The 69,814-nt window shown below is 47.8% G+C and overlaps 3 protein-coding genes across 3 annotated transcripts; 2 read left to right on the top strand and 1 right to left on the bottom strand.

Annotated features, from left to right (window-relative positions):
• The first annotated feature begins 4,798 nt into the window (after nt 1-4,798).
• On the top strand, nt 4,799-13,149 carry GPR149 (G protein-coupled receptor 149). The gene is made up of 4 exons (XM_062499381.1): nt 4,799-5,740; nt 6,593-6,785; nt 7,404-7,813; nt 12,574-13,149. The coding sequence occupies exons 1-4, from the start codon at nt 4,799-4,801 to the stop codon at nt 13,147-13,149; spliced, it is 2,121 nt and encodes a 706-aa protein (XP_062355365.1).
• Nucleotides 13,150-14,072: 923 nt separating this feature from the next.
• Nucleotides 14,073-29,665, top strand: DHX36 (DEAH-box helicase 36). The gene is made up of 25 exons (XM_062499142.1): nt 14,073-14,276; nt 14,442-14,563; nt 15,378-15,579; nt 16,239-16,277; nt 17,383-17,553; nt 18,031-18,110; nt 18,985-19,059; nt 19,186-19,352; nt 19,840-19,921; nt 20,379-20,519; nt 21,041-21,143; nt 21,447-21,534; nt 22,380-22,435; nt 22,553-22,617; nt 23,129-23,272; nt 23,768-23,885; nt 24,521-24,619; nt 25,199-25,372; nt 25,640-25,726; nt 26,376-26,459; nt 26,559-26,658; nt 26,744-26,834; nt 27,211-27,331; nt 27,902-28,054; nt 28,658-29,665. The coding sequence occupies exons 1-25, from the start codon at nt 14,073-14,075 to the stop codon at nt 28,841-28,843; spliced, it is 2,952 nt and encodes a 983-aa protein (XP_062355126.1). The 3' UTR covers nt 28,844-29,665.
• Nucleotides 29,666-32,783: 3,118 nt separating this feature from the next.
• On the bottom strand, nt 32,784-58,369 carry ARHGEF26 (Rho guanine nucleotide exchange factor 26). The gene is made up of 14 exons (XM_062499280.1): nt 57,545-58,369; nt 56,115-56,151; nt 54,092-54,237; nt 50,761-50,817; nt 48,628-48,788; nt 42,626-42,778; nt 42,083-42,212; nt 40,894-40,968; nt 40,263-40,352; nt 37,324-37,478; nt 35,328-35,537; nt 33,982-34,049; nt 33,711-33,815; nt 32,784-32,926 (listed from the first exon to the last, which is right to left on the bottom strand). Exons 1-14 carry the CDS (start codon nt 58,367-58,369, stop codon nt 32,784-32,786), a joined length of 2,355 nt encoding a protein of 784 aa, XP_062355264.1.
• Between the last annotated feature and the right edge of the window lie 11,445 nt (nt 58,370-69,814).

Genomic DNA, 69,814 nt, shown 5'->3' with positions numbered 1-69,814 from the left:
CTAAAACCATCCTGTGCTTAAGCAGTTCACAGTTACCATTGTCATGGTGACCTTTGCTGTCGTCCTCATTCAAATCTGGCAGGAGATAAAGAGTGGAACAGTTCTGAGAAGCAGAGGAGAATAAAAAAGCTCATTAATATTTCACTGAGGAGTGGTGAATGAAATCTCTCTGTTACTCCCATGAATTCTCTTATCATCAGGCAAAATGGAGTGGAGGGATCCTGGCACTGGCAGAGGTTTTCTTGTAGGAAGGATTCAGTAACACCTTCTGTTGGAACAGATTTGGGGGGTTTAAGAGACATGTTCTTATTGAACAAGGAGCTGTGCCAAACTCCACCAGCTCACAGTTTTCCCAGTGCCTGTTACTGAAGGTTAGAGATACCCAGTGAGTGATACCTGAACATTTCCTTAAGACCTTTGTTCTGTTTTTAATTGAAATTGAGGACTGAAGGGAGGCTGGGCATTGTCAAAGAAATAGGAACTTTACTGTCTCAAAACAGGATAGCAGATAGGACACTGTTAGGGGCTCAAAGACCAGTGATATCTTCACTGTGAAAAGGCTTCTGGCAGGTCTTTCAGAGGCAGTGATATATATGAGACATTAAAATAATAACAGAATCTGATTCAGGAGGCAGCTCAATTTCAGAACACCATGCTACTGGATGTTGTCAGGCCCTGGTGGAGTGCTGGCACAGGAGTGAATAATACAAAATCTGTAATAAAAGCACTGGTAAAATGGCCAGGAAAACAAAATTACTGCACCTTTTCCTATGAAATAAATCTCTTTTCTGACCCCTAAGGCTTGTTTTCTGCCATTTGTGAGAAAGGCCCATTTTGCCATCTAATGCAGCTTACTCCAAATGAGTTTCAATTTTCTCTAGAGTATGAATTTTTTTGCAGATCCTAACAACTTCAGTAGTAATTCAGTAGGAATTCCAGTAGTAAAGTCTTTTGATGGGACACTGAAAATGGGGTATCTAACTTAGGCTCAGGGTCTAACAGTTAGGCTAACAGTCCGACTTTTCCAGGCCAAATGCATCTGGCAGCATCTGGGCATGTAATCCTGGAAAAAAAGGGTTTCAGGTGATTAAAAACAGTGCCTGCACCCCAGCACCTCACTCCAGAACTAAAGCCATCATTTTGGGCTTGGACTTAACAGTTTATCTCTCAGGTTAATAATGTAAGCTTAACAAAGTTGCACATTTGCATTCATTTTTGCATGCATAGCAGTGAAGTTAAATTTAGTTTTCAAAACACCCCACAAAAAATACTATGTAAGCATACAAATCAGGCTGTTTTGTGAAGCTCAGTAAAAATAAAGGAAGAAGCATTTTAATCAAAATGAGGAATTGCATCCTAATCACCTCTCAGCACATGCATATTTCATAAGTACATGTTCTGCAAAGCAAACGCTGTGGAAGGGGCTGCTGAGGCTCAGTTCTCATCTCAGCTTTCCCAGCACAATCCTGGAGTCTCTGAAGAAACCCAGATAATGGCAGCCATACTTGTTAATGCATGTGGGAAATGTTTGATAAGATAGAGTAGCAGCCATGCTGTGGTGGGGAACACAGACCACTCTGCTCCCCAAACATCCTCTGCTCCCCATCTCTGAATTCTGCAGGGCAGAAGCACTTGGGTCCCTCCTCCCCCCAGATAATGCTCACATGAGGGCCTGGGGCTCCCTTGGAGGAACTGGGTGTGCCCAGGGAGAGGGGACTGAGTCCCCAGGTGAGGGGACTGTGTCCCCAAGGTGAGAGGACTGGGGGTCCCCAGTGATGGCTGTTTTACCAACAGCGACACAGATGGAGACTCCAGTTCCCTGTGAACACAGAGTCCAGTTTGTCATCAGCCCCAGGGAATGAGATAAACACATGAATTGAAAAGATTCAGTGTTTGAAAATACTCTGGCTTCTTCTCAAGCATTATTTCTTTTATCTTTCTCTGAAACCTTCATCTCTGAGGCAGTGAGCCATGGTTTCCATCTAGGCTGATGAAGAAAGATGTTTATGGCAAGGCTTTCCATCGTCCCTGGTATCCTGCTGACACACTCTGTCCAGCTTGTGCTGGCACTAAGCCTGCCTTCTGCAGCCTCTGTCACAATCTGAGTCTCAGAAAGTGCAGATCAGAGAGGCTGGAACTGCCACTGCAGTTGAAAGGCTCTTTGCTAAGTGTGATTTTATCATCGTTGGGAGGTTTCCCCTCACAATCTCGTTAAAATATTCATGAGTTCTTTCTTTTGACTGGAATCATTAATAAATGCTTGATGTCAGTGGCATAGCTCTGCACTTTCTGGATGGGTCTTTCAATATTCCACACATTCCCAATCTGAAACCTGCAGGGTACCTCCCCAGGGCAGAACTTTGTCTTATCAGGTGCTCATCCCTGAGCATGCTTTCCTCAGACACCCGTGGGACTCCGTGCTCTGCAGAGGAGACACTGACCCTGCCAGGGCTCTTCCCAAGGCACACATTCCCAGGAATTACAGCTGCTGGCAGCCTTGCAGCCCCAGCCTGAAGGTTCCCATCAAACGCAGGGTGGAGGTGAGAGCAGTGTTGGCCAGCACTGTTCTTACACAAGTTCCTGGTCCTCTAGAGGCAGAATTTGGTTCCAGAGCTTTTCAATCTGTCATTAAAACTCGATTTGATCACAGATCCTTGGGGTGAATTTCCTGATCTGCTCCCTCTGCCTTCATTGGAGCTGAGTGGGAGAGAAAGTGATGGGGAAGTGAAGATGGAGCAATGAAGGGCTGAGCCAACCCATGGCAGAGCTCCTGGGAATACACAGCAGGCAGGGAAATGTGCAGTTTTACACATGGCTCTTGCAGCCATTAATTTGGTCATTACTGGAGAAAGTTCCATACACACAGCTGATTTTCTGTGCTTCCAGATGGGGTCACAGCTGGGTCACTCCAAGCATATGCCATCCTCTTTTTTCATTCCTGCCTTTCAGAAAGGGCTAACTGTTTCTTAGGCAGTTTGGATTCTACTTTAACCCCCCTGTGCAGTTTCTCACAGTGGTGTGGTGTTACAGACTGCACAACAGTAATTGGCTTTTTCTCCAGCATGCCACAGACATTTTGGAGCCTCCAAAGCAGGAGTGGTTCCCGAGCAGGGTGGCATGGCTGGGTTTGCTCAGTGATGGTTGTGACCTCCCTGTCACACTGAGTAAGAGGTGTTCTGCTGCTGCTGCAGAGACACAGCAAACCCCAAATCACTCGCCTCATGCTGTTCCATGAGTTCCACTCCCCTGGGCCTGCTGGGATCTGAGTGAAGCGAGGCCAGAGGGGAGGTCCCACCTCAGTGGATCTTCTCTTTGGGACCATTCCTGAGCGAGGAGAATTCACAGAAGGATAAGGAATAAATCCGTGTACAGGGAAGAGCAGGAAGTTCTGGTGTTGGGACCTCCCATCATCTGATGGTAGAGAAGGAAAGAACAGGCACCGAGGAATCTCCAGCTTCATGCCTGCCTGGCACAGTCCTGCCAAGGACACACACAAAGGTGCCTCCTCCTGTCTCCAGCCGTCTGCACCGTGCCTTTTTGGCAGAGCTGTGTTGTTCTACTCTAGCCCTGTTTCTTTAGAAAATTTGGGACACGGGGGGCAGTGATAACTGGGGGAGGTCTCACCATATGGTAAGTTATGATAAAAGCTGGCACAGAGGGTGGCAAGGTGCAGTTCATCATGTGCGAGAAGACAAATTGAAATAAAAAGTCACCTGCCTTGAATGGGCAAGGCAATAAAAAATAGCCTTTCTTCCCAAGAACTCCGATAAACATTTCTTTCCAAACACAAACAGGAGCCACAGGATGGACTGCTCTGTCCGCAGGGTCAGAAAGCTGCAGAGGAAGAGGAAGAGAGCAAGCAGGGGCAGGGAAATGTGTGAGGAGGAAAAGCAGGGGCAGGGTGTTGGTGCTGCTCTCCGCCAGGGCAGGGTGCCTGTGATGGCTGAGGGTACAGCAGAGCAGCTTTTCAGCGCCCGATGAGGCTCGGGTCGGGGCCGTGCGAGGAACGAAAGTTTCCAGAGCCCAGGCTGAGCCGAGCGACCACCGGACAGATGGCAGCGGGCTCGCACAGCTCCCTGCCGTTCCCGAAGGGTGCCCCGGGCGTGTCCGGGAGCATCCGTGCGTCCGTGCGGGATGGGAGCGCTGCAGGGCAGGGCCGAGCCCGTCCTGCATCCCCCCATGTGCCCGCAGCCGGGAACGCGAGCATCCCAGCCCCGCGCCAGCCCGGGAGCGGCTCGGCACTTACGGGAACGGCATCCTGGGCTGACATCAGCTCGCAGTGTCTGCATTGGATTCCGGAGCCGGCCCGGAGGTGTGGCTTAGCGGGGACGCTGCTCCCGGCAGCCGATCCAGCGGAGCGAGCCGGGGCCGGCAGCATCCCGGCTCCCATCCTGCCGGCACCGGCTCCGGGAGCGCAGGGCGAGTCCGGCAGCCTCGCCCGCGATGTGTCTGCCCCAGCCCCTGCCCGCCTCCAGCCCAGCTCGGGAGCCGGGCAGCGCCTGCCAGAGCCAGCGGGAACGGCGTGTGGGCACCTCAGCTGCCCTCAGCCACCGTCTGCCAGCGCGGGAGCGATTTGGAAGAATTCCAGTTTTTGTTTTCAGCACCTTCGCTATTCCATTGTTGCCTGGCTTTTTGAGACCATGAGTTCTGGTCATTATTGCTGCTGCCACCTGAATATTTCTTCATCAGATGCCACAAAAGAGAGTCTAGGAAAACAAAGAAACTTGTGATATGGAGCTGACAGTTCTGGTTTCAGCTGGTCAAAACTTGCAGAATCACTGAGAAGGCAAAGAAAAAAATGCCCAGGACAATGTCTGTGACTCCTGGCAATTTCTCTCTCAATGGGACGAGCTTCTTCACTGAGAATCACAGCGTTATGGACAAACCCAGTGAGCAGAGAACTTGGAATGTCTTTCTGTTCTGCTTTACTTTTGCCATTGCACTCCCCGTCCTTCTGGGCAGCATTTATTCACTGGTTTCCCTGCTGAAACTGCAGAACAAAACCACGGTTTCGATGATTGTGATCTCTTTGGCAGCAGATGATCTGATCAGCATCGTGCCAGTGATTATTTTCATGCTCACGCAGTGGTCAAGGGAAATCCTCCCCCAGCCTCTGTGCACCACCTCAGCGTTTATCTATTTATTCCAGGGCATCTCTAGCAACCTCAAAGGGTCTCTTATAGTTTCTTACAACTTCTACACCTTCAACACGACCGGGACACTGAGCTGCAGCTCCTCCAAGCGCCGTGTGAGTGTGGTATGGGCCATCCTCACCATCTGGACCGTCAGTTTGCTCATGTGCATTTTGCCTCTCTGTGGTTGGGGCAGCTACATCCCCACGTCCTGGGGCTGCTTCGCCGACTGTGCCAGCTCCTACATCCTGTTTGTGTTCCTGGTGTACTCGCTGTGCTTCTCCCTCCTGGCGGTGCTGGCTGTTCCCCTCACCCTGCGGCTGCTGTGCTCAGGTGAGCCACAGGTGCTGCACACCGAGCACCCGCAGGGCTCCGGAGCCTTCATCTCCCCCGGGACACCGTGGGGCTGCGGGGCTAATGCCCCTCCGCTCGCACTGCTGGAGCCCGGGGACAAAACCCTGGAGCCTTTCCAAAACTCGGAGGCAGTTTTTGGGAAGGGTGTGGCTGAGAGCAGCACGCAGAGCAGGAGCTTCACGGTGGGCTTTGCCCAGAAACGATTCTCGCTGATCCTGGCACTGACCAAAGTCCTTCTCTGGCTCCCCATGATGGTAAATTCTCAGATGGCTTCACTTTCCAATGCTCACTTACATTTCAGTGGGATGTCACCTGTGGGCCATGGAAGGAAACAGATGAACGGTGGCCATTGCAGTTGTACTTCATAGTGTAGTTGTGCCAGCAGAAGTCCTCTCCAGCAGGTCTGTGTCACTGCATGAGTTTAACTGGTGCCCGTTGGGTGTGACAGAGCTGGGTTCATTGCTCTGACACTCTGTCATCACCTCATTCATGTCATGTGAATACCAGGGGCAGTACGGTCCCCCTTTGGCACTGCCAGCTGTGGGACAGGGTTTGCTCAGCGTTCTGGGGCTGGGACTTGAGTGAAGGGCCCCTCTGTCCCGTCCTCTGAGACACATCCTTTGGGTGAAAAAATAAGAGTTTGGTGCAAAAATGCAGTTTAGTTGCACCTTTGTAAACCCTGTAGTGCTGGGGTGGGAGGGAGTGCTGTCGTGTGCATGTGTGTGTGTTTGGGGACAGGAACCTGAGAAAGGGATCTGCTGGGAACAGCGAACATGGCTCTGGGGCAGGTACCCCTGCCCTTGGGTGTGTGAGGCTGGGGCTCCTCGGTACCACATGGGACTGGCTGGCACTGAGAGCTGTTCAATGGTGCTCAGCATCCATATTTAGCTTCAGCAAGGGTTTTTCTGAGAAATGCAGCATGAGAGGAGAGCAGTCAGCGTGTTTCCTCTGCTGTCTCTTAGAGCCAGAATTGTTGTCCTCAGCAAACAGTAATGACAATCTGTGTCTTATAGTGGTGGCATATTCATAGCGAGATGTTCTCTTTGTTCCTGGAAGCATCTCATGTGCCCAAAGTGATTTAAATTTCAAAACACTCTGCCTTTCAGATACAGATGGCTGTCCAGTACATCACTGGGCTGCAGAGCCTTTCGTTTGAGACACTGAGCTTCCTGCTGACCATGCTGGCTGCCACAGTCACCCCGGTGTTTGTCCTGTCACAGCACTGGCTCCACCTGCCCTGCGGCTGCATCATCAATTGCAGGAGGAACTCCTATGCAGTGTCTTCACAAGATGCCAAAAGTAAGTGTGGAAGGGCTGCCTTGGTGTAACAGAAATTGCCAGACCTTCCCTGGTAAGCTTCCTGACATCTTCTAGAGCCCTGTTTTTACTTGGGCTTCACGTAAAAATAGCTGGAAGAACAGAGTGGGTCACAGGCATCATCTGGTCTCAACTGCAAATGTTAAGGGCTAAATGTTTCTGAGGATGTGGGAGTTTTTTCCCATTCTCTGGAGTGAAAATCCTCTACCATCAGTGGACGAATTCCTGACAGTCCTTGCTGGTTCAGGGAGAAAAAATCCAGAATCTTAGAGAAAAGCCATCTCAGTGCATGGCTTTCACTTGCTTTAAACACATTATCCAGGTGCAGAATTGCTTGTGCTGCCCCTGCTGTCCTTTTAGCCACTTTCCCAGAGAGAACGACTGCAGTTCATCTAGAAGGCAGCTCCTTCTCAGAAATCTTTCTTCTCAACAATTCTTTTTTTTTTTTTTTTTTTTTTGTGGAGGGAAAATTGCTTCAAATTATCCAGCAGGAGCTGGATAATTTATTCCATGTTTTAGAATGTCATTTGCATTGTGTTTGTAATCTAATTTTCCTTCTTGGTCTCAACTCCTAACACAGTTTCTTTCCTTCTTGCTTAGCCAAGCGCAGCGGTTTTGAGTTCAACCTGTCATTCCAGCAAGGCTATGGAATCTACAGGATATCCCAGGAGAAGCCTCCCCACGCCAGCAGTGATGGTAAATCCCTGTCCTACCACAGCCTGCTGAGCTCAGACTGCGAGGAGCGGGGCCCTGGCAGAGGCAGGGACACCTGGATCCCATCCCTGGCATCGGGACATGGCTCGGGGGGCACGCCGGGGGGCACTGGGACAGGCCCCCCACACCCCTCTCCTGCTGGGCCAGGGGCCTGTCAGGGCCAGGGGGACACAAACTGTGACCCATCAGTGTTCCCTGAAGGACCAGAGTGGAGGCTGTCCCACGAGGAGAGCCACACACCAGAACTGTCGGACTGGGAGTGGAGCCGGAGTAAATCCGAGAGGAACCCTCGGCAGGTAAAGTAGGATTTATTCTTTTCTGATAGTAAGAGTTTCCTTATCAAATAGGAATGATGTTTACTGATATTGATGCTTCTATTAGTCCTATTTTTTAGTAAAACTCACACATGGCACTGGATAATATTTAGTAACCACAGACCTATTTGCAGGTGATGATCCTGCAACAACTTCTCACTTGTCTTTCTAATCATGGGGTTTTCTTATTTTGTGTGCACCTGCATGATTTGTGTAAGGTAAGAAGTAAGTATGAATTACTTTACTTTATCTTAATGAATAGGAAGCTTCTCTCCAAAAGATGACATTTTCCAGATGACTGTGGAATTCAGTTGGGCATTACAGTAGGTGGGGTGGGGTAAGAGACCACATGAAGTCTGGGAGACAGGAGCTCCAGAAGGCTTCAGGTTGGAAGGGATCTCTGGAAGTCACCTAATCCAACCTCCTGCTCCAAGCAGGGTGACTTCAGAGCCAGATCAATTCATGCTTGGCCTTTGCACATGCATGGGAGATGGATCAGATTTTGTATTCAATTATAGGAATCTCTCTCCATCTGATAAACACAAGTTTATCATCTGAGTCACAGTAGGAATTTGGCTGATATTTCAAATGTGACTGATCATCCCTCTCGTAAAAAATCAATGCTCACTCTGTTGCAGTGTGCAGAGATGAATGCCTGCATTTGGGGGCAAAAGGGCTGATGACTCAGCCTGGTTTTAATCTATCAATTCTTGCCTAGGCCTCATGTGCCATGTACAGCTTGGTTAATAACATCACTGTATCAGGTTCATAACTGTGGCTCTCCTTGCAGGTGTTTCCAGGTGATGTTTAAAAAAAAGAAAAAAAAGTCCTTTCCCCATGTTCCCTGCTGCCAGTTCAGCTGCAGCCCCAGGACTGCAGCAGGTAGGAGCAGCTCTTTGTGAGCAGTGACTGCCTTGGGGGTGTTTTATGTGCCCTGGGGCCTTGTATGGCACTTTTGGACATATTCTTCCCTTCTTGCATTGCAAAGAATCACAACTCATCCACTTCTGACACCTTCCCAGCTATAACCCAGTGCCAGGCACTAAAGCTCCTATGGGGCAAAAGTTCCAGGCTTTGGAGTCACAGCTCTGCCTGGTTCTGACATTCAGCAGGAGCTGCCAGAGCTTCACAGCTGACATTTGCTTTGCAGCTGAGAAAGGGCAGAGTGTGAAAGCCCTGCAAGCTTTGTAAAAATAACTTTAATGCATTGCTCAGGTTTATGTTGGATGAAAGATCAATTGCGGCCACACATTAATAAGTTGAAATCCATCTCCTTTATTCATCCTGTCTGGAAGTCCCAAAGTCTAAGAAAAGTCACTCTGTTCTCATCACTCTGCACTTCCCGCTATGTTAAAGAAGGAGAGTCCCCCGGCATTGACTGGCCACATCCTTCTGCAGGAAACACAGGGGTTCTTCTGAGAGTCCATAAGTACAGGGGCTCTTCTGAGAGGCCATAAACACAGGGGTTCTCACTGCAGTGCTGCCGATTTTCTGTTTGAGAGGAGAAGCTGTAAGAGCTGCAGCAGGAGGGAGTGCAGCCATCCCCATGGATATGGGATCAGTGAGTTTGATGGGGCTGTTTGAAGAGCAGGATGCCAGACAGGACCTGGGATGCCTTTGGTTTCCTTTGGAAGTGTGGGCTTGGAGAGTGGCACTTCCTTGGGCTGACAGCAGTGACTGTGGAGCTGGTTTTCTCTTCATTGTCTGTTCTGTGAGTAAAGAGCTGCTCCATCAAAGTGTTTTCTGTGGAATAAAAGTGGCATGAGAGGATGAGGCAGCAGGGTTTATTGAATACATGATAGGATAGCTGTAATGGAGAGGGAGAGAGAAAATTGTACTTGTCATTTCTAACTCCTGCTCAGCTGCATTTTTGAAAAATACTTCTAACATCTCATAAAATACCTGTGTATCTCCCTTCCTAAAGAGATTGAGTGTAAATATGTCATGTCTTATTTTGCCTATGCTTCAGTGCCCTCAGTCAACAGAAATCTCCCAGGCTGGCAGTTTGTTCCAGGCTTGCTGATTATTTTTCTCTACCTCATCAGTGGGTTGTCTCAAGGAAACTCTTTGAAGAGACTCTGCACAGGACCTATTTATGTGCCCTGCAAGCAGAGAGAGGGGGAGGCTGTGCTAGTGACTTCACTGAGGAGGAGCCAGCACAGGCAGGAGTATTTTAACATGATAAATACACAGCATCTCACGTGCTACAGGAAAGTTGTGAGCGTTCCCTTAAACACCAGGCACAGCACAGAAGCTGAGTTAGGAATGGCCTTGAAGATTCTCATCATTGCTTCCCACTGGCTGGTGGGAATCTGTGCCACCTGCAGCCCTGCTGATGTGCGGAGCTGTTCCCATCGGGGCTCTTCCTGCTCAGGCTGGCACTTCTTCCTGATTTCCAAAGAGGTTCCTTTGGCTGGAAAATCAATGTAACATTTCCCCTTCATGTTCTCACTCTGCTCCCAGAGGAATGTGTACTCCGTGTGATGTTTGCTGGCTCCCTGCTGCAATCCCACTGCCCTTGGCTCTCTGGAATTCCAGAGGAACAGTGAGAGGAGAAACATTTGCCCAGGAGGGCAAGGCTGGACAGAGCTCCTATAGCCCTTCCCTCCAAGGTGTCCTCACCCTGGATGCTCTGCTGCACCTCCTGGTACTGACTGACACAAATCCAGCCCTGTCTGCATTGGGCAGGCCAACGGCAAGTGCTGGGCTCAGCCCATCTGAAGTGAGCTTCTCTCTTCCTGTCATACCCCCTTGGCTCTACATCTACTGCAGTCAGCCTCAGAAAAGGCAAATCATTGCAGTAATTAATTTCACTGCAGCTACTTTGCATTTTTAGGGAGCAGAAGACTAAGCTTCTATTTTAAAACAAACAGAAAATTCATTGTCTCTGGAAAGAAAAGGCTGGGATCCTTACTGGAAGCATTCTAAAAATAGACCTTTTCATCTCAAGCTGTGTTTGACCAAAGTAATTAGGAATGATAACTCCCCAGAGCTGTTTTAGATTGCTGGTTTTCTGTTTGGGGAGGCAGCATAGCCCAGTGGGAGCAACATAGACATAGCACAAGGTGTGTGTGCTCTTGGTGCTGGCCCTGTGCAGAGAGCTGTCCCAGGGAGGAGGGGTAGAGCCCAGGCCATCACTGGGACCCTGCTGGCACACCTGGCTGCCTCTTCCAGCAATTGTGAGGGACAGTCTAGCAGTGCCTTGTGCTTGAGTCTGTCACCAGACACTGTAGAGCCAGCTGGGATGGTGTCCCAGTGTCCCACTCAGCTGCTGCTTTGACCATTTCCAGATGGAAATTTGTCTGTCAGAGCCTGTTCCAGCTGCTGTGGGATCAGATACATCCAAACCTTCCCTGTGGACAGCATCCTCCCTGGTGAATCCAGCCCAGCCCCTGCTCAGGCAGCAGGAACAGGACAGGGAACCTGGTCCTGACCCATAGGGATGGTGGAGAAGGTTTTACCTCATGGCAACCACAGCTGCTTCCTGTCTTCTGTGAACTCTGCAAGGTGATGTGTAATTAAATAATGAGGGGATTTACTTGACTGATTCTGCAGAGATTTCTCTGCTCAGACTGCATCAGCATTCCATAAGGAACAAGGGCATTTGTGATTTATTTCTCTGGGATTTTTTTGTCTTTGCTTTTAAAAAATGCCTGTGCTGGTATGTGGAGCTCTCTGGTGAAATCCCTGTCCCAGATTCCAACAGCCAGAACATTCTCCAGGCATTGTGGACAGGGGCTGCATGGGGGAATGCCCTGAAGTGGGAAATCCTCTCCACAAACAGTGGAACTTGGTGAGGGAAGCACTGGGAGCTGAAGGCAAAGAGCTGAACTGCAGGGAACGGTGGGAGTGGGAGGCAAAATACTTCACAGGAGGTACCAGTAGAGTCTGGTTTGCTGGTGGATTCTTATTTATTGCCATGGATGCGTCATGAGAAGCAAAAATGGGCATTTGATAATGGTATCAAGGACAAGATAAAGGACACTTTCTGTTCTCATTAATAACAATTTATACTGAAAGTAATTCCAGTCATAATCAGTGTTACCTGACTGTACCTAATAAATGCATTTATCCCTCCCTTGGGCCCCATAACCATGGGTTTAGTCCCAGTACTTGTATCCACAGTAGTCCCCAGAGCATGGCATTGTGGTTTGCACGGACAAATGGATTCTGTACTTTAGAAACAGGTAAAGGTGTCTGGAATTGAACATTTCCACTGGAAGTGTTCTAGTGGGAAATGCCAGCATTGGGTGTCTCTCTGGTTAATGACTGGGCAGTGACAGAGGAGACACAATGGATCTTTTTCATTTTAACAGTAAATACTGAGTTCTCAAGAGAAAACTTGGGAAGACCTTCAGAAAGAGGCACTAAGTAATTGGTAAATGTCTCATTCTCCAGATCCGTAGTGTTCATTCCAGCAAGCACAGATTGCTCATTCTCTCTCCAGACAAAGGCTTTCATTAAACAGGACATAACCTTGCACTGATGGGATCACCTTTTATTTAAACTCTGTTTTTCATATTCTGTAGATTTCGTAGTGAGTCACAGTCGCTTGGGACTTCATACACTAAGGTGTATATAACACAAAAAACTTCTTGCTGCTCTTTCCAGTCCTAAGTACCAGGTGTGTAAAGTTCTGCGAGGAACAGGCAGTAAGAGGAGTTAACAGACTGAGCACACTTGTGTGACTGACGATGGGTTTTTGGGCAATGCTCAGCACTAACAGTGCTCGTTCCCTGCAGCGTGCGGCCGGCGCCCTGGCCGTGCCCCTGTGCGCCTTCCAGGGCACTGTGTCTCTGCAGGCCCCCACCGGCAAAACCCTCTCCTTGTCCACCTACGAGGTGAGCTCCGAGGGGCACAAAATAACCCCCGCGGCCCAGAAAATCGAGGTGTATCGCTCCAAAAGCGTGGGCCACGAGCCGAGCCCAGGGGAGCCTCGGGACGCGTTTGCTGACACGAGCGTGAAGATTCACCTGGAGGTGCTGGAGATCTGTGACAACGAGGAGGCCCTGGACACCGTGTCCATCATCAGCAACATCAGCCAGTCCTCCACGCAGGCACGGTCACCTTCCCTGCGCTACTCCCGCAAGGAGAACAGGTTTGTGTGCTGTGAGCTGGGGGAAAGCGCCTCCTACTCCCTGCTCATCCCCTCGCACAGCCCCGGCAGCGACTTCAGCATCTCCATCCCTGACACCGTGGAGGCTCATCGGCAGAACAGCCAAAAGCAGCACTCGGCCAGGGCAGGGTACCAGGAGGAGATCCAGCTGCTGAACAAAGCCTACAGAGAGCGCGAGGAGCACGGCAGCAGCAGCAGCTAAAAGGTGTTTCACCTCCACACCTCGCTGCTCTGACACGGGTACCTGGGCAAATACAGCATCAGCCGTTCTCCCATCTTACACATTTTATTTGGGTGCACTGTTGAATTCAGTCCAAACTGTTAATGCTGTATCAAGGGGATAACAAATACTCAAGTGCTTTACAGCTTTGCATAGTGGATTTTAAGTTACTTATTTATACACTATTTATTTGAGGAACACGTGTGTCTAAAGGAAATCCTAAATAAAGTGTTAAACCCCAGTTTTGGTGTTTGTTGGCACTGGGTGGCGTGCCTGCAGGAACCTTGGAAATGAGGGAGCAGCTCCACAAGTGGAAGTTACAGCGGTTCTGATTCACTTGCAGTCCTTGTCAACATCTAAATGGATGTAATACTAGAAATACTTTTCTAACCCCTGGGCATCACTTAAAGCTCACTGGTTGCTCTTTGTTTCACGGATTAAATCTCTCTTCTTGTTGGTTAGGCCTGAAAATACACGAAGATCAACAATCAAAAAACGATAAAAATCCCCCGTTCTGCAACACAGCGGCCGGTCCGGGACTCGAACCCGGGTCCTGAGGGACGGGCCGGTGTGAGGGCTGAAGGCGGGCAGTGAGGGCTGAAGGCGGGCCGTGAGGGACGGGCCGGTGTGAGGGCTGAAGGCGGGCCGTGAGGGCTGAAGGCGGGCCGTGAGGGACGGGTCGGTGTGAGGGCTGAAGGCGGGCAGTGAGGGCTGAAGGCGGGCCGTGAGGGACGGGTCGGTGTGAGGGCTGAAGGCGGGCAGTGAGGGCTGAAGGCGGGCAGTGAGGGCTGAAGGCGGGCCGTGAGCCGGGCGGAAGTGCCGCGGCGGATGAGGCGGGCGGTGCCGGCGGATCAGGCGGGGCCGTGCCGGGCCGATTGAGCCGCTCCGCGCCGGCTCCCGCGGCCATGAGCTACGAGCAGCGGCGGGGCTGGGGCCGCGGGCGCGGCCGGGGCCGTGGCGACGATGGCGGCTCTGCCTCCGCCGCCTCGTCCTCGGCGGGCGGGCCCGGCGGGCGGGGACGGCACCCCGGGCACCTGAAGGGCCGCGAGATCGGGCTGTGGTACGCCCGCAAGCAGGGCCAGAAGAACCGGGAGGCGGACCGGCAGCAGGTGAGGGACGCGGGGCCGTGTCCTGGGGACCGGGGTCCGCGAAAGCGGAGGTCGGTGGCCGTGCCGAAGAGCCCCGGGGGGGCGGAGAAGGCCGCGTGAGTGAGCGGTGCTGGCGCGGCTGTGTGTGGATACACGGACTGATGAAGGCTGTGCTTTCTGCCCTAGAGAGCTGTGGTGCGCATGGACGAGCGCAGGGAAGAACAAATCGTGCAGCTGCTGAATTCTGTCCAGACTAAAAACGACAAAGAGCAAGAAGCCATGTCCTGGTGGTCCGGGGATGAAGAAGGGTAAAGAGATATAATTACCAGCTCTTTTGTTTATTTTGAATTGCACAAACTTGCTGTAAGGTGACAGGAAGATGTGTCAGAAGCTATTTACCTTTATTGAGCGTCTTGCTCAACAAATATCCTCCGGTTTTTCCACGTGTATTGTCACACTGAAGCGGTTGTAGTCATTGCTATAAAACTCTTCCATTATTGCTGAGTTTGGGGCGTTAAATTTCTACTTAAACTCATAAAACTTATAACTTATCTCAAGGCCTACTGTAGTAGAGAAATGGGATTTTTCAGCTCCCTTATCCTCTGGAATAACTCTTCCCAAGGTGGCTTTTGTCTCCTGTTTCCAGTTGTTGTGCAGTCTTGGAACATTTCCACAGTGTCTGAGGCAGAGTCTATTCTGGACTCCTAAAGGATTTTCTGGAATAGCTGGAATAGGCTGGTGTGCTGAAATGAGGGGATTTGGGCTCCATTTTGCTGAGGGATCCAGATATGGGGCAGTGGATCAAGGGGTAATTACTTGATGATGTTTTAATGACTTTTGCTGTAGCAACAGACCCAGATTTGCTGTGGCTGCCCCTGGATCCCTGGCAGTGTCCCAGGCCAGGTTGGACACTGGGGCTGGAGCACCTGGGACAGTGGGAGGTGTCCCTGCCATGGCAGGGGTGGCACTGGGTGGGCTTTGAGGTCCTTCCAACCCAAACCATTCCATGGTTGTCTATTCCCATGGACTGTTGGTTCATTAATTGCTGGATGTAATTACTTGCACTCTGGATGTGGCCACACACAGCTGGGGGAGTCTGAAGTTCTTGTTCTGTGATTCCAGCTCTGCTCCAGAACAGCCTCCCAAAGTGAAATCTGATGCTGAAAAAGCTCCTGTAAGACAGATACCAACCTGGGAAAAAACATCCCTGGATTTGGATGTGGAATATCTCTGTGAGAAAACTGAGCAGGATGCTGATTTAGATGAACAACTTAAAGAAGACTTAATGAAGAAGAGATCTGATCCCAGATATATTGAAATGCAGGTACTTTTCCCTGTGTTAAGTTGAAAACTTTTCATCGGATTTTTAAAAATTAAGCTGACCTGAAAATGTAGTATCTTTCAATTACTAGAAAGTTGTTATGATGTTACTTTTGCTAAAAATTATCTTTAGAATTCTTAAAATTCATATCTATTGATAGAACAGTGACTAAAAATTGGAAATTACAAATTTCAGAAACAGTTAGACTCTGAAATTTGAAGCTGACATGTTGTTTCATTGGGTGGCTTTCTCTTTTTTATGGATTATATCCCTGGAATGATGTCTGAAACTGAAAGCACAATGCTGGGCTCTGAAGGAATGGCCTTTTAAAAAAAGAGGTTTTGTTTTGAACAGCCACATATAGAAAATCATCTTACCCTGAACAGCAGTTCTCTCTTCCATATCAGGCCCTGCTCTTGCCCCTGGATGTACCAGTACCTTATCATGTTCTGAATTGTTGGGCTGCAATCGTTTTTCTGAATTGAGCGAAACTGAAACCACCCATGGAATTAATGTGATTTCCCACAGGCCTGTGTTCATACAAGTGTTGCTGAGCAGTGTGTCGTTATTTTGCAGTTCAGCCCAGATAGGGGAGATATCTATTCTATTGCTTCAGTGCTGAAAAGGTGTTTAAAGAGAAACAATTTTTTCTTTTCCCCCAGAGATTCCGAGAGAAGCTGCCCTCGTACGGGATGAGAGAGGTGAGTGTGCATTAAAGAGAGAGACTGTGCTGTGTGCTCCAAAACAGGGGAGAGCAGCTGTGCCCTGTGACTGGTAGCAATCCTTGGTGGCCTTCAAGAAGGGGAGAAGCCTCCCAGGTACTGAGCCTGGGGAGTGATTTCTTTCCAGACAGTACTGGGGGCTCAGTACAGTGTTCTCATGGGAGTGTAACTGGGAATGTCATGGGAATACATGGCTGCTATGTACATTTAACAATAGGTCTTCTTTTTCTGCCAGTTAAACTTCTGGAAGGTTCTTGGTTACTCAGATTGTTATGCTTTCTTCTGTGTATAAAATTGTGCCCTTTCTTGAGCAATTAGCCAATTTAGAATTTAATATAATGCTAATTAAGCCTTTTTAGGTTTAAGCACAGACTTAATGGCTGCACTGCTGGTCCCCAGTGCCATTAGTTTCCCAGTCACAGGATAAGGTCAGTGACAGTAGACACTGTTACTAACTGATGTTAATTCTTAGGCTGATATCCCCTGTATGCAGTAGAAATTGAGTTTGCTTTTGCAGGCTCAGTGGGTGATTAGTGAGCTCCTTCCTACAGGTCCTTTATTTGCCACAGTGTCCTTTCTGTTAGCATTTGTTTCTTAAAATAGTCATACTCCCCTTAACAGTCCTTGGGGTGGAGAGGAGGAGGCTGGGAAGCTGTTCCTGTTGGTATAAGAAATGTTAAAATACTGTGCTGAAAAACTTTAGTTTGTGCAGGTTTGGAGTCTTGACAGGGCAAACTCTTGTGTTCGGTCTCCAAAGATCTACAGGAGCCAAGCAGGAAGCAGAAGGGTTAAAAATGTATTTCAGGCTTTCATTTTAGTTGTTTTCATACGGGATTTAAAGTATTTAAGGCTAGTGTAGAGGCTGGGTATGCTTTAAACCCTACACATGGGAAGTGCAGATGTCCAGAAATCACTTCTGTGAGGTTGAACTAAACTTTTTTTGTAACGTTACAAGAAGCAGCCGAGCGCTTCTTCAGCCGCTGATTCTTTGCTCAGCATTCATCTCACAGCAGCAGGGAATTCTCAAAATGCTCTACAGCCCGCTTGCAAAGCAGCACAGTAATTGTTGTGTGTGCGTGGCCAGGAGCTGGTGAAGCTGATCAATAACCACCGAGTGACGGTGATCAGCGGCGAGACGGGCTGCGGCAAGACCACGCAGGTCACACAGTTCATCCTGGACGATCACATCGAGCGGGGCCTGGGCTCCACCTGCAGGATCGTGTGCACCCAGCCCCGCCGCATCAGCGCTATCTCCGTGAGTGCCCCTCCCTCCTTCCTTCCCTCCCTCCGTACACCCGGCTTGTCCCCGAGTGACATTCTGCTCCTGTGCACTACATGGGTACTCACAGCACTTGGCCGTCCGTGGAGCGCTGCCGCTGCAGCCTCCTTCTTCCCTGACTTTAGTCACGGGTTATATCTGTGATTTTAATGGATTTGTTCAGTGCAAATGCCAATTAAGAAAAAAACTAGTGTTGTGTCAGGCCCTCTAGAGGAGTGTTAATGAGCGGGAAAGAATCTGGCTTTCAAAGCTCACCCTGCTGAAACGGGGATGTGCTGCTAATGCCCGAGTGGGCGTGTTCCTCTGAAGTCTTGGCCCTGCCTTGCTGCTCTCAGGGGAGGAGAAAAACTGCTTTCCAGGGCATTTCTTTATTTACAAACCATCTCAGTTCCAGGTGTTCCTACTGGTGAGCAGCTCAGCCACAGAGCAGCCTGGTTTTCTTTGTCCCCTCAGGTGGCTGAGAGAGTGGCTGCTGAGAGGGCAGAGGGCTGTGGCAATGGCAGGAGCACAGGCTACCAGATCCGCCTGCAGAGGTGAGCTGCTCCCTGGCAAGGGCCTGCTGGTATCCAAGGGAGACAGTTTGAAAAGTAGTTCTAAAAAGAAATAACTGCTTTCCTGCTGATATTTTCCCCTGAAGGAATTCCTGCAAGGAAGGAATGAGGCTTTTGAATTTTAGGAGAATGTTTGAGTACAGTTACTATGTTTTATGCCCTGTGTGACAGTGGCTAGTTCTGTTTTCAGCTCTTGTAAAAGCTTCTGCTGTGGGCAGAAATAAAGCTGATGTCCCTAATTAATGAATTTCAAGGAAAAGTGAAAATGCTAAAGGGGAGAATGCTCCAAACCATATTTCTGTGGAAAGCTGTGTATTTGCTACACATATTTATGACTAATTCCCTGGGACCATGTAATAGGTGCAGTGACAGGAGCTTGCAGTGCCAAAGTTTTTACATTTATAGTCAGCTATAATTTAAAAATCTAAATTGCCAGCACATAATAGAGCCCTATTGTTGAAGTAGAACTGCTGGTGAAAGAGGAGAGCTCAGCCCTCCCAGCATTTTAACTGGAGTTCCTGGAACCTCTCTGCTGTTTCTTTGCTCACAGTGCTGTGCATGTGGGTGCACTCTGTGCTGAACCTGGAGAGTGCAGGAGGTGGGGATCACACCTCAGTGTGCTGGAGATAGCAAAGGGTGCCTGAAGTCAGAGCTTCTCCTGGTCCATTCCCCATCACAAAACTGATGCAGCAGGGGCCTAATTTCTTGTTCCTGCCCTGGTGCTGTGAGTGAGGGAGTCAGGGTGAGGCACACGTGCGTCATGTCTGCAATGGCACCTGCAGCTGGGGTTTAGGGTTTTCAAGTATTCTGTTAAATACAGAAGAGAACTGAGGAGTTGTTACTGTGTCTCTTTCAGTCGGTTGCCGAGGAAACAAGGTTCAATTTTGTACTGTACCACAGGAATTGTCCTGCAGTGGCTCCAGTCAGATAAGTAAGAGCTCCTGTGTAATAAGACACGGAATGCAATTATTAAATTAGTCCTGAGCTGTTCCAAATAGTCATGGCTCTGCTTTTTATTGTTCTCTAAAAAGTTTAACTTCTTCTCCTTCTATTTTAGACACTTGTCCAGCATCAGTCATGTAGTTCTTGACGAAATCCATGAAAGAAATCTTCAGTCAGATGTTCTAATGAGCATTATTAAAGATCTTCTGAATGTTCGACTGGATCTGAAAGTCATACTGATGAGTGCTACCTTAAATGCAGAGAAGTTTTCTGAGTACTTTGGTAGGTGAAATTCTCCCTTGTAAGTAATTTAGGCTTCTACAGTATAGTGCAGTTCTGGAATTATAGAATTGATTTATATCAAAAGAAGAAGTTACTTCAGTTTTACAGATACCTGCTGAAGATGCAGTTTGTCTCAGTTTTACCTCATTACAACCCAATATTGCTTCTGGTTTTGCTTTTCAGACATGTCAAGCAAACAGAATCCATCAAGTGTTTTCCTAGTAAATATTTACCATGCTTTACCATTCTTGCTGTGGGTGGGCAAGCAGATTGAGTTGTTCAGTCTCCCAGCTTTTTCCAGTAGCTGTGCTTTTTTTATTCAGCAGCCTTATTTGGGGGTGAATTTGACATCTTCCCTGACAATTGGAAATGTCCTGTAGACATGGCAGCTGTATTGCATAATTAGTGAGGAATGTTTATTGCTTCTATTCTTTCAGTGCAATGTTTCATCAGTAGTTTTAAAACTGAGTTCTGCCTCTCTCCACAGACCATTGCCCAATGATTCACATCCCTGGGTTCACTTTCCCAGTGGTGGAATATCTGCTCGAAGATGTCATTGAGAAGTTGAGGCAAGTGTTTTTTCTGAACATGCTTTCACAGAGTATTTGGGAAGGGGCGTGTTTAGCTTTGTGTGTGTGTATGCTCAAAGATTAACTTGGCATGAAGAAGAATTGCCTGTATTTTTCAACAGAAAACATTTCTAAGGCTCACCTTGTACAGTAATTTCAGATGGTACACAGCTACCTGGGAATGTTGGCTTGAGGGGGAGAACAGTGTCTCTGTTGCTGTGGTGAATTTTCAGGTCTCTAAATCAAACTAGGCTTTCTTGTTAATTTTTTTCCCTACATGTTCTCATGCTTACTAGGGTTGGTCCCTGCTTTTGTAAGATTTCTTTTAGAAGAGAAACTGAAGATTCTTACACGTGGTCTAAAAAAAGCACAGTATATTGTCTATGGTTTGGAAAACTGCAGCTGCTCTAAATTTCTTGAGTTTCAAATGGAATTGTGTTTCTCCTCCTGTGTATAGGTACACCCCAGAAAAGATGGACCGTCGGGTGCACTGGAGGAAGGGCTTCATGCATGGCCACGTGAGCAGGCCAGAGAAGGAGGAGAAGGAGGAGATGTACAGGGAGCAGTGGCCAGCCTACCTAAGGCAGCTGCAGGGCAGGTTGGGCCCAAGTTTCTCTTCTGCTTTCAGTTTTCAGACAGCTCTGAAGTGAGAATCATAAATCAGTGCTGTGTTGTGTTGCTGGGCTTTTGTAACGGTGGGGTAGTGGCTGCTGTGGGAAATGATGATGAAAGTGCCTGTACAGTTGGCTGGCAACCAGTGAAATGCTTTAGAGACAGCAGAATTAGCTCTCTTTGCCCCTGAGTTGGTCAAGTTAAATTTCAGTTCATTGCCTAAATACAAATTGTCAGTCCCTGGCTCATCAATGAGGAGAGGGGTTGTGGAAGTGCTTCAAAGACAGTTCAGTCATGACATGGTAATTCTTCAGCTGTTCTGAACTGACAGTAATCACACTGAAGTAGATGTGGAGAGTACTTTGGAGGTACAGGAATTGCACAAAGATCTGAGCTGATCAGAGGTGTGTTCATGGCCTGGTGGCTCACTCAGAGCCAGGCAGCAGGAGCAGGAGCCCTGGCTGTGCATGTTCCAAGGGACCAGTGTCTGTGCTTTCCCTGCTGCAGGTACTCAGCAAGTACCATCAATGCCCTGGAAATGATGGATGATGACAAGGTGGACCTGGACCTTGTGGCAGCACTGATCAGACACATCGTGCTGGAAGAGGAGGTACAGTGGGACTGAGCTGGGGGCAGTGCCAGAGCTGGCAGTGACTTTGGCAGGTCACACAGAAAGAAGAGAAATTTTTGTTTGCTCTTCTAAGTAACTGAAGAACTTTGAATTACTCTTACGTTCAGATAAATACATGCAGGTAGCTCTCTTACAGAAAAAACCCTTGACAGACTGTTGCAGACTGGGTCAGTGAGGTCTCGGGTCTCACCTGCCCACCGTGTATCAGTGCAAGGAGCTGGCTCTGTGCAGCGTGTGATGTGTTCTGACCTCTCTTCCCTTCACTGCCTCTTTTCCCCCTAGGATGGTGCAATTCTGGTGTTTCTGCCAGGCTGGGATAACATCAGCACTTTGCATGAGATCTTGATGTCTCAAGTCATGTTTAAGTCAGGTAAAACCCAAACTCTCTGTGGGAGTTCTGGCAGTGGCACTGGGGAAGACTCCTTTTGCTTGGGGTTGCTACAATTGCACTGGATTAATTTTTTCCCTATGTCCTCTCCAAAATGCTCAGCAGTTTTTGTGTATCTGTGGTATCTTTCCTCTGCAAACATCAACTCATTTTTCTCAGTGTGGGAGTGATAATCTGAAAAACAACCCGACCTGCATCTTCTTCCCCTTGTCCTTTCCTGTAGCTGGGAGAACTCCCATCCAAAACTGAGCTCCGTTCTGTGTGTGGTTCCTCTGCCTTCATCCTTGAGCAGTCTCCCCTGCTTTGGTGATAGTTCCTTAAATCCTCTTGGTCTGAGAAGCTTTCTTACTGACTCTCAAGTATTCTGTGCCTGTCTGACACATTCCAACTTGTGCTTTTGCATTTCTCCTATTTCCATCTTGCCTGTCTTAGGTGGGCTCTTGCGTGTTCAGGTGGTGACTTGCAGTGTGGTTGTGTACATTCCATAGATGCACAATTCCAGTTTATTGAGTGTCAGTTTGTGTATTATATTTGACCAATTATTAAGTAAGTTCAGAATTTAAAAAGGAAGTCTAAATTACTGTACATAACTTTATATATTTTTTTGAACTTGCCATTTTATAGCATCATAAAAAAGGCCTTTATACCTTTCTACTTTAGAATTTGCTGTTATGATATGAATACCTGTGATCTCAGAGCAAGAAGGAGTAGCCTGACTTGCAACCTGTTTTATCTGTTCTGCTTAGATGCACTGATTTAATAGTTTTCCTGTAAAATTGGAAGTTTCTGTGCTTACACAATATCTTTTACTGATTTTTAACTTTCAGATAGGTTTATTATCATACCTTTGCATTCACTGATGCCTACTGTTAACCAGACTCAGGTATGCTTCTCTTTTATTGCAATATTTCACAACTACAAAAAAAACTAAAAAAAAAAATAAAAATAAAGCATATGTTTGGCTTTGGCAAAGACATAAATGTGCCCTGGATAATTACAGGTGTTCAAGAAGACCCCACCAGGAGTGAGGAAAATCGTGATTGCAACCAACATTGCAGAGACCAGGTAAGTGTCTGCCTGCCCAGAGCCAGGAAAGCTGTGTGTTTAACAAAAGGAAGTGATCATTAAACTAAAAACCTGCTTGATACATCTCTGTGTTTGTGCCATTCATTCATAGCACTTTGTCTTTGGAAATATTTATAGAGTAAACAGAGTTTTCCTATAATTGTTTTAAACAATTCAACCAGCTATGTTGTTTTGAACAATTAAACTACAGGAATACTGAACAATTAAACTATAGGAATACTGAACCATTCTAGAATTTGTACAGGATAATCTGAGCTGCCTGTCTTTGCAGATCCCAGCTGGGGCCTTCTGCCAGACCAAGGAGAATAAATCAGCTCTTTCTTGCACTGTTCGGTAGCATAGTTCTTAATGAAATTCCAAATTTATTTTAATTCCTGACTCTGTTCGGGAGGGAATAAAGAGAGGCCAAACCCAACCCTAGGTCACACTTGCAAAGATGAAAAGTTGCTTTTTTTCCTTTTTTTCTTTTTCCCCCTTATTTTCCCCACAGCATCACAATCGATGACGTCGTGTTCGTTATAGATGGGGGGAAAATCAAGGAGACTCACTTTGACACCCAGAACAACATCAGCACCATGGCAGCAGAGTGGGTCAGCAAAGCCAATGCCAAGCAGAGGAAGGGTCGAGCAGGAAGGTAGGAACAGTGGGGTGCTTAGGGGAGCTTGGGGATGTTGAGTTTCCAGCAGTGCTGCAGCTTCTTTACTATTTGCATGTGCTGGCACTGCTGGCTTCTGTTCCTGGGCAAGGAATGATTTCTTTGTCTTCATCAGAAGCTGAATTGACTTGTGCTGTGTTTAACTCCAGGATTTTCCTCCTACAGAAGAATGTCCCGTATTTTGTTTTCATTTTTGTCACTACCCTCACACCTGATTTATGAGGCTGATACAGTAAAGTGGAAACTGTGTAAAAATTAATTTCTGTGTTCTCTATGTCTTTTTCCTGCTGATGGGTCTGTGTTTCAGAAGGCTGAAGTGGCTTTTACAATTGAATAAACTTCAGTTCTAATTCCTTGAGGAGTTTTGGGAAGCTCTTTGGAAGCAAACGGAACCGTAATGTCAGAGCTTCATAGGGGAAATAATCCACAACAAAGGACCAAAGCCAAAAGAATTGTTTCTTTAAATCATTGCAGAGTTCAGCCAGGCCACTGTTACCATCTGTACAATGGACTCCGTGCCAGCCTTCTGGATGATTATCAGTTACCAGAGATCCTGAGGACACCCTTGGAAGAACTCTGCTTACAAATCAAGGTGAGTGGAGGAATCTTCACATACATTTATTATCTACTTTTCCATTGGGATAAGTGGTTGAGAGAGTAAGATAATGCAATTGTGAGCCTAGGGTTGTTAAACCAAAGTTCTGTTACACCAGAAATGCAGTGTATTTAGTCAATAATTGCAGCAACTTTTGTAAATGCACACTTGTATCTGCATCAAACATCAGGGGAAACAGAATTTCTGGTATCTATAAAAGGTGAAGTCCACTAAAAAAATTTGGGCTGTGCTGTCCCCCAAGTATCACATACCATTCAGTCAGAGAAGCTTCAGTGAGGATGCCAGTGAGTCAATTTATATGATTTCTTAAAAGAATTTTACTACAAAATAGTTTTAGAACTGGTGTGAATTTCCCTTTTTGGCAGTTTGCGTTGAATTCCTTATGTGAGCAGAAGGAATGCCAAGTTGATGTGAACTGAATGAAGAATAGATCCTACTGCTACAAATTTCATCACTAATGCATTTTTTTGTCCTTAGTTCTTAACTAAAGGAATTCTAACTCGAGCAGTGAATTACTCACACTATTGCAATGAGTGTGGTTACTGCTAACCAATTTTAGCAACTGTCTTTCTCCAGTTGCTGTAGCTTTTACTGTGATTTTTTTCTTTCAGATCCTGAAGCTTGGTGGAATTGCCTATTTTCTGAGCAAGCTGATGGACCCCCCGTCTCGTGATGCTGTGACATTGGCCATAAATCACCTCATGGAGCTGGTAAAGTGTTGCTTCATGTGCAGGATTGATGTGTTCAGAGCTGTGGTGCTGTGTGTGTCACCAGGCAGGTGTGAGTGCACAGCTCGGGGCGTTGCCACCCTTCCCCTTTGTGCAGAGCCTGAGGGACCCTCACTGCAGAGGGGCACCTCACACAGTCCACAAAGCTTATGGGCTCTGCAGAGGCTTCTGAGGGACCTTTCAAACAGCTCCAAACAGACACCTGACCCTGCAATTAAATTCCCTGCAGGCGTTGATTTAACTCCCTCCTCTGTACCCCCTGGTGCCTCCCAGCCTTCCTGTTCCAGGTGGGTCAGGAGGAGTTTGAGACAAGTCAGGCATGTAGGAGAAGCACCTTGTTTGCAGTTGTTCCCTTGGGTGCTGGGGCAGGGGAGATTCATGGCACTTTTGTTCTGCTGACTCCGTGCTCTGGTGATATCTGTACCAAGGAGTTGTAGCCATGAATAGAAACACCTGGTTTAGATATTGTGAGTGATACCCGTGTACCAGTGGCTTTCCCAAGGAAGTTGTCCCCATTTCAGCTGATGTGTTTGTTCTCTCCTTTCTGCCCTGTCCTGGCAGAACGCTCTGGACAGGCAGGAGGAGCTGACTCCCCTGGGTGTGCACCTGGCACGGCTGCCTGTGGAGCCACACATTGGGAAGATGATCCTGTTTGGAGCCTTGTTCTGCTGCCTGGACCCCGTGCTGACCATTGCAGCCAGCCTCAGCTTCAAGGACCCTTTTGTCATCCCTCTGGTAAAGTCTCACAGGCAGCAATTGCATGTGGGAGTTTAAGAATCTCGGGAGGATGCTGGGACTTAGTGAGGTGTTACAGTTTATTAATGTCATGGTAATTACATTTTTACTAGTGAGATTGCCTTTGCGTGCTATGAATTATCACTTTTCCTGTGGAAATAACTAATTTTCATGTGTTACGTGCAAAGTAGTGCTGTACAGCTGTACCTGAATTTGGAAAAGAGAACTGTCATGTCAGTCTGGGTATTATATAGTTTCTAATTTTAGGGCAAAGAGAAGATCGCAGATGCAAGGAGAAAGGAGCTGTCAAAGAACTCAAAAAGCGACCATCTGACTGTGGTGAATGCTTTCACTGTAAGCATGCTTTCATGTGGTTTTTCCTTCTAGAATTTTCATTTGAGTAATATAGATGATGCTAGGGAAAAAGCTGATCAGTTTATGCTCTGTAGGCTTTCTAGTTTGGCTCCTGCAGAATCATAAAACCAAACTGAATTTCACCCTTGTAGTGTTGCATAATCTTGTCTCCAGGCTCAGAAACCGGATTTCTGTGGACAAGTGGGAAAAAGACAAAGGAAACATAGTGTTAGACTTACCTTGCTGAAGTTGTTCATTCTTGTCCTTCTTGCCTCTAAAAGAGGCTGAAGCCAACTTCAGAAGTGTTGCACATTGTGCTGTATTGTGTTGGGGTGAGGAGAGGAGGAGATAAATGGCCTGGAAAATGCAATTGCTGCCCAGAACTGTTAATTACAACAAAGGGTACTCTGGCAAACACAGCCAGGTACCACTGCCTGCCAGGGAAAAAGGAAGGTTGTGATTCAACACAGTGTAAAGTTGTGTTTTTCTGCACTGTGGTGCGTGCACATGTACAAAGAGATCAAAGTATTTACTTTCTCTCTGGTAGGGAGCACGTGGCTGTTGTTTGTTGACCTCCAGTTTTTGCTGTCCTTCAGTTTGAAGTGTGTGTTGCTTACAAACACCTTGGAACTGTGGTTTTCATTCCTAGGGCTGGGAAGAGGCTCGGAGTTGTGGTTTCAGGAATGAGAAGGACTATTGCTGGGAATATTTCCTGTCCTCAAATACCATGCAGGTAAGAGCATCCTGCCAGGTTCAACAGGATCCTGTTAGTGGGGAGGAGGAGGAGCCCTTGGCACAGCATCATTCTGGGGTAATTTTCATTGTTTCCTAGATGCTGCATAACATGAAAGGGCAGTTTGCTGAGCATCTCCTTGCAGCTGGATTTGTGAACAGCAGAAACCCCAAGGATCCCAAATCTAACACCAACTCAGGTAATTGTGGAGGGAGAGGGAGAATTTATCCCAGCTGAAGTCTCAGCTTGCAGAACTGCCTCACTTACTTTGCTGTCTCGTGCAGGTAATGAGAAGCTGCTCAAAGCAGTCATCTGTGCTGGCCTCTATCCCAAAGTGGCAAAGATCCGGCCCAGCTTCAGCAAAAAGAGGAAAATGTGAGGGTTTGGTTTAATGTTGGTTTGTATTCAAGGTGTTTTCTACATGGCATAATTTGGCAAGGTGAAGCAGTGGCTTGAGTGCATGAATGAATCTCACTTTAGAATTTGAGTCATGGTTATGTGCTACTTCCTCTGAGAAGGGTGGGATTGCTGATTTTTTAACGTCTGGATTCTTGTTAACACCTGAAATCATTTGTGAGACTTTATCATGCCATGGATAATGTTACAACACCTCAGTAGCACGGCTCTAAAGGGGTTTACAGCAGCAGTTCAAACCCTGGTTATCTGGGAAGAGAGACCCCAGGGATCCTGGTCTGTTGGTTTAGCACTTCTTGTATTATCAGACTTCTTTTGTGTTGTTTTTTCTTTGAAGGGTGAAAGTTTGCACCAAGACAGATGGATCAGTTAATATCCATCCCAAATCAGTGAATGTGGAGGAAACGGAGTTCCATTATAACTGGCTCGTGTACCATTTGAAGATGAGGACCAGCAGCGTGAGTCGGGGCTGTGCCTGTGGGGTTTATTTGTTTTATTGTCCCTTTTTGAATGAGGCTGCATCAGGGTTCAGAGGGGATGTGAACAGCCTTTGTCCGGGGCCATTCCTTGGACACACCATCAGATTATGTCCTTTGTGATACTGAGGGTATTGTGCCACAAATAATGAACTTCTGGGGTTTTTACGGAGGATTTGGGGTTTCTTAATGTCTGGCAGTAACAGGTGTAAATTCTTTTATTTTAGGGTTTTTTTGTGTTTTTTTGTTTTTTTGTTTTTCCATTTAAATCCAGTCTTAACACTTCTCAATATGCTGACATTTTTTCCTCTCATTGTTACGGAGCATCTGGTTTGATTCGACCACTGTGTGAAAGACTGAAAGACTTGGGACCATTTTTGCCCTTGTTCAATCTGATTTCATGTAACTTTTTTTGAACTGAGTTGTTTCATGCATCTTCAGAATTTGTGAGTAACTGAGTAAAGCTCTTCTGGAATTCTGTAGGAGTATTAAGGATTACTGATGGCACTTGAGATATTTGGAGGGTGATCAGACAATTCTGTTTTTGTGCAGATTTACCTGTATGATTGTACAGAAGTGTCTCCATACTGCCTCTTGTTCTTTGGAGGGGATATATCCATTCAGAAGGACAAGGACCAGGACACCATCGCTGTGGATGAGTGGATTGTTTTCCAGTCTCCAGAAAAAATAGCAAACTTGGTCAAGGTGACTGTTTCAAAATAATGTACCTGGAGGGCTCAGTGTAACACTGGTTCTCCTTGGGGGCTTCTGGATTTGGTATTCCTGTGTGCCTGTTAATTCACCACTCAGGGAGATGATGTTTGAAATGCACTCCCAGCGAGCAGTTCAAGCACACAAAGTAAACTAAAGAGATCTAATTTTGCACAGAAGCTGTATCCACATGGATATGGAAACATGGGATTGGGGCTTCTTAGTTAACAGGAATGGGTTCCATAGAACTGGTTAATATTAGATCTCAGAAATCATACCTGACTCTTTTTTTATTTATTTAATTTTTATTTTAAACCAGTCTTTTTAATCCTGAAATTGTCAGCTGAGTGCTGGGTGGGCTGTTAGAAGCATCACATCCAGAGATGGCCATCTCTCATAAAAGAGACTGGGTTTTGAGAGACAGTGTTTGATCCTGAAAATAGCAATGTGGACATGAACTGCTGGGAGAAGAGCAGGTGTAAAGGTCAGGAGAGCAGAGGGCCCGAGGCACTGGGACCGTCTGTTGATGCTGTGTGTAGCTCTAACTGCCCACCTCTTTCCTTTTGCCTTTTTTTCCTTTACTACAACACTTCCCAGAAACTGAGACAAGAACTTGACGATCTCCTCCAAGAAAAAATAGAAAACCCGCATCCGGTGGACTGGGATGACACGAAAAGCAGGGACACAGCAGTGCTGACAGCCATTATAGACTTGATCACCACGCAGGAGAACGAGGCCGTCAGGAACTTCGCGCCGCGGTTCCAGGGCGAGCGCTACAGCTGAGGGCCTCGGCGCCTGTCCCGGGGCACCGCTGGCTGCAGGAGCCGCTCTGGGGGCTGGGCTGGCACCTCCCTGGTGCCGAGGGGCAGATCCTCACGGCTGCTCGGCGCTGTGTGCTCTGTGCTCCGTGCGGCTTTGAGAGGGACACTAAGGCACTCGTTGGGTGCTGTAAGGTTCTTGTCCCGCTGTAGCCGTTTTCTTTGGGTTTTTTAACCCTTCAGGTATTTTAAAAACCTGCTAAAATACTGCTTAGTAATAACTAAACTGTTCTGTTTTTTTTTTTAATGGGGTGTGGTGAGTAATTATATTTGCTGTGTTATTCCAGCTGTGCAGCAGTCTGCTCACCAACACTTCCACAGAAGGTAATTACAGCTTAATTAAACTAAACATGAAAACACTTGTTGAACTTGTACTGTGGGAGGAAACAATCTTCAGAAATTCTTCTCCTTTTGTGCATTTCATCCCATTCAATTAATCTTCCTTTGCTTTCTGTCCCCATCGGTCATCGCTACTGGGTGAAATTGCAGATTACAGAAAGCATGGTTAGATGAAAGTCACGTTGGGTTATATGTTAAGGTTGCACTGCATTCACGTTGGGTTTTGTTGGTTTGTTTTAAGAAGTTCATGTATGGGCTGTAGGGTTCCATTAAGAGTCTTTTTTTACAAGTCTTATTTCAACTGTTCTCAATGTTTTCAATGTTGTTCTGTTTTGAATGATCTCCAGCTATGGAAGATTATTTGAATAATGAAGTTTATTAAGGATTTTGAGGTTTATCCTTGAGAGGAAAAAAAAGAAAAGCCTTGAAATACAACTTTTCTCCCTTCTTTGGTGTTTTGTTTTGGTTTTTTGGGTTTTTTTTTTTGGGCGGGGTGTGTTTTTTTTGTTTTTTTTATTTGCAAAAATGACCTTAATTACCAAGGAGGATTTATGTGCTTTATCCTGAAGAAAGCAGAGTGGCACAGGTGAAACTTTTAAGTCGCAGTCACTGGCTAGACGGTGCCTTCCATTGGGTTAACAAGGGCTGGAGGGTGCCGGCTCCTCCTTGCCACCGCCGGCTGCGCACGGTTTAACCTCCCTCCGCAGAGCCCGGTCACCGCTGCACCCTCGTGTTTGAAGTGGGGAGGCGGAGGAGGAGAAGCGCCCTGCCCCGGGGGCTGGGGAAGGAGAGAGGAGCGAGGCCCGGAGCGGTGTCTGGGGGAAAGGGCCAGGGGGGTGCGAGGGCCTGAGGGGAGAGAGAGAGCCGGGCCCGAATGGCCCTGGGGGGCAGGAATGGCTCTGGGGGCAGGAAGGAAATGCTAAGGGTAGAGCGGCAGTTTCGGGTGAAGATGAGTTCCCTCAAACCCCACATTGTGGAGGCTGGGGGAAGCAGTGGCACAAGGGCCACCCCATGAAGAAATGCTCAGAGGGGTTACAGATGATAGGGACTGACTGAAGTGTAAAGAGTGAATGTATTTTGTTGATCAGGATTTAAGGTGGGTGCATGTGAGTGATGCTGAGCAGGCTGTGCTTTCTGAGCATGTGTAGGGTGACTAAAGTCATGCTCTTTTATTTTCAGCTAATTAGCTTCACATTGTGGAAACAAATGTACTCTGCTGTGGAAGTCAAGAACGAGCCTGCATTGCAGCATTTGTAAAAGTTGAGCAGGTACAGATGTATTTTTTGTGTTGCAGGACTGCTATACAGCAGAAAAGACAGTACCAAAACCTGTTCTTAGGTGTGCCATGACTGTGGGGATGCTGGGCCAGGTTCAAGGCAGGTGGGCACTACATTTCTGAACAGAAGCCCCTGTGGAGCCCGCAGCTCACTCAGACATTTCATTTTATTGGCAACTTCCTTCTTGATTAGGGAAGTTATAGAGGGAAGGGGACACATAGGCCATGCCCTGCAAAAATGAGAGTTGATTGTACAGTAACAAACTCCCAGCTGGCTTTTGTCACTGCTGGGCCTCTAAATAAAAAGGAGGTACTGGTGTAAACCACCTCAGTTAAAAAGGAGTGTGCGTCTGTGATCCAAGTGCTCAGGGGCTGAGCTTTTAGATTATTTCCTTTGCAGTAGAATTGTCAATAGATAAGTCAGTGGTGTTTTGGTGGGGTTTTTTTGCGTTTTTTTTTTTGTTTGTTTTGTTTTTTGTTTTTTTTGCTAATGAAAATAGTGTGGCGTGGCTGAGCTCCCCTCCCTGGGCCCCAGGGACAGCAGCCTGGGCACTAAGAGTTAAAGCACAAGGAAGCAGAGCTGCACTGGGGGAATGCACAGACCCTGCAGAGCTGGTGGTGCCCCAGGGCTGAGGTGTTTAACAACACTCAGGAACTGCCCTGAGGGCAGTGCTACAGCAAGAGTCTTCTGAATGCTGAAGATTCTTCCCATCTCCCTGTTAAAGGTATCTCAGCTCTGAACTGCTCTCCCAGGCCTTTGCTCCACGTCCAACAGGTAAATGGGATCTGTGACAGATGAGGTAGGACACAGGAGGGTGCTATTTGTCTTTACACAAAAGGAAAAGCTAAAATGCCCGTGTTTACTGAAGAGATTTAATTTCTCTGATAAAAATGATATTATCAACTGGAGGCCTTATGCCATTAAAAAAAATCAATACCTTTTTTTTAGTAAGGATTTAAAAGCATTTTATTGATTGTTGTCCAATAAAAATCATATAAGTCTTTTAATTCCTGAAGAACTGTGTCCAGCAATAGGAAAAATGAAAAATGTCTTTACAAAACAGCATTTTTGGAAAAACTAGGTATGAAAAATATATACAGTGTATTAAAAAAATCTGAATAAAATTAATGTCTGGATTTATACATTCAGTTAGATGTTAAACATCCACATGTATACAATAAAATTTGTTAAAACAGTAGCAGTATTTTTACTATGTTAAATAAGTCTTTGTTCAATTTACAGTTTCACTCATTACTGTTTTTATCAGTCCACTTATAAATTAATTTGCAAGGCTGTGTAACCACTGTCACACCCTCCAGGTAAGTATTTTTTTGTACAAAATTACTGCCTCCCTAATGTAGTTTAAGTTATTAGAGCTACACCTCTTCACAAACACTCACTTCACTCACCACTCACATCAGCATCTTGCAGGATAAAAACCAGCACTCATCCACGCTGGAGAGGCTGGGGAAGGCAGCAGGAAGCAAGCCTTGGTACTACAAGTTGTCATCTTGTTTCTAGTGAGCAATTTCCACACTGCTGGGGCAGCAGCTGGTCCTTAAAAGGAAGGGTTTCCATCTCGTCCATCAGCTCTCTCCAGACACCTGCCCTGAACTCTGCTCAGCCTCGAGTGCTTTTCATGTTCTCCTCACACTGCTGCCCTGAAGCACAAAGTGAAGTGCAAGAGCTCAGCAAACCCCTGAGGAATCCACAACAACTTCCAGCCCCATTTCCAGCAGCTGCTCTGCAGCGACACACCCGTGCTAAGCTGCATCAGCAGCACCTGCTCTGCAGGCTGGGTCCTTTCTCTGGCTTTCAGAAATCCTTGGAGCCAGCCTGAGCTGTGCCTGAAGATTGCACAGGGTTGTGCCAGCTCTGCCTGTGCCAGGTGGGGGGGGATGTCCCTGGGCTTGCACTGGAGAGGTAGGCCAGCCTTCACAGAGTCCAGAGCTGCTCCCCGGAGTTCAGGTGCCACACAGGTGCTGACACGAGGCCGTGTCCCACAGCACAGTGTCTGGGGCTGCAGCTCCTCAGGAGCCCACCCCAGCATGGCTGTTCACCACCCGCTCCAGTCTCACAGCGTTCTGCTGCTGGAAACCAGTTCAGATGCCCAAACCCAGAGGGAGCAGGAGTGTAAGGAGGCAGGAGCTGCAAAGGAGCAGGGCTCAGCTGGGAGCTGTCAGAGCCAGCAGAGAAGCACTCACGAGTCTCCAGTGTGCTGCTGCTGGGCTGTGGCTCTGCTGTCCCCCGTGCCAGCCGCAGCAGCCCCGGGCTGTGGTGGGGACAAGGCTACACGTTGGTTTCCAGCCCCAGCAGGCGCCCCATGCGCTCCATGTTCTTGTCCAGGGTGGCCCTGCAGGTGATCTCCTTGGCACACTCCGAGGGGAACCAGCCCCGCTGGCCGTCCCGCAGCCGCTCCCCCTCGTACCAGCCTGTGGGAAGGGACAGCAGTGACACCTCTGCAGCTCCCCCCACCCTGGCTGGGCGTCAGCACACACATCCTGCACTTGACCTGACTGGGAATCAAGTATCCCTTTAGGACAGCTTTGGCAGATGATTTTAATACAGCCAGACTAGGGCAGAAAAAGTATGTGCAAAGTATTGCACCATTTCAGTATGTTTTTTGTCATTTAAATATGAAGTAATGCTATAGTACCATCATAATCTAAAGGAGAGCAATGTAGCACAAGTGACGGGATATCTGATTTCACAGATAGTTGAGCAACAGCAAGTTAAAATTTAGTCCCTCAAGTACTGACAGTGTCCTGGATCCCTGAACCAGCACTTGGTGCTATCGATGCAGTTGTGGGCAAGTCTGGGCAAGAATCACTTTGATCTTGGGATACTTGATCCTGTGGAAAACCTGAGCACCCACTCTGAGCCAGAGCTGCAGCAGGAAAGCCCAGGCCATGGCACGCCAGACTGGGGGTGTTTCTCTTGGACAACCCTGGCACTCGCTAGGATGTCTGAGCTCCATGGCTTCAGACAAATTCAATTTCCTACTTGTGGACACCTCCTCTGCCAAAACTGGCCCACAGCCACGTTCTACAAGTGCTTGTATCTGCTGCTTCCTTCAGAAACCTCAACCCAAACGTTCCTGTTTTCCTTGGAAGCTGAACTTTCACTCACTGCAGCCCTGTGCTAATAGGAAACAAGTTTTTGTAGCTGGATCCCCCTGCAGAGGTGACAGTTACTGACAGCAAAACTCTCACTCACCATCATTCACTTTTTGATAAACCAGAACGACATCAGCGACTTGGAGCGAGAGCTCATCGGCCTGCTTGGCTGTGTAGGTCCTGATGATCTCCACCTGAGCCAGCGCTGGGGAAGGAGTGAGCCAGGCTCAGTTAAACCAGTCACAGGGCAGGGGCTTTCAATTACAACACATCCCCACTTCTTTCACAAGCATCCGCGTCCCACTTTCCCCACGGCCCGGCCCAGCCCCCGGCCCCGCCGAGGCAGGGCTGCTCCCACAGCTGTGACTCACTGGTCCTGTCCCTGGGGTGCCCGTCGCCGTCCTGGCCCAGCGCCGTGACCCAGCGGGCTCTGTCGCTCCTGCAAAGCACAACCCAGGCTCCTGACTCGGGTCTGATAATGGCCAGCACTGAGGCTGCCCGCCCTTCTTCCAGTGCCTGCCTCTCTCCCTCTGCACCTGCGAGTAACCCCTGTGTATCATCACCTCCGTGTATTCTCTGCCTCCTTCACAGGGTGGCACAAAGTTCTCACCTAACACTTTTGTTCTCGGCACCCGCACACCACAGGAGGTGGCAAAACAAGATCAAACTGTGCTGGAAAGCTTTGTGTCAGAGAAAACATTTCAGTTTTACCTGCACAAAACTATTACAAAGGCGTGCTCAACTCCCTGAACTGTTTGGCCTTGGAAATTCCCTTCCCATCCCTCTCAAAGGCTAAGATTATAAAAATAGGTAACTTAAAATACAGGAATTTTTTTCAGACTCTTGCTCTGAGTGACAATCAGCTGGACTGCTATTTATACGGCAAACAGCACAGAACAAATCAATAATAAGTCCACAGAACAAAACGTCTTTTCATACAAAACCCAGACAACTAAAAATGTCTTGCATTTTTTCCCCAATAAAACTGCATTACCAAACAAGTCTGAATCATCTCCTGCCTTCATAATGACATCTTTAATAGAAAGCACTGATGATGATCTTCAGTTCCTTTCATGGTTATTCTAAACTTTGAAAACCAACCTAAAACTATCGATTTTTCCAGCAGGGACATGTCTGGAGCACTGCCTTTCATGTCTCTGTCCTGCCTCCAGCTACCCCCAGAACAAATGAGCTCTTTCAGTGCTGGGAGGTCGTGTGGAAGTTGATGGCACATGTACATCCCAGAGCAGGCACTGGCTGCTGCTGGCTTCCACGGCAGGACAGGACAGGACAGGACAGGACACTCCTCAGGGTGTCAGGAGAGCACAGAGCAGGGCTGTATTAAATCCATGCACAGCCATGGCCAGCATCACAGCCCAGGGCCCAGAGCGCTCTGCGTGCGCCTGGGGCCACTCCTGTGCCACACGCTGGTGCTGTGCCCACGCACCCCACGGTGACACCCCCCTGGCAGCACCCAGCCAGGTGAGGGCCCCAGCACGGGGCTGGCCCTGCACTGAACCTGCCCGAGGCACAGCTACACCCATCTCTGCAGCCAGGGCAATCGAGGCCTTACCCAGCAGGGAAATTAATAAACCAGAACAATTAATAAAAATAAATATTTACTGCTTTGGTAGGGTGGGAGGAGCAGCCCGCGGGGACAATCAGGTGAAGAAAACCCTTAAGTAACTGCACTCGCTGAGTAAGTAACTGTACTCACTGAGTCTCTGCTCCCAGGAGCATCTCCACCCTGTCCCCGGCGTGGTTGCTGAGCAGCACGAGCCTGAAGAGGTGGGATGCAGAATTCCTGCCCGAGTGCAGCATCCCGGCCGCGTTCTTGCCGGGAGAGGGGCAGGGCTCCTCCCCATCACACGGCACCACCAGCAGCTGCTCCCGCAGCGAGTACTCGGTGACATTGTAACTCTCCTCGCTGCAGGGCACAGGAGGCAAGGAAGGAAGGAAGGAAACGCCAGGTAAGGTTCGGTTTCCCGTTCTCAGTCCCAGACACACCCACCACCACGGCAGGGACAATTCTTCCAGCACCTCCCAGCTCCACACGGGGGTAACCAACTTGTGCCAGCGAGTTCCTGTCACACAAAGCCCTAGTTCAGCTCTCTGAAATAAACACCGAGATGGCTGTGGGTGCTTCCTGCTGCAAGAACTGCTCTGTGCACTCCCAAACCACGGACACAGAACATGCTTCTGATGGAACCTATCCTGCCCAGATGCTCTGAGCCAGGGAAAGGGTTGGCCAGGGCTTGGTTTTCTGGGAGAGGCGGGTTTTGTTTTTTTTTGGGTAAGCTTGGGGATTTTGGGGGCTGTGTTGTTTTTTTTTTAAAGAAGTCAGTTCAGTATTTTAGTCTGAGTAACTCCTTAGCCAAGTGAAGAACTGGCAATCCCAGATGGGAGTGCTGCCATCACTACCTGAGAATCTTCCGCCCGAAAAAGAAATATGCCTATGCATTTGTGCAATGAATAATAAATGCATTTCTTATTAATTAATCAACTAGTCTGTACATGTCCACAGCTAATCATAACAGCGTTTCTTACTAATTAATCAGAAGATAAACCTCTACAAATCCTTCCCACTCCTCACTTTATCCCACAAACCTGTTGGACTCCTGCTGAAGGGAATCCAAACACAGTCTAAGCAGTGAGGAGTTAATGCTGCTCTGATTTCCACTCAGCCTTCACCTCATGCCCTGACCCAACCCACAGCCAGGTCTGTGTGAGCAGGCCAGGGCTGACCCTTCCTGAGCACCAGCCACACCTCGAATCCAGCACCCCCAACCTGCTGGCACTCACTGCTCCTCTCGAGACTCTGCATTAGTACTTGACAAGTACTGTGTCACTTTTAAGGATTTTTTAAAAATCAGATTGTGTCTACACTCACCAGGGGCTACAAGGACAACTGGCACAAGAAACAGGCCCCAGTAAACTAAAAACTGGGCAGTGGGGAAAAGCAGATTTTTCTCTCTCTTCAAAGCCTTGTGCATATCCCAACTCCCTGCGTCCCCTCGTGCCCAGCCCCGTGACTGGAGCCCCCTTTGGCTCCTTCCTCCACAGCATCCCCAGCAGAGAGAGCCACAGTTCCTGAGCAGTTCCAGCACGTGGAGCTGGGACAGAGCTGGGCAGTGGCTGCTGAGCCAGCCCTGGAGGGGAACTCTGGGTGAAGCTCCAAGTGCAGCCTCACTAAAAATGGCCATTTTTAGCACAAAGTGAGCAGAGATGTCTTAGTGCAATGTAAAGAATCTTCTGGGATTCAGCTGCTGGAGGAAAACCACAAACATTCAACCCCAACTAGCAACAAAGGTTTGTGTCCACTGCTGTGGTGCCTTGGCAACACTGTGGGTGGGAGCAGGGCTCACGCCCAGCTCCAGCACTGTTAACCAGCTCTGGCACTTGGGCACGGGGAGTCTCATGCTCCTGGAATCCTGGGAAGCGTGGAGGGGAAAGGACATTCCCAATACTTGATCCTTCCCACACTGCTGTCTTTGCTAGGGCTTTAAGAATCTTTTAAATTCGTCTGACAGCTTGGAATCCTAACTGTGTTTGCCAAAAGTAAACCCCGTGTAACAAGCAGTTACTTGTTGTTTGGAACCCGTGGCAGAGGCTCAAATAACTCCTGAACTCATTCCACAGCCAGGATCATGTTAGAAATCACTGTGATTCAAGGACTGAACACAAAAGCAGTTTTATACTGGGGAAGCTCTTACCTCTTCTTCTTGGTGATGATGAGGACGTCATTGAAGAGGAAGAAGTACACCTGCTGCTTAGAGGTTCTTTTGGAAAAAAGTCCAGTGTCTTCTACATATGCTGTTAATTCACCCCTCTTCACCAACCACCGTGAAGAGGATACCAATGGAAATGGCTGCAAGGCAAGAAAATCACACTGTAAACCTTCCAAATTAGGGAATTCTTTAAAAATAGGTGACAGAGTATAATCCATTGGGGGAAAATATTTGAATAAACTCAAAGCTCAGAGATTACAAAGAGGTTACCAAAGTTCAAGGGACTCCATCATTGCTACACACACAGGTAGCAGCTGCAATACCTGGGAATCACTCGGGCACTGTCCTCACTCACTGCTCATGGAAAATAGAAATGAACAGAGCTGACTGCTCACACTGGGCATGGAACACACTGAGAGACCTCCCGAGGGCCCAGAGCAAAGCCTGGCTTCAGGAATGGTCTGCAGGGTGAGACCAGCTCCTGCAGCACGTGGGGACAGGGGAGTGTCCTCGGGGCCTCACCTTGGAGCAGAGGTGACATTCCCTGTGCTGGTGTCACCAGGAAAGAGGGGCAGGGTTGGACAAACCTTCCTGCCCTGGGAGGTACAGGTACAACTAGCTAACTAGCTAGCTAGCTAACTAACTAACTAACTAACTTCTACAATGCTTTCCCTTGGTAGCACGAGGGGGTTTCCATGGCCTTGCTGTTCTCTCTGGGGCTCCTGTAGTGTCTCAGTTACCTGTCAGGCTTTACTGGCAATGGCTGATTAGGGATCCTACAGCTCATGGGGATGGAGCAGGAGCTCCCTTTCTCCCTAGGTGAGGACCAACACCTGCAGCAGCTGCACCAAAGCCCCAGAGGATCTGAGCTGCCTGATGTGAAGACCTGCCTTTATTAATCCACATTATTCCCAGCTGCGGGAAACCCAGAGCCCACAGGAGGACCTTGTATTCCCAGGAAGATGGAGGGACATGTGGGACTGTCCTGGTCACACAGACCCCTCTGAGGCTGCCCTGAGACAGATGCTCCAGGCAGAACAAGGTCCACACTAATGAACACAACTGCCTGTTTTCCCCTCATTTAAGCACCTTCCACATGCTTTTAAAAAACCTCCCCTCATGCAGTTTGTCAGCTGCCCTCCCTATTCTGCATGAGTTGGCTTTTTGTATCCATTAATCCCTTGGCTGAGCCAAGTGCAGCCTGCCTGAGCCCAACGCAAAGCCAGCGCTGAGACTGAGACCTCACTGCTGCAAGAACAAACACTGACTCCCTAAAACTAACCCCCACAACTTCTCTCCTGCAAAAGATGCAAAATTTAAGAACAAAACCTGCTGAAACTTAATTAAAAATTTAATTCTACAGTTGAGCCATGTACACAAGTAACATGAGATCTGAGTCACTTCCCCGGGGCTCCCATGAAGTTCTCCACAGTTACATCTAACAAAATAATAAACAAATCTCCAAAACTCTGTGAGGCTGGGCAAGAACAAAAATACTTTAACTAATTTATAATGGCTATAAAGCAGAATTATAGTCCCATGATGATTGGTTTACAAGCAAAAAATACTTCAAAAAGTTCTATTTGAGGACGAACAAAAAATTCCTCTAATCTGTACTCCAAATGAGTTCATCCCATTTTCCTAATTGACTCTCTTCCAGAGGCAGCTTGGTTTTACTTTAAATTTTCCTAAATTACCAAAGGAGCAAATCATGTGCACCATGTCCCTGCTGCAGAAAAGAGGTTCCCAGAAGTGAAAAATGCATTTAACCAGAGCAGGGCTTCCCTGCCCTGGGGCCTGAGGAGCTGCAGGGCTGGGGCTTGGATACACAGAGGGAAATCTCACACAAAAGCACGGAAAGACAAAGCCCCTGAAGCTGCTGCTGCTGCCACAGCATCCTGCTCCAGGGCAGGGTGGGGTCACCCAGGAGCCACTGAGCTGGAGGGACAGGGAGGGATGGACAGGGACAGAGGGACAGGGAGGGACGGACAGCACATCCTGTCCCGGGGTAGGTGAGGGACTCCAGATCCCAAGGAACTGCTGGGGTCTGAGTGGAACCACAGAGCAGATCAGCCCTGACACTGGGCTGGACTCACTGAAGACTTGAGTCTGTTCCCACCCATCAGGAAATGCTCTGGTGTCACTTGCCCAGAAGTGTTGTATTTGTTGCTGCTGTTGCTATAAGCAAATATTATTACTGTCACTTTTTAGACAAAGTTTGAGAACAAAAATACTTTAGGCAAGTTGAAAATGTCTTTTTGGAGGCAGCATCTGCCCCAAGCCTGACCCAGAGTCTTTCAAGAGCTGTGCTTTTAAAACCATGAAGCAACTTCCATTCACTACATGCCTGATAATGAAGCAATCTCCTCTCAAAAGAACCCTCACTGTGTAATGGTATCAGACATCAACTACAGAAATGGGATTGTAGCAAACATTGAATAGAAACAATACATGTACTTGAAGAAAGTCCAATAAACCTCCCCTGCCTATGACTGGGTCTGCTGTTGTTTCCTACAAAAGACAGATTCTACAGGAAGTTTTTAATAGAAACCTGTGATATCCCACCCTTAAGGGGAAGGACAAATACCCCTTGGATCCTTCTCTGGCTTGGAAGTCCCAGGCACACCTTTCCCATCAGGTACATAAATCTCAGCACTGAGCAGCAGCCTTTGGCTTCTCTCTTAATGCCAAAAATGTTCACAGCAGCCTTTTCTTTACAGCAAATACTCTTCACTCAGTATTTACCCAAAATCCCTTGTGCTGTAACATCACCTTCTACTAAAATTAAAATACTTCACCAGAAGTTTCGATTTCTGTCGTGCCACAACAGATCACTTCTTTGCAAGAATCACTGTGGGATGACCATGCTGGGAAAGCTCACGGTTCCTTGTCCTGACTGGTAAGGAATATGATCCTCATCCTACCTTGATTTTGAATTCCAGCTGGGAGTTTATAGTGTACATCATCTCCGTCCTCTCCATCTTGCGGGCGCCCTCGTTGCACAGACGCACGAGCTGCAAACCAGAGAGGGGCTGAGCAGGGCCCGTGGCCTTGAGCCTCCAGCACCAACTGCTGCTCCCTTGGGAAGGCTCTTCTGGGGCACAAACCCCCAGCAGGGGCACATCCAGCCCAACGTGGTGTTTGCAGGGCCACAGTGACCAGGGCTGCACCGCTCCCAGATCCCCCTCACCCCAGTGATCCCACAGGGATTTGTGATTCTCCAGAGGAACAAAGCTTCAGCCCAAGTTCTGGCTGAGCAGGGCCACTGCTCTCATCCAGGCTGATGATCAGCTCCAAACACAAGCCCTCCTCCCAGATGGATTAACTTCCCACGCTGCTCCCACACACAGACCCAGAACCACCACGGTATCATCCAGTTTGGGATCTTTTCCCAAGTAGGAACCAGTAATTCTGCACAAACCCAATCCCCAGTGCTCTTCCTTAAATTCAGCAATGTAGAGCTTTAATGCTTCAGTACTCCTCCTTCCTGCATTATTTTTGCATGGAAGACATCCATTTTTCCCTGGAAATACACAGAATAATTTGAGAACCTACCTTGCTGACTTCTTTCAGAGCCTGCTTGCAGTTCTCGTATTTTGCTGAATCCTTGGGGGTTTTCTGGCAAATAGTCTGAAGCAAAACATCAGTTACTTCAGAGAACCAAGCAGCACAGACTGCAACCCCCAGAGATTTCACATCTAAACTGAAATCCAGGAGCTGAACCACAGCTGTGGACTGATACAAAGAGAACACTGGCCACTTGGTCACACTAAGGAACGCCTCCCTGGAGAGGTTTGGGAACAAAGTGATGCTTTGCACCTCTCCAGACAAGGTTTATACAGCCATCTCCAAACTAAAAACAAAACTCAAAGAGTGGAAAATAAAATGCCTGATTTGATTGTTTAGATTATTTCAGCAGAAGAGGGGAAGGACTTATAGGAAAGAAAAGCCCAAGAATGGGAAGGCACCCCCAGTGACACACTGCAGGAATACTGGATTATTATTCCATTTTTTATCTAGAAATGTAGAGCAGAAAAGAGAGAATTCAATGCCTGTGAATGAACTGTCCAGGTGATCAAATTCACCAGTGCTCAATTTAAAAATATACAGAACAAAATTATCAGTTCTGTTTCTGGCTTGTACCAGTGCTGGAATGTGATCCTGATCACAGCGTGCACTGCTGCTGGTGGCCCAGCTCCTCACTTAGTCCTGGCACCTGAAGTACCCCAGCTCCTGGTGGGAATTCTGCCTGGCAAACACCCCCGGGCACTTCCATCACTACCTCAGAGTCCCCAGTCACTGCACAGGGAGGGAAAGCTCAGTGCCACTCACACACAGCTCCCTTGGGAGTGGAGTCCAGCCTTCAGCTTCCCAAGAGTATTCCCTGCCAAAGGGCCCTCACCCACCCTACAGGCAGCAGGTTTTGTTTTACAGCTGCAGGGTTCACTTCAATCCCTGCACTGCACACAATTCCTGTGCTGCTTCCTCCCGAGTTTCAGAACCATTTTGACCTTTACTGTACAATTTTCCTACTAGAACATCCAAGTATTTAACTTGTGAATGGGGGAGCAGGAGGACCCAGTCCCAGTCAGCAAACAAGTACAGCAGGAATCCAAAATCCACAGGACAGGAGTGGTGTAAGGGAGAAGGCATGAAGAGACTGGAGAGAACCAGGACTGAATAGGAGAGGATGCTAACACTGCAAGAACAAGCAGCAAGGAAAGAGGGAAGTAGATGTTCTCACATCCATCAGTAAGGGGAGACGAGTGACTCTCTGCATGGGGAGGATGAGGAAGGAGATCATGGGCAGATTCCTGCAATCCTCGTGGGACTCGATCCGGGACAGCACCTCCTTGAACGCTGGATTTGTGGCTCTGGGGAGAAAAGAGGTGAAAGAATTCAATTGGTATGTTTTACCAAACAATGGTGCAAGTTGCTAAATTTTAAGGAAACCATTATTTTATAAAAAAGGAAGTGTGATTTGCAGGAGTCAGACCACCCCAGTCTACAGCTTTGTTCTCTCAGATCCAGCAGCCCCAGCGCTGACATTAAACCCCAGGAGCTGCCACCCCCGAGTGTCAGGGCAGCCCCCAGACGTGCCACGCAGGGCCACTGTCACACTGCGTGACACCGAAGTGATGGAGGGAAGGGAACGTGAGCCACGACCCGTGGCAGGGAGGGGCTGGGCAGTCCCCTCGGAGGAAGGTGTCCATCGGGGACAGCCCGGCCCGGTGGGAGGCTCACACACACCCCCAGCCCGGCCCGCAGGAGGCTCTGCCATGCTCACAGCAGTCTCTGCAGGGTGCGCTGCTGGTACACCTCGTTGCTGCAGTACTTCACGTAGGGGTCGAAGGTGGAGCCCGCGTGCCTCGCCACGACATCGCTGATGTCATCGATGAAAATGTTGTTCTGGTGCCTTGCCTCGAGTTCCTCGAAGAACCTGGGGGTTCACATCATCGCTCACTTTCACGTGCAAATAGCATCCTCGTCTCACAGCGCTGGCCTGACTCAGCCCCCAGCCACGAACTGCGGACAGCCGCACTGGGCTGTGACAGGCTGAGGCCACCCCTCCTTTGGCACGGCAGCAGGGGCAGGACACTGGCCCAGGGTGCTGCTGTCCCCTGGCAGCTCTGGCACAGGCTGCAGCTCTGGCACAGGCACTTCCACTCTCCTAACAGCATCGCTGAGCTGGTCAGACCAGAATTTCCAGAAATGGGGTTGGAAAAGAAATGCAACTGCTTCAAACACACATTAACACATTTCCTCTTGCAATTAGAGGCAGCACAACAGCAGAAGTGCTCGATGGGACACAGGTCCGTGTGGCTGCTGAGCCAAGGACAAAAGCCAAGTGCTGGTGGAGCAGGGCAGTGCTCCACATCCTGCAATCCTCCACTGGAACCAAACGCGGACTGGAAACACTGAAAATGGGCACAGAACCCAAATCCTGAGCTGGCTCTTCCCCTAACCCTGCTTGTTCTGACAACTTCCCTGCTGTCTGTGCTCTGTCCCACAGGAGTCTCTCTGGTCCCTGGAAGCCTCCCACTGCTTTCTGCACTCCCACCTTTCCAAAGCACAAGCCTTGAGTTCCCTGATGCTCACTGGAATTCCCTCACTGCTGGGCTGGAACAGCTCACAGATCAGCTGTGCAGTCATCCCTCACACATGAAAAACTGTCCTGGCTGCAGCCTTTGTACATCAGCACTCACTGCAAGAATCCTCAACTCCCTGCAGTCAACAAGTTCATTACAAGTTCTTATATGGCACAGAAAACATTAAGGAAATACTTAGAACACATGAGCTCACATTAAGCTCCAATATTTTGAAATCAGCTTTATTTGATTTCAGCCCCTTATTCCATTTTTTCATCACTAACGGTGGCTCTTCAAATCTGCCACCTTTTTTCAAGTGATGCTCTCCACAGAACACACCTCAAACACGTGAGGGGAGCAGAACAGGATGAACAGCAGCTGATCATCCAGGTGTGCAGCAGCAGGGCTTAACTAAACTAAAGCACTCTCCAGGTGTGCTCAGGAGCAGCTGCTGCAGAGTGGCTGCCAGGCTCTCACGGGGTCAGCCAGAGCCATGACAATCAAGTGGATTTTGGTCTGGTTTTGGATTGCTTTTGTGACGTTCTGCCACAGTAACTGCAGATGGACTGGCTGCCGAACAGGGCTCTGCCTGCTAGTGCTGAGCAGAATTTGTTATTTGTTATGTGTTGTAGCCCTGTCAGTGCTGAGGGCAGAGTCCTCCAGCACCCTTCTGTCCCCCACGCAGCCTCTTGCTGCACAACACACTGTGAGCTGTCACAGACTTGTCCTGTGCTGTGGATTTGGGGTTTAGTGTCAGGACCAGCCCCAAGAGGCACATAAATAATGAGATCACATAAAAAAGAGCCTGTAAGTATGGAGTCTGCAGTGTCTCAGCAGCCACAGCAGAGCCCCATCCCACACTGGGATTTGTTTCTCTCTGCTCAGACATGTTTATGGCTGGGAGAACCTCCCACTGCTGCCAATTCACTTTACTGAGGAAATGAGGAAATCCAACATTTCCTGCTGCGTTATGGCACACTGACAAGGTGTTGGACCCTGCTGGGCAACAACTTCCACCTTTAGAATTTATCTGGTGTTTCATCAGTGACATCATCAGAGACAGTCACTGGGAGAACAGTAAAGATCTGGGAGAGTAGAAGACAAAAAAAAGCAAAGAAAAAAGGGAAAAGAGGCACAAAGAGGAGCAGTGTATCAAAGTCCCATCTCCCAGTATGTCCCACAAGGAAATCCTGCATCAAAGTTTGAATCAACAGTTGTAGTCTTCCACATCTAAACTGCTAATTATTAGATACAATCGGTGAACCAGACACATAATAAAACCTTTCACCTACAATTTTAGGACAGATTCTGCCATAAAGCTTAGGACTGAGGGATGGAGCAATTCCATTCGATTTAACCAACAAGGAATTTGCTGCGATGTGTGCAGATTTTTTTGCAGAATGTGAGAAGGATTTACTTCAAACATCTCTTTGTTAAATCCAGCACTTTTCTGGTCAGAGTTAGATTCAACTGAGAGAAAGCTGAACAGCATCATAGGACACAATTTGATTTCCCTCATCTTGCCCTTACATTGTTTAAAAGAACCATCCACTCTGCAACACTCCTGATGGCCAAATTCAGAAATGCAGGTTCAGCTCCAGGGTGCTGCTGACACCACCCAGGGACAGGATCCACTGGAGGGGCAGCAAGCAGAATTCAGCTTCTTCCCCTGGGGATGGGGGCACTGGAGTAACAACTGCCAACCCAAGACCACTTCAGCTAGAAGTAATAGAGATTTCTGACTAACCTCTCCAAATCTCCAAATTCTCACCAGGAACAGAATCTGAACATCTGCAACATTATTGTTATTTAGGGAAGGGTGATTTAAAATAGTAAAAACAGGGAAAATAGTCTTATTGCCATAGAATTTTTACGCTGAATCAAAATGAATTTTTACAACAACAACAACAACAACAAAGGCTGGAGAGATTATTAAAGTGCAGAACTGAAATAGTTTGTTTGGTGAGTTCCCATAGCCTCAATAATGGAAAGCAACACATAGCTACACACACAAATACAACAGCTAACCCTGCAGACTCACAGCCCATAAAATACCTTTTACTGGGCAGGATCCAGGGAGCAGAGCCCAGCCAGGAGCAGCTGAGCCTGCAGCTGTTTGTTCCCTCTGTAAGCAGCTCTGGGCCAGCCCATGCCCCAGGCCTGTCCCACTGGGGAGCCACTGCCTCCCCAGCTATTTATGGTGCTCTGGCACAAACCCAGGGCAATGGGAAGGCCACAGCAGCCTTGCCAAGATATCCTGTTCCACAGAGATTTCCCAGACAGCAGGAAGGAGCCCACAGCACCTGCTCAGAGGTGGGACCTGCAGAACAGCAAACGCCCATTCAGCCGATAAATACACCCAGAGACACTGGGACAACCAAATGGGAACATCTTTGGTAAGCCATGAACCCAGCACAGCTGGAGTGTTCATGTTCTGTGGCTCTGGGATTCAGACAGAGTTTAAAACCAGACAGAACCTGTTCAGATAGATTTGTTAGGATCTTTTTCTGTTAATGCTGCTCTGCTATCACAAGAGCTTTTGCCCTTTGCTGGCCAAATGGCAGAGAAGGCAGAAATGCTAAAGCTTTCCTTTCTCCTATCAACTTGGAGATTTGGCCCTGCAGACCAACTGCTCCTGAAGACACTTCCCTCATTTCCCTGTGACTCCTCTTTCCCCAGAGAGGCTCCTGGGGAGCTGTGCCCTCACTTGCCCGTCCGACCCTGACACTGATTCCTCAGGCTGCATTCCTGACTCATTCCTGGCTGAGCTGCTCCCTGGCGTCCATCCCCGCCAGCCCAGTCCAACAGCCCCTGGCTGGGCTGCACCAGTGACAGTTTGGGTTCCAGCACTTGTGCACTGCACATCACCAAGGGCCAGTGAACTGCAGCTCTCTGAAGCCACCTCCCAGGTTTCCATAAACACATAAGCATGTGCTGCACAGATTATTCATCTCCACTCCCCTTTGTCAGAGACATTCCAGGGAGCTCCCAAAAGCAGAGACAGTCTCTGCTCTCTGCATTCTGCTGCCAACAAAGGCAGCTTTGTTCCCCCAGGAATGGCCCTGTCAGGCCTATCCTGGTGCTGCTGGAGTTTCCATTAAACATGTTCCAAGTCAAAGTTCCTAGACAGAGGTTTTAAGCAGTTTTAACTAAAGGTTTTTATAAAATATTTTTACCAGCTCAGGTTCTTCAGCTCACCAAACTTTTGTCCAAGTAACCAAAACCACTGGTAGCTACACTCAGGCTTTGTACTGAGCAAAGGCTGCTTAAAATACAGCAGAATGGGACAGATGCTCTGTTTTATAATAAAAGGATGGATTTTACTACTTTGAAACACCTCAAAAATGGAAAGCAACAGTTTGGAGTTACCAAGCTGGTATCTGGTTTAAAATCACTTCCATTACTTACACTAATGATGTTGCTCAAAGCCAGCACAAAGTTTTGTTTCAGTTTAACAGCATTGCAAAACTTGGGAAATAAATTATGTTTTCATTTAAGTTTAAAAAGGAGTTATGACTTCTGATTTTACCCCAAGTCATGAAAAAACAAGTTCTTAAACACAAACAAGAAAGAATAAGACTGCAGTTCTAGGCTAATGTGGTATTTTTCCATTCTTTTTTTTCCCCCTCTCCCTCCCACTTCCTTTGAAGATATTAATCAGAAGGGATGTAAGAGTTCCCCTAAGAGCACTACTCTCCCCACCCCCACTGTCCTTCACTTTCACACCTCACACTTCATGTGAGGAGCACCTGTAAAAGGAACTTTTCCCTGAAAATGAATCCTTTGCTAAGCTGCACTCCCTGGCACCAGAGCTGTCACACTGGGCTGGCTCTGGGGCCACACAACCCCAACCTCTGGCAAAAGGCTTCAACCGCAAGAGACAAGGAGAGGGGAATGGGAGGGAGCAAGGAAGGGTCCAAACCAAACCCAAATGTTCTCCTGCTCTACAGCTCCTAAACTGGGTTTGTACTTGACACAGCAAATCAGCCTCCAAAAAACAGGATCTTGTTGCTGCATGAACTTCAGCAGACAAAAGTCAAACTGCTGCACAACAGATGTCAAATTCCACAGACTTTGTGGTGTCTCAGAGAAAAAAGCCAAGAAATTACTTTACTGTGACTGGGAATATGGAACTTCACAAGTTCCACCAAGGTAAATAAGGGTTCAATGCTAAAGAATTCACAACTTTGCAATTTCTACAAAGCAGACAAAAGAAGGGGGAACGAAATAAAAAAAACACTCAGCATCCTTGTTGAATCTGCAGCCCCCTTCTGAAAGGAGGCCAGTATTTCTGCTCCACAGGTGGAGATCCATGGAAAGCTGTACAGAGCTGCAGCTGAGACCCCTCAGTACCTTCACTAAACCACGAGCATCCTTTAGCCCTGTGCTCACTTCGGACTGAAAATCAGGGATAAGAAAAGCAACACAGACATTTGATGCTTTAGTTAAGTGGAACACGGAAACCTGCTGCTATGAATGCAGAGTAACTGCAGGGAAGCAAAGCAGCACTCAGCAACTTTTTGAAAAAGAGTGTGAAGTACTCTGAGAGCACATACATATGCATGGCCCGGATTAAATAACTTTGGCAGTGATTACCAGTCACTAACAAGACTTTTCTGCTTTTGTATCATGTAAGATCTGCCATTTCCTCCTCTTTAGGCACTATCTGCAGTGTCTGCTCCAGACAGAAGGAATGTGCCCCAAAGCAGCAGCAGAGCAGCTCATCCCCATGGCACAGGCAGGCCCTGCTGTCACACAGGGTGACAGTCCCGGAGCACAGCACGCCCCAGGACTGCACCCTCTGCATCACCTGCCAGCTCTCCAGGGCAAGCATCAAACTCCAGCTCAAATTTAACAGCTCTACAAGGCAGACTGAGCTTTATTTGATGCACTGCAAGAACTAGGTCTGAATGCTTGATCAGCATTTAAGTCAGAACTGTTTCGATTCGAAGGATGCTGATTTCCACTATGATTCACCCTTTGCTTTCCTTCCCTCCCCATTTTCAGAGCCACAAACCCCAGGGCAGCCCTGCTCACGCTCCTGTGCATATCTGTGCCATTTGTACTTCCCAGGTTCAAACCAGCAGGAGTTTAGGAAGAAATGGCCACCACTAAAATGGTTAATTCAGCTTCCAAAAAGAAACCTGCAGTCGTGTTTAAGGATGTACAGCTCTGTTACATACAGAAATGCCACACTTACTTTTTGCTTGCTTCATAAACATCCGCGATGTTGGAGAAGAGGTGGTGGCTCTCTGTTTTGGTCATTGTGAGGCTCAGTTCCCTGGAATTTTTAAACATCCGGATCAGAATCTCCAGGCTCAGCAAATAGGAGTGCTCAGAAGATATCACCTCAAATATTGCCTGCAAAGTGGAGGGGGAAAAGAAGAGACTTACTAGTGACTGGGCTTTTTCCTCAAAAACAAAGCGTTGAGCAGAGGTGCAAAGAAGAATTTTGTATGTAAGATAGAGATTATGACTTAAATATTCATCTCTATAATAGTTGCATCACTAATCAGAAATTAGTGATTTAATACTAAGTATTTTTAATAAGACTATATTCAGATTTTTTAATGCAACTGCAAGCCAAGAATCTGAAGACAACACCAGGTGTGACCCCAAGAGCACAGGAGTGAGGCTGGAGGCAGGAAGCTGAGGTCCCTGGGGGAGCTCTCCCAGACTGGGAACAAAGTGAGCATGGGCAGGAATGGGGCAGACACTTTGCTTCTGATGTGCAAGGAAGGCAGAGAGAATCATCTCAGCATGAGCCAAACACATTCTGGAGAACAAACACCAGGGAAGGGTGCCTGACACACCCCTGGTGCCTGCTGGTTGCTTCTGGATAGCACCTGAAGCACACGGGGTTCATGTGCAGGAGATCAGGGTCAGTGGATGTGTGAACCCCAAGGACAGTAACACCCTCAGGGGGCCAGGTGCACCCTGCAGCTGGTACACACATACACAGGTATTCTAGGCTTGCAAGGAAAGGTCTACTGAAAATAACTTTAGTTCAAATCAGTCTGTGACACATTTTCTTTAGCCAAAATAGGCAGAGAGATCCATCTCCCTAACAGATTCTGAAAGATGGGATGTGTATGAAGACAAAATATGGACATTAATCAAGGCAGAAGACAAACACATTTTTCTGCAGTGATAATGTATATAATATAACTACAAAATAATCTAATAGGCTCTAAAAGGCAATTTAAAGAACAGATAAAGAATAAATTATAAAAGGCAGTTTAAAAGAACTACAACAAAAGCATGAATTGGTAAGGTAACTACAGCTTAAAAATATTTATTTAGGTTCCCACTGAAAGAACTGGCCTCTAAAATTCAAATAAAAAACCCTCAGGCACAAAAACATTTCTGGTAACATCACAGACTTCACATTTAAAAGTCATCCAAAGAACTTGGTTTTTTTGAAAGGATGCAGTGATGGCTCCAGGAAACACAGACTGAAGGCTCCTAAAAGATATGACTGCAATATATGCCTTGTCTCAGAAGCGTCCCAGCAGGAGGAGGCTGAGGTGTGCCCTGAAGGGAACGAAGACACTGGGCCAGACTGAAAGCCTTGTGTTTCCTGGGGAAGGACATACCTGGGGAGGAGCTGCAGGGACACAGCTGCCTAGGCCAGGCTTTGCAACACCTCTCATCCCCTGTGACATAGCCCCTGTAGTGAGGAAGGAGGGGACAGCACATGAACGGACACAAGGACAAAGGGGAAAGGAAAGGGGCTCAAGAGGACACAAGGACAAAGGGGAGAGGAAAGGGGCTCAAGAGGACACAAGGACAAAGGGGAGAGGAAAGGGGCTCAAGAGGACACAAGGAGCAAAGGGAAAGAGAGAACAGACAAGCACCCCGGTGCTGCTGCTGCCAGCAGGGAGGTCCCTGCCCCAGGCCAGGGCCCAGGGACAGCTGGGTCCCAGCAGGCACACAGTGCTCACGTGCCCAGCACTGCTCACAGGGTGGGTACAGCCCAGGGGCTCGGCAAGAGCTGCTCTTTGCTATAAAAACTCATGTGCCACATCCCCCTCTGTGAGCTGGAGGCTAATGCCACCCCTACCCTGGCACAGCAGCGAGCCTGGTGCTGCCAGGCTGGAGCTGGAGCTGATGCTAAGGCATCAGTGCAGGGAGCACCCCAGCAGCCCCTGGCATGGACACAGGCACCTCGGCACAAACCGGGTTCATTTCTTCTCCCTGGGAGAGAGGACACTTCACCGGAGGGCAGGAAGCCAAGCAATGAACTCTCATCAAAGTCTCCTTGTCAACAAACAGAGCACTGAACCAGGAGTGCAGTGCAGCCCTGAGCAGCCAACCCCAAAGCACAGAGTACCTCCTGTCTTTTCCTTTCCTCCTGGCTGATGGCTTCTGACAGTCCATTCTTCTTCACCTAAAAAAACAAACCAATCAATAGTTTTAACACCTCTGCGGAAAAATGTGATTGAAAAGAGATACAAGACTATCAAAACCTAGAAAGAAAAGCACCAAGGAGGACCTGGCTCTACAGGAGTTCTAAACACAGGACCCAGATCAGGAGGGACACCAGGGCAAGGGAAGGGAAAGGGCCACAGCACCACACACGTGGAGGGAAGGCCCTGTTCTCTTCCTGGAGCAGAGGCACATCACAGACAAGACCTCACACACATTTCTGTCAGTCTTCCCCAAAAGCTCCTAACATGCTATCACCAACAGCTTTCTCTTCTTGCTCTACCTGTTCCCTGGAATTTTAAAGGATGTATTATTCCTCATTTTATTCCTGCATACCACGCCTCACAATGCTGGGCAGAGGATAAAGAGGTGCCACACTTTGGTCTGCACACCAAAGTACAGACTCACAGGCAAATGCCTGTGAAAGTAATATCAACACTGCAGTGTGGGGAGCCACTGTCCTTTGGAACGCAAGTCCCAGATTGCCACAGCACCACAAGCAGACACTTCTGGATGATGAGCAACAACTAATCAGATGTCTTTCTATTAAACAATTAAAGTACATTTTAATCAGCAGCCTGAAAGCTTCAGAGCATTCCCAAGGAAGTGCAGTGGCACTGAAAGGTGCAATGTCACTTTTTTCTGGATGCAGTGGAAGAGTTTTCTAAAAATACAGCAACACAGGAAATGCCTACAGACACATCCCCCAGATCTCAGAGCTCCCTGTGAACACAGACACTGCCAGTGCCCAGGGAGGTCTACAGGGCACTGCTGAACTCCTGCTGCACACTGCAGCTGTGCTCAGTGCTGTCACACACAGCTGTGCCCACAGAGCACACATGAATTCATGGCACACGAACTCAGGGCAAGGGCCCAGCCTTACATTGCCCATCAACAGCAACACTTCCAGAAGACACATGCTCAGATATGGAGATGACTTTGGCCATTTCTGCCAAAGAAAATTCAGTACCTAATTTTGACATGTCCATGTTTAAGCTGAAATAACCTAAAAAATATCACATGTGTGGTCCTCAGCAAACAAAGCTTCATTAAAGCTAAGAACATGACCAGAAGGAATGGAAGAGGCCCAACATCACGGCTACTAATTCTGTTGTCACACTGGGCTGGCTTTTCCCCAGCAATGACTGATTCAACCATGAAGGTGAGAAGCAAAGGATGAAAGGAGGACAGGTGAACTCTGGTTAGGGACAAAAAGTTCCTTCAAAACAAGGAAGTGCTGAAAGGAGGGAACTCAGCAAAAATCTACTAAGAGGCTGCACCAGACCCAAAGTGGCCATAAACCCTTTGATACAGGGAGAGAAAGGAGAGCCAGGGCAGCCGTCAGCCCTGAAGGCCCCAGACAGCCACACCAGACTGGGACCATGGAGGGGAGGCAGCCTGGACAACAAGGACCCTGGAAGGAGCCAGCCCTGCAGAGTCCATGAAGCCACTCACAGCAACTGATTTTTACACAAATGAGAAACCAGCCACAACCAAGATCAACACGTGCGAATACACTTCAGGAAGACAGAAACACCTTTTTTTATTACTGTAAAAAAGAATTTGACAACTCCATACCTGAAGGGCACTACCCCTCAAACGAGTGTGGAGGGAGCTGCAGCAGCTGCCAGGGAAACCTCCTGCAGGCAGAGGGGATCCCGCTGCCTCTGCCCTGGCTTTCCCAGCACAGGCACTGCTAATAAACACCAGAGACATTCCCCTCCTCCTTTCCTAGCATATGCTGAAACCCAGGACTGACATTTTCCAGCTGACTTCCCTCGCCAACTCCAGACTCACTTTTTAACTTTTTAATACACATTGACAGCATGTAATTTTTCCACAGTTATAAACACAGTCACTATGAGTCTCTGATTCCCAGATTTTGTTTTCTCCATGCACCCCTTTTCCCTTATACTTCCCCCTTCCAATCTTGTAAATCAAGTACAGACAGTGCATAAGTTTCTGTGTGAGGAGCAGCAAAGAACAAGTTGGTTTCTGTAAGTGAAGCAACAGAACAGTTCTCCTCATGATATGGTCTTCACGTTATTTTTGTCCCAAAGCAAATTAGTGCTCTGAAATTATCATTATTATTATTACTAAATAGCATTCCTTCCAAAATACCTCAGCTGTTGAACATTTAACTGCTAGTTTGCGCAGAAGGCAGAACAAACAACTTGACTTCATTATAAACACTTTTTTTTGCAGCATGAAGCAAATGAACTGTATTTTAAGTATTTGATTGCTGGAAAAAGAAAATTAAAGCACATCTTTTCAAAACCACATTGTCTTGCCTTCTCTATAATTACTGCATCAGAGAGATTCATCTTTCAATACTTTAAACTGCAAAAGGTCATCAGCCTATTTAAGAACAGCTCAGCTAATCAGGCCATCTAACCAGCCTTTGGGGATCTCCCTGAGGCTTAACCCCTCATTTACTGGGATATACAGAGCTGATAGTCAAATACTCCAGGTGATCTTGTCATGGCATAATCTCTAATGCCAGAGATGAGCATCTACAACATTCTACAAGTTATACTAACCAAAAAACCCCCAAACCCTTCATTCTAGGGACACCCCGCCAGAAGCCACAGAAACGATCAAAGAATAACCACGTAAACACAGAATGTTAAGGTTCCTTCAATCCCAGAATCACATGCATGAGAAAGAGCTGTGGCAGTATCAGCTGTTATCAGTAATGTGTCAGGTTATTAGCAGGGAAGGCAGTGAGCCTGCAGCCCTGATGAGAACAGCTGAATTTACTCTGTTTAACCATGCTGCTCTGCCAAAGCCCTGCAGACACCTCCCAGCCTGTGCAAAGGACAGCACAGCACCACCAGCTCTGCACTTCCCAAAATGCTTTCCATTAAACATCTGCACTCCAGTCAGCTTAAGAGCTGGTGTGCAGTGACTTAGAACAATTCAGCAGCAACTTGTCTGGAACTAACTGAAGCCTTTCTTTAGTATAATTCACCCTTTCAGTGAACTCACACAACCCTTTTTTTAATGAATCAGTAAAGTTGTGTCTTTGCCAAACACAGGACTCTAAAATGAACTTGGTTTCATTGTTTTTTATGTGAAACAAAGACCAGTGACTGATTGGGACTGACACGTCGTTCTTATGAGATGAAAAAGATGATGACAAATTTTAACCAAAAACTCCAGCAGCGAGTAAGAGAAGACTTTGCTTCAACCCACCCTGAGATCCCATCTCTGGCCATACAAGGATCACAACTCACCACAGAGAGCTGGCTCCACGTCGACCTCAGGGGCTTATAGTGAAAAACAACCTTGTCATCCAACTTCTGCTCTTGGGGCTCAGACTCTTCATCAGAATCTATGTCCAGAGCTTTTTCCTTATAGTTCTGATACAATACATTATTCTCTGTCAAATAACAACAGTATGTCAATCACTGCTAGAAAGTTAGTTTAGTTGCTCTCATAAAATTTAAAGTAACATTTAAACAATGAAAGAAGCCAAAGTGTCACTGTGCTGCTCACACTCCATGAGACAAAGATAGCAACTGATTTGGGCTGGACAATGGTGCAGTACAGTGACAATGGATCACTGTACCCAAAGATCCTCCCAGACCGAATTAAGGAACAGATGTGGCCTTTGTCGAGAAAAAAAAAATAGCAAACAATTTTTTTTCCCTTGGTTTGCTATACCCAGTTCTGTAATTAACCAGCAATTAGAAATTGGGATTGTGTGTCACTGGAGCAGTCATTGATCTGCAGGTCCCACTATTTTCACATCCAGGAAAAGCACATGACCCACACACCAACCCTTCTTCTGTCAACTCTAAATACTGTCTTCACATTTCACTGTTGCCCAATTTCAGAGATCTGAGCTCAGAACTATTCCAGATAGAAAGTCAGAAGCCTGTCTGAGTAAGCACAAGACCTATGAACCTTCAGACCAAATTAAGTCATCGTGTATGTGAGTTGTGCCATCATTAATTCACACTATCAGTGGGAAGGAGCACAGGCGTGGAGCACTCACTCCTGCTGTGTCCCAACCTCCATGGCCACACAGCCCTGGCAACAGCAGTGAGCAAGGGCAGAAATTCAACACCACAAAAACCCACAGACAAATTAAGCCACTAAGCAGGCAGGCTCTGAAAGGTACTTTCAGTTGGGCCAGACTTTGGATAACATCCAATCCTCCCCTATAAGAGAAAGGGGAATTGAAGTTTGGCTGCTCCAGGCAGGGCCCCAGCTCCTGCAGTCCCACACCTGGCTGGATGGGTCTGTCCCACCTGCTCAGACCTACAGCCATGCTCCAGTGCTAGACCACGTGCGGCCTTCGGAGCAGTTCTTTGGGAAGGGTCTCTAGGGTTTATACACTTCCAACAGAGGAAACTGTTACAGCAACTAAATTGTGGGAGGCACTGAATTATCCAAGACAGAAGGGAGCCATTGCAAGAGAATCTAAAAACAATCAGGAGACAGTGTGAGAAGAGATAAAAATAAAGAGTAGGAAAGGATGATGCAAAGACAACAGTGGGCATCTCTGAAAACAGGAACAAGAGGAAGGCAACACAACAGCTGAGATCACCTCAAAGAGGTATTAAGCAGAGAAGAGCCAAGAGACAAGCAGTTATTGTAACAGAATTTCTGTGGACTCATCACAGATATTTTCTTGTTGAAATACCGGGGAAAGCAGCAAACTTAGCAAAACCCAGAATTAATGAGCAACACAAAAATACAGCTCCACAAACAAGTGTTCTTCTGACACTTAAATTCGAAGCCTAGGTAGCAAGAAAAGAAAGTGTTTACAGAGTCCAAGGGTTCAGTGCAGCAGTCTCAGCTGATGAGAAGGCAGAACAGCTGTGTGAACCCCCAGCCCAGCGTAAGGACTCAGGTGTGTGCTGCAGGGATGGTCCCAAACCCGTAAGGATCACATGCCTGCACCTGGGCAGTCCCAGAACAGGCAGGAAGGGAGTCCCTGTGGAGCCCCATGCAACTGCACAGAACTGTCAGGGCTCAGGCAAACACAGCCAACAGGTCACTTTTTGGGAGGGACGGGAGCGTACGTGGAAAAGAAACCCTCGACACACCTTTTTAGTCTTCCATTTGATAGTCTTTGAAATATCCCTAAGGTATGTCTAGTGCCAAAATTATAGTCCCACATCTCAGTCACGTTACTGAAAAACAAGGTACTGAGTCTTTGACCCCATACAAAGGAAGTGTGCCAAACGATGCTGAAGTTCATTTGCCTTGGGGGTTATTAGCAAGTCTGGACAGAAGAACAGGGCTCACCTTCCCCATCGAACATCCCTTGTCCTTTCAGCATCTTCTGCAGATAATTTTAACAGAAAAGAAATATATGTTAGAAGAGGAGAATGCAAAATAACCACAGTAAGGAGAATGTGTTTTATTCAAGACCTGGGCACCAAATCAACAGGCCCTAATCTGTACACTTTGGATTCTGGACAAGAGTTCAGCAAAAACCACTGTGTCACCAGAGAAAGTGAAAAGCTACTCTAGTTTCATTTCTCTCATGCCTTGTTTAGATGTATTTTCCCTGTGTGTTTTAAAAGCCCACTACACTGGCTGGAGAGGGGCTGTGAACTCACAACTCAGCCCTCTGTCCCAGGGCTTTCTGCAGAGTGCAGCACTGAGGCTGCCCATCCACTCTGCAAACAAACCACTCGGAGCACTTTGTAAAGGGAGCCTCCTGAGAGCACAACAACCCTCTGAAATAAAGCAGCTGTTCTGGTGCAGCAAGTCCCAGGGCCCAAGAGTCTCTTTACTAAAACACTACTTGTAGAGAACTCTGTACGGGCAGGACAGTGTCATGTCCTCCTATCTTAAGCATAACTGTTTTAAGTCTGCTACCAAACCAAACCACCCCACACTGCAGCCGTTCACAATTTCATCCATTTCTATTTGACCAATTGCAGTGTTTTTGCAGAAGCATCCACTACCATAATTTCAAATTGGTTGAAAACTGACATAAATCTGATAATTCTTTTAAAAGCTACAGGATCAGGTCTTGGCCTGGAATACTTTATTACACAGAAATCTATGAACACATTTCATACAGTAACAAGTTATATTTTAAATAAGGAAATACACTATTCCACTATGGTAAGTAAAAGAACACTATCGGTATGTGTTCATAATTTAAGACATCAACATTCAGTGTAAGTCTACTATGGGATTCTAAGGGATTACAACCAAGATTTAAAACCAGGCATGCTCTTTTTACTTTCAGGCATTAAAATTCACCCGAAGTGATTTCTATCAATTTAAAAACCACTCACTGCGTGATTTTTAAAAAGACTTTAGAAGTTGTATCACAGATAAAGAAGTGAGGGAAGAAGTTAATTTTTCTGTCTCCAGTCAAGCATTCAGACTTTATTAAGGCAATCTCCTTCTTTTCCTGTTTAGTCCTTTGTGGGACATAGGTTTTAAGCCCGCGGTTCGGTTGGGAAAACTGGAGAATCTTTCGGGAAAGGTGAGCAGGAGGCAGCCAGCAAAGGTTCTGAACCTCTTGGATTTAAACAAAGCCTGACATGTCCAACACCTCACTCGGAAAACAGCACTTTTAAAACTCACAGCAACTATGAAAAGCTTTGTGTTAGCTAAAAACCAAACTGAAAACTCCCAGCATTTACGGAAAACGCAGAATCAGCAGGCCACGCTCCCACGGAGCCAACACCTTCACCCATCAGCACACACCTTACCTTTATCCTCCCCAGGCTCGAGAACTTCTCTTTATCTTCAACCACCGCCTTCAGGATGGGTTGGGACATTCTGTTTTTCTTCTTGCAGTTGGCGGAGCCGTCCAGGTCCACGCCGCTCACCACGGCCCGGCGGTAGGACGTGGAGCGCAGCCCGCGCCGCAGCGCGCCCGGCCCGCCCTCGGGCTCGTCCTCGGGGTCGCTGCCCAGGGGCAGCCGGGGGGTCTCCACCAGGCTGCGCACCTTGAGGCCCCGCTCGTGGCCCGCGGGCCGGCTCTCGGCCAGGCTGCGGGGGATCAGCTGCTGCGAGCCCGCCCTGCGCGCCGCGGGGCCGGGCGCGCTCAGCAGCGCGGGGGGCTCCGCGCCCGCCCGGCCGCTCCCGGGGGATCCGCCCGGCACCTCCGGGGGCTCGGCAGCCCGGGGGCACGGAGCGGGCCGGGCGCCGGCTCCGAACGCGATCCGCTCCCGCTGCGGGGCCAGCGCGGGCGGCCGGCGGCCCTGCCCGCTGCCCGGCGGGGACACGGTGCCGCCGGCGGTCGAACCGACGGGGCCGTCCGGAGCCAGGGCGAGCTCCCGGGACAGCGCGGGGGAGCCCGGCGGCCGCACGGTCCCGTCGGACACCGATCCCACGGAGGGGCTGCCGGTGCCGGCGGGCCGAGTCCCGGGCACGGCGCACCTGTCCTCCACGGGGAAGTCGGTGACGAGCAGTCCGCTGGGGCTCTGGTACGACTGCGGCCGCGGCTTGCTCCAGGCGAGGGGCTGCGGCCGGGGGGTCGCTCGCCGCCTCCAGCGCGGCGCGGCGGGGCCGGCCGGGGGCTGCCCGTCCATCGCCGCCCGCCCGGCGCCGCTCGCCAGGGAGGCGGGCGCGGAGCGCGGCTCGTCCGCCGCCACAGCCCCGCCGGGCGCGGGGCCAGCGCGGGCCGGGCCGGGGGAGGGCCGGGCAGAGCCGCCCCGCTCGCACCGCCCGCGCCCGGTGCCGCTCCCGCCCCACCTGCGGCTCGGCTGGGGGCGGGCGGAGCGGCTCTTCCGCCGGGCTGGGCTGTGCCGTGCCGTGCCGTGCCGGGGTGTGCTGGGCTGTACCGGGCCGTGCCGTGCCGTGCCGTGCCGGGTTGCGGTGTGCTGGGCTGGGCTGGGCTGGGCTGGGCTGTGCCGAGCCGTGCCGGGTCCGCCCCCTCCCGTGCCCCGCACAGGTAGCGGGTCCCGGCTGTGCCCGGCAGTCAGCGAGTGAACGAACGAGGTGAGGAGAGCCGCGGGCAGCAGGGCAGGCAGCCGCAGGTCTCCTGCCGGGGAAGGCTTTGCTGTTCGCTCGGCACGCGGCCGTGGCGGCAGTGCCACCCCCGTGCCCCGGCCGGGCAGTGGTGCCACCCCCGGGGCTGTGCCCCTACACCTGCCCGTTCATTAGGGGTACCTGGACGGCTGGGGCTGCTTTCGTGCCTGGGAGAAACCTGGGAAAGGAACAGCTTTGTGGTGAAAATCCGGGACGTTGACAATATTTGCTGGGAGTTCCGACAGACTACATCACCCTGAAAAACCTGTGTCTGTGAAAATGGTGAAACTTGGCCGTGACTTTGGGACAACATAGAGCTTAAGTATACATCAAAGGAGAACAGAGCAGATTCTAAAAAGCAAAGCAAAATCAACGCTCGTTTCTGTGCCAGGGCATGAGCTCTGCCCCCTCCAGCAGCCCAGCCAAGGGTCCCTCCACTCCCAGGAGGGGAGAGCTTCAGCACGGAGTCCTCAAATAAAGTGACACGGGCGTTTTCCTGCTCTGTTACATTCAGTAATAATTACAACATGCCCTCATTTTGCTATCTGCTCCCCTACAGTTAAAATCTTTAACAATCAGAAAAAAAAATATAGAGGAAAATGTAAGGACCAGGCAACCATGTGTACATGCAGTTAAACTTCAGATGTATTATTAATTCTCCTGCCAGGAGAACCCAGTAAAACAAAAAATCTTACTAAGAATCAAATTAAGCAATACACAAAGACATTAAAATGAACAAATGCGTATGTCCACAAATGAGACAAGACTGCAAATTGCCACTCCAGCTTCAAACAGCCAGAGCTGAAGGGAGAAGCCACAGGCAGAGCCTATGATGCTGATTTAGTTGTCACTTGGGATTTCCCAATGGATTATTTCTAAAATTATCTCTCAACTTTCCACATGAAATTGCCAAGGAATTAGATGTAGTTGCAGCATATTACTTAACTCATAAATGCTAATTATTAATGACCAAGGTAATCAGCTTCTACAAGATTATTCTCTTGCACATACTTATTCACTGTGCTGCAATTACAGGCATCATTTCGATTCCTGAACAGCCACCTCAGTGTTCCATTTCATGCACAATAAAAGAGAAATAAAACCTTACAATAAAATTGCCCTCATAAGAAAAGTAAAATCAACTCTGTAATTTAAGAGAAGAAAGAAATGTAAACGTGGTTATTAAGCCTTCCTACAAAGGCAGGTCAGTGTGAGATTGCTGAGGCTGTCTGTAGCAGTGCCCAAAGCTGAGCTGCTCAGAGCCCAGGCAGGGCAGTGTGTCCTTCCCTGGGGCCAGATCCCTGCCCAGCACAGAGCCTGGAATGCTGCATGGGGGCAGGAACCTGCAGGGAAGCTTTCCAGCCATCTTCACAGCACTCCAGTAAACCCAGATGTGGACCTTGAGCATTTATGAGGGAGAGTTTTAAGTGAACCTCCCATTTCCCAGCTAGTGTCAGGAATCAGCACCCAGCCAGAGGCATTTGATACCTGCCTGCAGCCAGACATTCTGTGATATCAGAAGCCCAGGTTTATAAGAACCAGCATGAGGCAGGTGGAGGTTTGAGGGTGTGCACAGGTATGTTCAGTAGGGAACATGGTTATTGCCTGAACATCTACCAAGGAAAATGGAGCATTATTCATCTTCTCCCTACATCCACATCAAAAGCACACTTTGCCTCTCTGTGCAAAGAGCAAAGCCAGCAGTGAGACCTGGCTTTATTTATGACCCAAATGTTTCATGTCTCAAACACAGAGCTCACTGATGTGTGCTGTGATCAGTGCTACACTGATGTGTAGAATGGTCCTGGCCATGCCCTGCTGTGCAGGTGGCCCTAGCTGCTGGTTGTGGCCCAATCCCTGCTGGTCCTGGCCTGTCCAGGGGCACTGCCAGCACATCTGTCCCCTCTGTGCCTCCCAGAGAGGGCAGGGCTGGAGTGGCTCCAGAAGTGTCCAGCTGCTGGTTCATCCCAAAGGATTTGACTGCATGTCCCATGTGCATTAAGTACCAGCTAGGGAGTAGCAGTATAAATAATATTCTTCTGAAACTCTTCTGTTTCCCTGGCCTTTTCACACACAGCCAAAGAAGAGGCATCCATGCTCTGCTCGGAGCAAGTCTCTGTCCCAGAATTAGCATGCAGGGGGGATAAGGCTCCCTCTGTCCCACAAAAACCCTTTCCAAGCACAGGAGTGACAGGGGTCACCACTAGCAAAGAAAATACGAGGTGTCAGTGTGACAGAGCCAGGCACTGGTGAGATCTTGTGTCACTGGTTTCACTGCTTTTCCAGGAACACGAAGCAAGGGAGTGGAGCCTCTTTCCAATGCAAGCAGCAGGATTTTCCCAAGGAGGACACGGTTACTCCAGCAACACGGGCAATCCCACAGCACTGCCAGGCACAGCACTCAGGAGAGGTCGAGCCTTCCCACCTCCTGCCCCCTCTTTCTTTTCTCTACAACTGTATGTAGGCTGTGAGAGACTTTACTATGAACACTGCTCAGCCAAATTTTAACTGTAAATCAATCCAAAATGGCAGAAGACATTTAATTGTCCCTATTTTCCTCTAAATCGGTTTTTGCTGTTGCTAAAATACCCAGCAATAATAGAAAGCTTTGCAGCATTAACTAAAAGCTTTTAGGGGAAAACCACGTGTCATTGTACTGCAGGGATAAAGGACCTGGTAATGCCCAGGAAGCATCAAAGTTGAAACAAGATGCTGTTTTACTGCTGAACTGGGGTGAAAAGAAAGAGAGTAAGAAAGAATGTACCCAAGAAACACAACTGAGCACTGAGGTACTGCTGCCTCTGTCACTCTTGTCATGCAGGATACAAATTCTTGCCTATGACTGTAAAATTAACTTTGTTTGCTAATATTTAGGGTGATATTATTTGTTTCCCAGCTGATTTACCAGCACTATTTCCTGATCACGTCTCTTCCTTTACTGCCTCAGAGCAGTAAAGGAAGTGCAGAGATTCTCTCCTCTGTGGGAGAAGGAGGGTACCTGGCAGAGTTGATTGAGAATTTTCCAACAGGAAGTATCTGAGATTTCAATATGTTAACTGTATTTTGTGTGTGTGTATTTCAGATTTGGTGTGAAAAACATTTCCTGCCGTGCTTGAATTGTATGTCCTTTGGCTTTGTTTTTAATTTTCCAACTCATTTTATATCTCCCAGTACTTTCACCAGTAAAACACCCACAGGCTTCAAGGTAGATAATCAGGCCCAGTAGGATTAGGTCAGTCTAATATTAAAGTAGGTAATTTCTGTCGAAGGTTACCAAACCTTCCAAAAGTTACACCTATTTCTAATTTTTGTTCAGTGAATATGAAATTAATCTGAATATTAAAGGAGAATGGTGAAACTGGGAAGCGTGTCCCTTCACCTCCAGTTACATACATTCTTTTTTCCAGTTTTACAATTCTGTTTTAAAATTCTGTTATTAAAATTTCCTCTCAGTAACTCAAAGATCATTCTCTCCACAGGAGAACAGTTAAGAGAAAGTCCTAGAAAATGTAGATAAAAGCTCTTTAATCTGATGACTGTAGTTCATATGATGTTGCTATTTAAAGTGTTTGCAGGATTTCAAACATCTCCTCACAAAAAGATGGAGGCACTGCTTGCCATAGCTGAAGAGTTATTGTGGTTGCCATTAGAAACTCAAGCAGGGAGCGTGCATGGACAGTGTGTGCAGCTCAGGGCTGGATTGCGGGCTGTGCTTTGTTCTCCCTTTGTCAGCTCTGCACAGAAATGCCTGAGCAAGGGACAGGGGCAGCTCCAAAGAGCTGCTTCTCATTCCCTAAGTTTGGTTGCTGCTGGTTTCCTTGGTGTGGATTCTCTTTGTTGTTATTGTTGTGGTTTTTTTTTTTAATTTGCTTTTTTTTTTTTTTAAGAATGACCATTCTGCCCATAGAGAAATTGAAAATAAAATAAAATAAAATAAATAAAAGAACCCCAATGTTTTTTATTTGTTTCCATGTTGATAGATGGTGATTTCTGGGTGTGATACATCACTGCCACTCTGCAGTGGGAGCAGGAGAGTTACCTGTTCTCAGCCTCTCTCAGGCTGTGACTCCCAGCCCCGTGGAGCCCCTGGGCTTGGCCTGCCCTGCCCTTTGCAGGAGGTTGCAGGTACCCACTGCTGGCTGGACATTCTGGGGACTCCTCAGGCCCCTCTGACCCTACAGACAGGGCAGTTATGTGAACAGAGGCTGAGACTTTTCAAACCCCGCTCTCAGGTGAGATAGAGCCCCAGGGAACGGCTTGCCTTGACTGCAAGGCTCACCTCTGTTCCAGGTGACAAGGCGGAGGTCGCTCAAAGGTTGGACTCCATGATCTTAGAGGACTTTTCCATCCTAACTGTTCTTGTGATTCTGTAATTTGGGTGATTTTATTAATGCTGAACCCGATTTAGTTTTAAACAGCTGATTAACCTGCAGTTATGTGCCAGATTTCCCCTTTGCTGCACTGAAATGCTGGAATTTTGTGAATGCCATAGCAACAGAATCAGAAAGTGAGGAAGTCTGGAGTGCGAGGCAGGGAAGCTTGTGTCTGTTTTTCTCTAACGAGCTGGAGCTCTGAAGTGTGCCTCTCCCCCTTCCATTGCAGTTTCCCATTTGCAGCCCCCACAGGCAGGCTCCACGCCTGGCTTGGCTGCAGTCCTTCAGTGGAAAGTATGCTGGGATGGATGTGTGCAGAGCTGGCCTGCCAGGGGCTGGGCACCTTCATTACTCGCTTCCCAAGCTGGGCTTTGGGCTGCATTGGGCCTAATTGCACCTAAACAAGCACGAGTTTGACCGAATTCCCTGATCTGATTACTGAGAGCCTCGCCCACATTTCCCCATCCCCCTGCGCCTTTCCTAAACATTTTGAAAAATTGGCACTTCTCTTGTTATCTTCCCTCTCCGAGCTATTAAAAGTGTTCCTAATTCAACTCTGATCCTACTAATTAGCTCAAACACATTTTAATTAGTGGGATTTATTCTGCTGTTGGACATGCCAAAATTCAACTCTATGGTTTCTCTAAGCTCAGTTTCTTGAGTTGTCTCCTTTCCAGTCAGATCCAAGCTCTAATTTTCTAGCAGTCACTTCAGTGTTCTTCTCACTTGGAAATAATTTCTGTCATATTATCTAAGTCCTTTTTTCATCCTTCACCTTACTGTGACTGATTTCCTGACCTACCACACAGAACAGAGTTGAAATTCTAGACTTGATAAGTGGAATCCTGAAGAGGACAGAAGAAGTGGGGGTGTGTAAATGAGGATATTGCAGGAGAGAAAAGGCCTTCAGCTGGAACAGCAGCAGGTCAGGAGCAGTGAAAAGTCTAAGAATTCATACAGCACTTCTAATGAGACTGAAAAGAGAGAGACAAGGGGGTAGAGATCACTGAGCCAAAGAAACAGATTCCCAAAAGAAAGGAACTCTGGTTTCAAAAACAAGAGAAAAAAGGAATGGACAGAGCAAGTCCTGCTTTGCCAAGGCCTCTGATGCAGCAGCATGGCCAGTGCACTCTGCCTGTGCAGCAAATCTGGCTGAGACTGCTCATTTTATCAGTGAAACAAGTCCCCACAGACAAAACAAACTTATTGCTTTTTAGTGGGTTTCAAAATTAATCACAGACTGATTTCATTCCTTATATCAAAGTGAAGGTGATCAAGACCTTGCAAAAGGCTTTCTTCCAGAGAGGCAGGGTTGGACCCAAAATAAGCAGAAGCCTTGCCCAGCATTACTGCCATGGAGAATAAACTGCTTTATGTAAATGTTAATAAAGACTTTAGATGCCTTTCAAGTTGCTCTAACAGAACTTGGCACGAGAGCCATACAAGATGATTTCTTCCAGCAGGTCAGCTGGCCAGCATGGGCTGGGCAGGGTCCTTCCACATACTTTACCTAGTTGGGAAGAGCTGGAACAGGCAAGAGCCTCTCTCAGAGCGTGAGGACACACTGCTCCGAGCTCCACGGCTTCTCAAAGACCTTACAAGTACCTGGAACGCGAAGGGAGTGCTGCATCCCCGTGGTGCCCATGGAAATAAAGGAGGAGCTGCCCTTCCCTGCCCTTCCTTGTCCTTCCCTGCCCAGCCCTGCCCGGACAGCACATCCCGTGTCCAGCGGGCTGAGCAGTGCTGCTGTGTGCTCTGGGGAGCTGTGAAACTCATGTGCAGGGACTGAAACCCCAGTTCCCACAGCACAGCCACAGTGATGAGAGGGAGACTGTGGATTGTGATTCCTGTTTCAGCACTGCTCATATCTCTACATTGTCTTACTGTGCTTTACATTTCATTTTTACAGGCTGCTGTTGTATGTTTTGTAAGGAGCGTTTTTAATGTTGAATTATGCTCCTCTGGGGTATAGAAGACAAAAGGTAGGAGTGGATTAAGATACCAGGCATACAGCAAGAACATTTCTTTCTCAGAAAATGTTGCCTGGCTTTTTCCTAGCAAGTTCTGTGCTGTTAAATACCTCTGGATTCATCTGTGGTGTCAAAGTGCTTTTGTTTCATTTACAGTTTTACCCAGTTTCTCAGGAGATGAAAGGGAAATAAACTAACTGAAAATGTTTTCAAATGCAGTCTGAAAGCAAGAGAAACCTTTTGTTTCATTGCTTGGAAACCCCAAAAAGAGAACTGCAAGGAGCAGTGTGCTGTGAGACTCAGTGCTTCCTGTTCTTCTGTTTCTGCATGATCTTTCTCTCTTAAGAATTTAGACAAATAAGAAGAGGGACACCCAGCCACTGGCATGCTCTGCCCCAGGGTGCTGAATTCAGCTGGCACTGCCCAGCCCTGTTCAGTACCTCCCCATGCAGGGCAGTGCAGCCATGGATAACATTCTCTGGGAATGCTGTGATGCACTTTATGATCCCGTGTTTTTCACTGATAAAAGCCAGACACTTTAAAGAAATAGAGAATATGTTTTTCCCTCCAAGATAGAAGAGAAGAATATGTGTTACCAGCCAGTTTGCTCAATACCTACTTGCTCTGTGTCATAATTAATCAATTCTTAATTAGCAAAATAACCAAAGCACATGATTAAGTCATCTCACTGTGAGTTACATGGGCTCTTTGAACAGACCAATTTTTTATGTTCAGAGATGTTAAAAATCAGATAGAAAGTTTTCATGAGGTGAAATGTCATGTACTAAGGGGAGAGAATGTTCATTTCATCGTACAAGATTTTTTCCGTCTGTATTTCTATGGATTTCCCTGGGTGCAGTTTTGTGTGTACCTTGTGGACTCCTGTGACGTGGCAACAACTGCACAATAAAGCTCCTGGCAAAGGAATTTGGTCTGACAGTGCAGCCGAGCCTGGCACAACCCACACCTCTCCAGTTGTGCAATGAAGGATTCTTAATGTCCCAGCTCCTTTGGAAATGCTCATAAAGGAGTTTGCTGATTTAGAATTAGTTTTTAAGCCAATTCCAAATACAAGTTTAAATCAGTACACAATAAAAATGAAGGTCCTTGTGGCCAGCTGGGATGTGAGGGGAGTCCTTCAGCAGCTTCAGCACTGACCTTGGGACATTGAGGGAAACAGCAAAGTGCAAACTGTCACTCACTAGAAACAGTGAAACAGCCTTTTTAATAACTTCATTTTCTTAGTGGGATAAAAAAAATCCTTAGAGGAACTAACAATCTGAAGAACAAAACACAAACAAAATGGGGTGTTTTCAGAACATAAAACCATGCATATGCCATAATGAAACAGGCACACAGCCGTTCAGCTTGTACCCTGATCCTCTTGGCTGTTGATGTTTAACTTGATTTCTATCCACGGTAACATTCACTGCAGCATTTCAGGGCAGGAGGAAAATGAGTCTGGAGCAGCCATTTTCTGCATTGCTGAAAGCCCTCAGCCCAAAACGGCCCCAGAACTGGAAATGCTCAGGTTCCATCTGAACACAGGCAAAAACACTGACCAGTGATAACACCAGTCCCTGCTGTGCATTTCAACTAGTTCCCAGTGTCCCCAGTGCTGCAGGGCCCAGCACAGCACCCAGCCTATCCTAGGGCACAATCCAGCCTCTCCAAAGGCACGATCCAGCCTCTCCAAAGGCAGAATCCAACCTTTCCAAAGGCAGAATCCAACCTTTCCAAAGGCACAATCCAGCCTCTCCAAAGGCACGATCCAGCCTCTCCAAAGGCAGAATCCAACCTTTCCAAAGGCACAATCCAGCCTCTCCAATGGCAGAATCCAACCTTTCCAAAGCCAGCCTTTCCAAAGACACAATCCAGCCTCTCCAATGGCACAATCCAGCCTCTCCAAAGGCAGAACCCAGCTGCTGTGAGGGAAGCTTCTCAATCACTGTAACAAATTTTGCCTGGAGCACAGGATACAACAGCCTGTTGGGTGTCCAGCTACAGCCGGACAGGGATTGAGAGTTCAAAAAACCATTCCCAAAGCTCCTGAGGACTCCAAGGGAAATACCTAAGGCAGAAGCAAGATACATTCAAAAGGACATCCAGCTGCAGATGCTCTTGTCCTTGTGAGTGAAAAGCTAGGAATATTTGAAATATTCCAGATAGTTATGACTCGGCAGCAAACACCACAGCAAAGATCTCTTTGTTTTAAGTAAACTATTAACAGAGCAGCCCAATCACAATGATAAAAGCCACACTGATATTCTTGGACTAAACTCTCTCACTATAACTGTCCATCCAAAACTAAAGCTGCAAAAACTGAGATGCTTCCAATAGGGGAAAAAACACATAAAGAACAAGCTCCTGGGACACAAAGTCTGGAAAGCTGATCTTTGAAACACAGGAGGTTTACTAGAAGTATGATGCATTATAGCAAAGGAGGTCTGCTCTAAAATTTTAGTACAAAAATAGCCTTTCTCACAGAGTCCTACTCTGACTGAATACATAATATTAATAGAATATAATTAGAAACCTTTCTTTGTCCTTTGCACAGTCAAAATCCAGTTCTTAACTATCAAATTGATTTAACCCATGCTTATATTTTGAGAAAGAAAAGTGTGTTTTAACAGCAGTCCTTACCTGGTTTCATAAATTCCTTGCATTATTGCACCTGGAGGGATTTAGGTACCAATATATTTGGCATTATTTACACTGCTTCTATTTTCAACCGAACAGGTTTGTGGAGGAAAAGAAAACTAATAAAAATAAGTGTTTCTCAGTTCTCCTGTCTTTTATTTCACCACATACACAGGTCAAACACAGCAAGGAAATAAGTCTTCAGTTTAAATATCTGCAGTTTTTATGTGGCGTTCTATACCCACAGGAAACTGATATGGAAAGGGAGAAGGTCATGGCAAGGAAACCCATTTTTTCCAGTCTCATGCATCTCAGTCCTGCAGGACCTTGCCTTTATAAACCCCATTTAAATAATTTCTTCCCACCATGCTTCAATTAATTGCACAGTTTAGAATAAATTAGAGCAGCAGCTGACAGCCCCTTTGCTCCTGCACAGGTCATGCCTGTTTACCAAGGTCAGCCTGGACTGTCCCAGATCTGCTCACTCACCTTGTTTTTATAAAGCACATTTGTAGCTCTTTCCTTCTTTGGTGGAGAGCTCAATAGAAGTATGGCCTTAATCCATTAGAAACATGAACTCACATTTGTAGGTGGTGAGCCCTTGGCTCCATCCCTGCCATGGGAATCTCTCAGATGTGCTAACACAGCCCTTGGTGCCTGCCCTCGTCCTGCTCAGGACAGGCCAGTGGAGCCAAGGACAGGACAATGTCCCCAGTGTCCCCATCCTGAGTCTGTCAGCAGAGCCCAGGACAGGGTAAATTCCCCATCCTTACTCTGTCAGTGTGCAAGGGAAATGTGGCCACAGTTCACACCAAGGGTGCTGCACTCTGGCACTCAGCACAGAAATGGGGAGGAGGGATTCATTATTTGGGGATGAATATGGAAACACTGCTTTTATTCTACATAATTCAACTGAGGAATTTCTCGGGCATTTTAGGCACATTATCAGACATCTGAGGTTTTATGTACAAATGGACATCTTGTTTTTTCTAGAGAAAAGAGAGCAAAAGAAAGGCATGCAGAAGGGACCAGAGACAAGGCCAGTGCCACTGCACTGAGAGATGCTCCCAAAGCTGGAAGGGCAGAACCAGGCACATCCCACTGAGCAGGAACAGGGCTGCTGGAGGAGCTGGGAGGGATCCATATGGGAGGATCCGAGAGACCCTTCAGGGCTGTAAGAGCACTGGGAAATCCCCTGTGGGATGAGGGAGGCCCCAAGGGAAGCAGGGCTGCGAGGGGAGCTCTGGCTCTGTGCCCATTCAGCTCTCCATTCCTTTACCTGGCACGCAGCAGTGCCAGGTGTGGTGCTGAGCAAGGCAAACTTACTGCAGGTTCTTTTCTTTTAGCACATATATTTCATTAGTCTCATACCTGTGTGTGCTCACTACCCATACAAGCCTTCAGTAAAAAATGAATCCTTCTATGCCAGGTTCTTTTCCCCAGCCCAGCCCTCTGCCCAGCTGAGCTGCCTGCTGGGTTTTCCCAGAGCAGCAGCTCATGGACAGCCCGTGGCTGCTGGGGAAACAAGTATCATGCATCACACCCTGTCACTGACAGAGGTGGGGGTCCCTTTATCCCTTTGTTCTCCATTGTCCCGCTCCCTCCCGAAGCGGACAGATGTTTCCCTCATTTATGCAAAGGGAGGACAGGCAAATGATGAATCCCAAAATAGGTTGCTCCTTCAGAAGCTCCCAGGAACCAGAGGAGATGCCAGGCTGACTGTTCCCAAAAAACACGGAGCTTTGCACAGGGTTGCAGCACAGGACAGCAAATGGAAAGCAGCCACTGCTCACACATAAAAGCTCCTGTCAGGGCAAAAGAAAAGCTCAGCATGGTTTTAGTTCTGTATTTAAAAAATACAGCAGGGAAAGCTCTTCACAAAGCTAAACAGAGGCAGCTGAGCTGGCAGCTACACCAACCCCACATGAACGAGCTCAGAACAGGCCCATTCCAAATCCATTAGGGGAAAGATTGCAAGAAACTATTTTTAAAAGATCCATTTCTCCACCAGGCCAAGCACCAT

Source organism: Cinclus cinclus, chromosome 10, assembly GCF_963662255.1.
Source record: "Cinclus cinclus chromosome 10, bCinCin1.1, whole genome shotgun sequence".
Taxonomy (NCBI): domain Eukaryota; kingdom Metazoa; phylum Chordata; class Aves; order Passeriformes; family Cinclidae; genus Cinclus; species Cinclus cinclus.
The sequence above is the reverse complement of the archived record's forward strand: the minus strand, read 5'-3'. Positions and strand labels throughout refer to the sequence as shown.

Coding starts and splice junctions, on each gene's coding strand:
- DHX36 (XM_062499142.1), top strand. CDS start 14,073: ATGAGCTACGAGCAGCGGCGGGGCTGGGGCCGCGGGCGCGGCCGGGGC. Junction 14,277..14,441: donor GGGAGGCGGACCGGCAGCAG/GTGAGGGACGCG, acceptor TTTCTGCCCTAG/AGAGCTGTGGTGCGCATGGA. Junction 24,620..25,198: donor TAAATCACCTCATGGAGCTG/GTAAAGTGTTGC, acceptor CTGTCCTGGCAG/AACGCTCTGGACAGGCAGGA.
- ARHGEF26 (XM_062499280.1), bottom strand. CDS start 58,369: ATGGACGGGCAGCCCCCGGCCGGCCCCGCCGCGCCGCGCTGGAGGCGG. Junction 42,213..42,625: donor CGCACCCTGCAGAGACTGCT/GTGAGCATGGCA, acceptor TTTTCTCCCCAG/AGCCACAAATCCAGCGTTCA. Junction 34,050..35,327: donor CTCCTGGGAGCAGAGACTCA/GTGAGTACAGTT, acceptor TGTGCTTTGCAG/GAGCGACAGAGCCCGCTGGG.
- GPR149 (XM_062499381.1), top strand. CDS start 4,799: ATGCCCAGGACAATGTCTGTGACTCCTGGCAATTTCTCTCTCAATGGG. Junction 5,741..6,592: donor TTCTCTGGCTCCCCATGATG/GTAAATTCTCAG, acceptor TCTGCCTTTCAG/ATACAGATGGCTGTCCAGTA. Junction 7,814..12,573: donor CCGAGAGGAACCCTCGGCAG/GTAAAGTAGGAT, acceptor CGTTCCCTGCAG/CGTGCGGCCGGCGCCCTGGC.